This window comes from Oryza brachyantha, chromosome 1, assembly GCF_000231095.2.
Source record: "Oryza brachyantha chromosome 1, ObraRS2, whole genome shotgun sequence".
NCBI classification, from domain to species: domain Eukaryota; kingdom Viridiplantae; phylum Streptophyta; class Magnoliopsida; order Poales; family Poaceae; genus Oryza; species Oryza brachyantha.
Window position 1 is genome coordinate 6,508,893 of NC_023163.2, and position 69,587 is coordinate 6,578,479.

General features: G+C 39.7%; 9 protein-coding genes across 10 annotated transcripts; 4 read left to right on the plus strand and 5 right to left on the minus strand.

Annotated features, from left to right (window-relative positions):
• Positions 1-3,373: 3,373 nt before the first annotated feature.
• Positions 3,374-4,262, plus strand: LOC102714422. The gene has a single exon (XM_015832578.2). The coding sequence runs from the start codon at positions 3,471-3,473 to the stop codon at positions 4,011-4,013; it is 543 nt and encodes a 180-aa protein (XP_015688064.2). The 5' UTR covers positions 3,374-3,470; the 3' UTR covers positions 4,014-4,262.
• A 2,014-nt stretch (positions 4,263-6,276) lies between these two features.
• LOC102719051 (importin subunit alpha-1a) lies at positions 6,277-10,994 on the plus strand. Its single transcript, XM_040520141.1, has 11 exons — positions 6,277-6,681; positions 7,688-7,784; positions 7,879-7,970; positions 8,065-8,196; positions 8,305-8,490; positions 8,569-8,732; positions 8,831-8,909; positions 9,526-9,654; positions 9,866-9,993; positions 10,104-10,469; positions 10,590-10,994. Exons 1-10 carry the CDS (start codon positions 6,472-6,474, stop codon positions 10,459-10,461), a joined length of 1,575 nt encoding a protein of 524 aa, XP_040376075.1. The 5' UTR covers positions 6,277-6,471; the 3' UTR covers positions 10,462-10,469; positions 10,590-10,994.
• A 1,086-nt stretch (positions 10,995-12,080) lies between these two features.
• LOC102714696 lies at positions 12,081-13,336 on the minus strand. The gene is made up of 2 exons (XM_040520113.1): positions 12,841-13,336; positions 12,081-12,749 (listed from the first exon to the last, which is right to left on the minus strand). The coding sequence occupies exons 1-2, from the start codon at positions 13,293-13,295 to the stop codon at positions 12,323-12,325; spliced, it is 882 nt and encodes a 293-aa protein (XP_040376047.1). The 5' UTR covers positions 13,296-13,336; the 3' UTR covers positions 12,081-12,322.
• A 5,754-nt stretch (positions 13,337-19,090) lies between these two features.
• Positions 19,091-20,409, plus strand: LOC121053238 (formin-like protein 7). Its single transcript, XM_040519811.1, has one exon. The coding sequence runs from the start codon at positions 19,152-19,154 to the stop codon at positions 20,121-20,123; it is 972 nt and encodes a 323-aa protein (XP_040375745.1). The 5' UTR covers positions 19,091-19,151; the 3' UTR covers positions 20,124-20,409.
• Positions 20,410-21,025: 616 nt separating this feature from the next.
• Positions 21,026-24,280, minus strand: LOC102719332 (replication protein A 14 kDa subunit). The gene is made up of 3 exons (XM_006643942.3): positions 24,112-24,280; positions 22,698-22,955; positions 21,026-21,709 (listed from the first exon to the last, which is right to left on the minus strand). The coding sequence occupies exons 2-3, from the start codon at positions 22,951-22,953 to the stop codon at positions 21,645-21,647; spliced, it is 321 nt and encodes a 106-aa protein (XP_006644005.1). The 5' UTR covers positions 22,954-22,955; positions 24,112-24,280; the 3' UTR covers positions 21,026-21,644.
• A 2,026-nt stretch (positions 24,281-26,306) lies between these two features.
• On the minus strand, positions 26,307-27,333 carry LOC102714972. The gene is made up of 3 exons (XM_006645656.3): positions 27,127-27,333; positions 26,909-26,994; positions 26,307-26,716 (listed from the first exon to the last, which is right to left on the minus strand). The coding sequence occupies exons 1-3, from the start codon at positions 27,221-27,223 to the stop codon at positions 26,333-26,335; spliced, it is 567 nt and encodes a 188-aa protein (XP_006645719.2). The 5' UTR covers positions 27,224-27,333; the 3' UTR covers positions 26,307-26,332.
• A 2,265-nt stretch (positions 27,334-29,598) lies between these two features.
• On the plus strand, positions 29,599-33,255 carry LOC102715257 (phospholipase A1 PLIP3, chloroplastic-like). Its single transcript, XM_015832620.2, has 5 exons — positions 29,599-30,479; positions 31,167-31,676; positions 31,758-31,817; positions 31,955-32,371; positions 32,599-33,255. The coding sequence occupies exons 1-5, from the start codon at positions 29,877-29,879 to the stop codon at positions 33,121-33,123; spliced, it is 2,115 nt and encodes a 704-aa protein (XP_015688106.2). The 5' UTR covers positions 29,599-29,876; the 3' UTR covers positions 33,124-33,255.
• A 7,498-nt stretch (positions 33,256-40,753) lies between these two features.
• On the minus strand, positions 40,754-45,868 carry LOC102719622 (GTP-binding protein SAR1A-like). The gene is made up of 3 exons (XM_006643943.3): positions 45,632-45,868; positions 45,368-45,499; positions 40,754-41,395 (listed from the first exon to the last, which is right to left on the minus strand). The coding sequence occupies exons 1-3, from the start codon at positions 45,758-45,760 to the stop codon at positions 41,075-41,077; spliced, it is 582 nt and encodes a 193-aa protein (XP_006644006.2). The 5' UTR covers positions 45,761-45,868; the 3' UTR covers positions 40,754-41,074.
• Positions 45,869-49,958: 4,090 nt separating this feature from the next.
• Positions 49,959-59,045, minus strand: LOC102719903 (protein TPR1). Of its 2 annotated transcripts, none has more exons than XM_015843268.2 (25): positions 58,764-59,045; positions 57,541-57,720; positions 57,309-57,422; positions 56,270-56,428; positions 55,988-56,162; positions 55,778-55,901; positions 54,952-55,004; positions 54,736-54,871; positions 54,467-54,576; positions 54,288-54,357; positions 54,138-54,211; positions 53,940-54,035; positions 53,770-53,862; positions 53,409-53,536; positions 53,092-53,326; positions 52,850-53,017; positions 52,668-52,763; positions 52,402-52,557; positions 52,204-52,314; positions 51,943-52,122; positions 51,744-51,872; positions 51,558-51,653; positions 51,236-51,418; positions 50,942-51,117; positions 49,959-50,496 (listed from the first exon to the last, which is right to left on the minus strand). In XM_015843268.2, the coding sequence occupies exons 1-25, from the start codon at positions 58,841-58,843 to the stop codon at positions 50,280-50,282; spliced, it is 3,339 nt and encodes a 1,112-aa protein (XP_015698754.1). In that variant the 5' UTR covers positions 58,844-59,045; the 3' UTR covers positions 49,959-50,279. The 2 variants fall into 2 exon arrangements, with proteins under 2 accessions (XP_015698754.1, XP_006644007.1); XM_006643944.3 differs by having other exon boundaries at positions 54,952-55,052.
• Between the last annotated feature and the right edge of the window lie 10,542 nt (positions 59,046-69,587).

The window sequence follows — 69,587 nt, forward strand, 5'->3', positions numbered from 1 at the left end:
TGTTATATTACCACTGTACTAAATAGACTTCATTTTTACTTATCTTGTTTATTCTAAATAAACTTTATTTTTAAGCAATTGTTGCATTAAAGTTCAGTGGAGAAGAATTAATTGGATTTAAGAAAACAAAACTGCTATGCGTGCGATTTTTATCTTACGATTACCGTGTGACACACGGCGTGAGCCGCAGATCAGCAGATGTGAGCTCTCTAATCAGGCGGCGTGAGAGGCGCTCGCGAGGCGCAAAGCACCAGCCATTCTTTGTCGTACGATTTTCGAAAATCGTACGCAAAGCAACGCTCTTTAAGAAAGTACGGAATAACGATGCATTGGGGTTAAAAAAAAGGAAAGTGCATTTTACTCCGTTCACTTTTATATAGGTGTATGTGATATATGTTAAAAATAAAGTTTTTTTAGATGGAGAGGCATTTTTTTTTGGATATGTCTGTTCCCCCCGTGTTAACGCTATTTGTCAGAGGATTTCTCCTTAAGCAGGGAGGCCATTTGACCTCTTTTTATGTTCGGCCTAGGGAGCATGGGGGAAACCACGAGTTGCGGACGTAGCGTAGGTGTAAATATGTGGGAGAACGACGATGCGTGGAAAAATCCTATAAACAAAGAGATTTATATGGGTTCGGTCAGTCCGGAGGCGTAGTACCCTAATCATGTTGTGTTTATATGATTTTTAATAGAATACCTATGGGAGAGAGCTCAAGCTAGAACCCTCCTTCTCTCAGGCATGACTCTCTTTTGTTTTGTTCGAGCGCTTCCGAGGGTGCTCTCCTTATTTTTTATGTGTGAGAGTCTTTCTCTTCCTCCTATGCATGACCCTTCTTTTATAGTATTTAAGAGGTATTACAGTGTCACGGATGAAATTGATGTTCCATCGTCTTCACCACATGGGAAAAAATGTGTCAGGCATGATGGGATTGGTTTGAAAAAAAAGACGTGGTAGACACCATATGTGTCTAACATGTTGATCATGCGTCGTGAATGCGGTAGGTGCAACATTAATTCCACTAGATGGAGCGCGTCAAGGGTCCCAAAGTCCCTCCAAAAGGTCTCCTCCATTGGGACTCAGGAGCCACCTCACGTTGGCATCGTTGGGCTCAAGGCACCTCACCCCTTCGAGGGGAAGCTGTATCCTGGTCGTGTTGGCAGGTGTTAGGTTGCACGATGTCGGTTGGCTCTTTAGGATAGAGATTGTCTGCTCATCCATATTATATGATCAGGTTCCGTAAGATCCTCTGAGATGATCATCCCCTACTAGGACCTAAGATTTTCGAAGCGAAACCCAACCATGCTAAGGGAGGTGAGCCTCGGTCCTCATGTGTTGTGAGTCACCGATAGAGATGGTAACGCGTATATAGTTACTCCGTTTTGTTATTCCATACACATATCCAGGAGAACTAAAAGTTTCTATTCCAATAATCATACCCCCTAGCGGGTATAATATTCTTCCTACCCATACCCATGTGGGTGATGAGTGCCTAAAAAGTACCCATACATATATCATCAGCTTAGAGCACTTAAAATTTTGTACAACAATTATATAACTACAACAACCAACTATCAAAATCACGTTAGTTAATAATGTTTTTTAACATCAACGTTCAAAAGAAAGTGAATAAATCATATAATCATTATTCAAAATCAAGAAATTAGATAATAACTACATATAACCAGACTAACAGAGACTTTACATGTGGGTATTTTTACCCATGTGTTAGTTGATACGTGTGACTAAAGAACATACTCATATCCATATACCTAACGGGTAAGAAATGTTGTCCATTAAACTCACGGGTATAAGAATCAATTCACACATAACTTAGAAAATAGTACAAACCTATCGGATTTCATGTCGTAGGGCCTATTGTCATCTCTAGTCACTGGTGTGGCCGTGTGGGACCATGATTTGAGTAACATTGATACTATTAAAGTTCTGATTGAGTGTGTAACTGAAGTTTTGCATGGTGCTATACCAAATTAATGATGCTCAATGATGCTCATCACATCGATATTTTTTTTATTCTATGCAAGGAAAAGAAAAAGGAGTTATCGTGCCAATTCTAGCAAGTGGCTGGTGCCTGGTACTCCCTCCATCCCTAAATATTTGACGCCGTTGACTTTTTTATACACATTTGATTATTTTTCTTGTTCAAAAATTTACATAATTTTTAATTATTTTTATACCATTTCATTTATTGTTAAATATAATTTATGCATATATATATATATAACTTTACATATTTGACAAAACTATTTGAATAAGACAAATAGACAAACATGTATAAAAAGTTAACGATATCAAACATTTAGGGACGGAGGTAGCGGTCGTGTTCGGGGTAAGTTATTTTACCCGGCGCGGAAAACACGGTAATAGATTAGTACATGATTAATTAATATTAATTAAAAAATTAGATTAATATGATTTTTAAAGCAACTTTTCTAAAGATAATTTTTTTAAAAAACACCATTTAATAGCTGAGGAGGCGTGCACAAAAAAAAAAAGTGAATCTGAGTTGAGGACGAGGGAACGAACGGGGCCAATGTCCAGTTATCCACGGCATATGCCCATAACTAAAGAAGTATTCGGGTTAGGTCGTTGCCATTCTTTTTAACTCGTGCTTGTCCATTTGTGCGTAGCAAAGGACCATGATCCATCGCATAAATGACCACACACGGTCATATGCATTTTTCATTTTTCTAGAAAATGGATTAAAACCCGACCTATGTTTGTTTCAGTACCGGGAATTAGTTCAGTTTTTTTTTCTGTTGCCGTCGTCATCTAATAGAACACTAAATCTGTATTTTTAGATGCATGGTGAATAGCAAAATTTGCCGCCATGAAATTGCAGACAAGGGAATGTTCGGCTTACCCATCGATTTATCTAGATTTCTCCGTTTTTAGTTTTTTAAATTTTTCATACGAAAATTGTTTTAAAATATTATATTAATATTTTTAAAATTTTTATAATTAATAATTAATTAATTGTATATTAGTATATTATTATGTTTTTCTATCGGATAACTTGCCTCCGTATTCTTCATGCCGAATGCGGCCAAAGTAATACGCCCGAAAGAAAATGCAGACAAATACATACCCATGCATGCATCGTCTCCCAAAAGCATATAAATTCAAACCGGCCATCGAAGTATCAACTGCAAAATATTTCAGAGAGTACCATTCTAATTTGTTTCGAGCGGCTGCGCGCGCTCCATGCAAAAATAGAAGGGCAATAGGAACGAGCGGACCGAAGCCGCTGGCCACCCGCCATTCCTGCCGCTTCCCACCACCCCACGGCGGCTCACCGCTCCGGTATATTTATCGCCCTCCCCGTCTCCGGCCACCCCAATCGATCCAGCCACCCCCCCCCCACCACCGCCGGCCACCTCGACCGACCCCCGCGACGCACTTCAGCTACCGGCACCAGCGACCGAGCGGTAACTAATAAAAAGGCCCAGCCATGGCGAGACCGGGGCACGCCACGACGTCGCTGCTCCTCGCCGTCGCCGCCGTGGCGGCGGCGGCCTCCTGCTGCCTGCCCACGGCCTCGGGCGACAACGCGGCGGTGGCGAACATCTGCAAGAGCACCCCGTACCCGGACCTGTGCACCGCCACGGCCGGGAAGCAGTCGGTGCGGTACGGCGCCGCCGTCGACGCGCTGGCGGTGCTCAACATGCAGGTGGACGCGTTCGCGATGCGCACCGCGGCGGCGCGGGAGCGCGTGTCGAGCGTGGCGAAGACGGCGTCGCCCGGCGCGGCGACGGCGCTGGACCTGTGCGACAGCCTCTACCTGGACGTGCTGGACAACCTGGGCGCGGCGCGCCGCGCCATCGGGTTCAAGGACGCCGTCACCATCCGCGCCATGATGGGCATGGCGGCGCAGGACATGCAGGGCTGCGACGAGCAGTTCAAGAAGGTCGGCGAGAAGAACCCCATGGACCGCTTCGACCAGTCGCTCCTCAAGATGTCCGAGAACTGCCGCGCCCTCTCCAAGATGATCTGATCGATCGATCGATCGCCGGCAGGCCGGCCGGCCGGCCGTCGACCAGCCGACGAACGCCGACGACCTTGTGCTGCTCATTCTGTTGAAGCTTTTCCTTTTGTTTTTTTTCCACTCTTTCAGTCTTATCTTGTTTCTTGGTAAAAAATGTGAAATGTGTTACGTACCTTGCAAATTGGTCTCAGAATAGGGGAGGCAAATTCAAGAGGGTTTTCTAATTTTGAATCGAAGTGTTGTAATTTTTGTTGTAAATTTGTAATCCACGATGTCAAATATGCATATTTTAAGTGTAACAACGAATCAAAGTATATATAGTACGATAATAACAAAAAATCGTGCATTTGCAATTCTAAAGGTAGACACTTTGAAAAACGCCATTGTCATTGGTTAATTGCCACCATGTCCAGCACATAAAATTTTATGGTGGCTCGTAATGCAAGCTTCACATTTTGGCCAATATAGATAATACTCAGGCCGCATTCTAAAGTGCTTTAACGGCTTAGCTACTTTTCGATTTGTGTTAGCATGCGTTTTCAAACGATTAAGGGGGTGTTTGTTTTTAGGGGCTAAAGTTTAGCCCTTAGTCACATCGGATGTTTGGACACTTATTATAAATAGTAAATATAGTCTATTAGTAAAACCCATTCATAATCTTGGACTAATTCGCGAGACGAATCTAATGAGCATAATTAATCCATGATTAGTCTATATGATGCTACGGTAGATATTTGCTAATTATGGCTTAATTAGGCTTAAAAAATTCATTTCGCGGATTAGCTCTTATTTATGAAATTGGTTTTTCTATTAGTGTATGTTTAATACTTCAAATTAGTGTCCAAACATCCGATGTGACATGGAACTAAAAAGTTTAGCCCCATCTAAACAACCCCTAAACGATATGTTTCATGCAAAAACTTTCTATATAAGTTGTTTAAAAAACTAATTAATCTATTTTAAATTTTTAATAATTACTAATTAATTAATCAATTATATACTAATCATGTTTATTGTTTTACGTGTGCCTAAATGCCTAATCGGCTAACGCAGACCTCCCTTTGGAACGCAGACTCACTTTGTCCTGAGTAATTGTTTCCTTTATATTTTAGCAGCAAGTTTATAAATATCTAAGAATACATAGGCCGCGTTACTTTGGAGGGGTGAAGTGGGTTAGTTATTCGGCACAGAAAACATAGTAATAGATTAGTATAGGCAAAATATTATCGTATAATTTACATTTCTCAAAACATGATAATTTTAATATTATTATAGGCCAAAATTGAACCTACACTAGTCAACGTTAACACGTAAACGAGAAATGAAGAGGTCAACTTGCATCAAATAAATATAGGGAACTAGGGCTGCGTTCGGCCCCTATGTTAGATAACTTATCTTCCTCTTTTTCGCGCGCACGCTTTCCCAACTGTTAAACAGTATATTTTTTGCAAAAATTTTCTATAAAAAAGTTGTTTTAAAAAATCATATTAATTCATTTTATATTTTTTTAATAATTAATTAATCATGTACTAATCTATTACTACGTTTTTCACGCAGGCTAAGTTATCTTACAAATGTTTTAAAAGAACGCGGCCTAGGTATTGTGTAGATTTCAAGTGACTTCTCATTCCCGCAAGGCCTCAATGGCGATGACAATCCAATAACAAGGTTGAACGATAAAGTATTCTAAGTAAACACAAAATAAATCTACCATCGATAAAAAAAATGCAAAACTATCGTAGAAGTATTCAAAATTATATAAAAATAAAGTAAAACTATGTACAATGACAAACCACGGTTAGTAGTGCACTTGTATTCAATGTGTAATCTCAGACTAATGAATAATTACAATCTTTCATACGCGACTCTAACAAATCTAAGTATAATGTGAATATGAAGGATCTGCACAAGAATCAGTTTATTCCCCCTTACCCCTTACGGTCTCTTCGCTTTGAAGGTTTTTCAAAGAAAATTTAGAGAAATTGAACTGTTTTCTCTAAAATTTCTTTGTTCGGCCCTGCTCCCAGCAACAATAACATTAATTAAGCCAGTAATAACCAAGTTCCTCGAAAGAAAGGAAAACGAAAAGAAGGAACAAAAGCAGTGGGAATTAGCAAACACCTGCAGAAAAAAAAAAGAAAATTAACCGAGGCTGTACAGATGGGCCGGGCTCAATCACAAGTGGGCCAACACAGCGAGTCCGGAAGTGGAATCACGGCAAACTCCAGTAGTAATAAATAAAATAAAAAAATGAAAATAAATGGCCAAGAATATTTGGATCGTGGTGTGCGCTTTAACTTCCCTTTCCCCGCGGCCGCTAGGGTTTCTCCTCTCTCTCTCTCTCTCACTCCTTTCCCCTCCCTCCGCCCCGACGCCTTGCTAGGGTTTTGGCCTCTCCCCTCCGCCGACTCCGCCTCCGCCGCCGCCGCCGCGAGGAGGAGGAGGAGGAGTGTCCAGCCCGCCAGCCATGTCGCTGCGCCCGAGCGAGCGGGTGGAGGTGCGGCGGAACCGCTACAAGGTGGCGGTGGACGCCGAGGAGGGGAGGCGGCGGCGCGAGGACAACATGGTCGAGATCCGCAAGAGCCGCCGCGAGGAGAGCCTCCTCAAGAAGCGCCGCGAGGGGCTGCAGGCCCAGGCCCCCGTCCCCGCCTCCGCCGCCCACGGCGTCGAGAAGAAGGTGAATATACACCCTAGATTCTCCCCCGCTCCCCTCACTCCGCCTCCGCTGATTCTATCCCGGAACTCCGGGATCAATTTTGTAGGTTGCTTTGTTGTAGTAGATTGCGCGTGAGGTCTCCGATTGGCTGACACCGTTAAGAGTTTTTTTTGGATTTGTTTGCTCCTATTTGTTTAACTGATGGGTCACTCTCGTCAGTTCATGACATGTTTCAGCTAGAAGTTTGGTGGTTCCAAGGATTTTGTCTTCCGTTCGTTCGTGTCTGTGATTGTGCGTAGAGTTCACCCCTGCATGTTTACTAGCGTGTGGTGGAGGGTGTGTTGCCTGTCCCTGTAGACAACACTAATAGCACACCAGCACCACGTTTTCATATGTCAATTAGTGACTTGATTTATGGTGTTCATTCTGTTGGAACAGTAGAGGTGCGAGGTGTGGTTAGTTGGCACGGTAATTAATCAGTTGACTGGGGCCTGTAACAATCATTTCCTGTTCATTTTTAGTGTATATCTCGCTGCTGTTTCATCATAGGTGTTGGTAGAAGCATACAAATTAGCTGATGCAGTCATCTGTATTTATAGTTATGTTTTATTGTGTTATGTAATGCTATTTTTGTTTTTCTCTTGGATGTAATTGAATTGAGGGAGTTTCATTACTGACACATTAAGAATATGCTTGCGCTTGTTGGTATTAGGTTTTGACTGTTCTGGCCATTTTAATTTATATTGTTTTACCTGTTTAATACTTGCTTGATTTTGTATGGGTCTTCCAAAGTTCGGCATGGGTGTCTTTATTACATGGAAGCAGAGAAATCATATAGTAGTGTTTGCGATCACGTTTCTAGAGTTGTGCCACATCATACATAGATGTTACTGTTAATCTATCTCTGACCGTTGTTTTTTGCCCCATCCCAAAAGAGAAGCTACTTTTAGAGCAACCTCCTTTCAGACCCTTTCTGGGGTTTAATAACTGAAACTCGAGTGTTTGATATTTCTCTGGATTGTTTTAGCTCGAAAGCCTTCCTGCTATGATTGGAGGCGTTTATTCAGATGATAACAACCTTCAGCTTGAGGCCACGACACAGTTCCGCAAGTTGCTTTCTATAGGTACTAACCTCTTAAATGTTTTAGGTTATGTTGTAAAACTATTATCTTGAGCAAAACTTAGTTACTAATTACACTCATTACAATTTTTAATCAGAGAGGAGTCCTCCAATTGAAGAGGTTATTCAATCAGGTGTTGTTCCTAGATTCGTGCAGTTTCTTACCAGGGAGGATTTCCCCCAGCTCCAGGTGTGTGCCAATATAATAATAATTTTTTCATAACCGGGTAGGTTCAAATCATAATTGATTTGTTACTGTGGTGCTTTTGAATTATCTTTTGTAGTTCGAAGCTGCATGGGCACTTACAAACATTGCATCTGGCACTTCGGAGAACACAAAGGTTGTCATTGATCATGGGGCTGTACCAATATTTGTGAAGCTTCTTGGTTCTTCTAGTGATGATGTTCGTGAGCAGGTATGTGATTATCTCCTGACTCATGTCATTTTGCCTCCCTGTATGTCTTTGACTTGAGTACATTGCTGAAGTTATTAAATGCTTTTATCTGTTGAAAAAAAATCAAAGGCTGTGTGGGCATTAGGCAATGTTGCTGGTGATTCCCCTAAGTGCCGTGACCTTGTTCTTGCGAATGGTGCATTGCTGCCTTTGCTAGCACAGCTGAATGAGCACGCTAAGCTCTCTATGCTAAGGAATGCAACCTGGACTTTATCGAACTTTTGCAGAGGAAAACCACAACCATCATTTGATCAGGTTTTGACAGTTTCTTTTTTACTTTACTGTAGTTGGTAATGACAATTTCATAACTTGATGTTTATTGGGTGTCTATAGACTAGGCCTGCTCTTCCAGCACTGGCACGGCTTATTCACTCCAATGATGAGGAAGTTCTCACTGATGCATGCTGGGCTCTTTCATATTTATCTGATGGCACTAATGACAAGATCCAAGCTGTGATTGAAGCTGGTGTTTGTCCCCGCCTTGTGGAGCTTCTCCTGTATGTGACAATGTTGCATTACAATTTTCTGCCATTGAATTTTATATTCTTATTTGCTATTCTCATGTATACTCATTTATACTGTTTTCAACATGAAGTCATCCATCACCTTCAGTTCTTATACCCGCACTACGAACCGTTGGAAATATTGTAACTGGAGATGACGCGCAAACTCAGGTATTGCATTGATTGCATCTCCTTTAGATTTGACATATTTTGTGTTGGTTGATACTTGATAGTAACGACCCCTGAACTGTTGAGCTTATCTTTTTGACGTGATGTTCATTTCAGTGGATATTGAATTTTATGTTTGTTATATCTTGCATGTAATATGTCTAATGTTCCAGAAAAATATATGTGAAAAATGAAATGCTCAAGTCTGTCATATATATGCACATGCTCCAATTTGATCTCTCACATTAACCTTGGTATCCATTAATTGAAGAGTTGTCTAGTTTGTGTCACTCTAGTTTCGATACACCTACAAATCTAACAGATGAACAGAACATTCACTGCCTGCTTTGCTGTTACATAAGTTATAAAGAATAATGTTCACCTGAATGGCAAATTACCAATAAGTAGCTGCTGCACTTGTTTCAGCTAAAGTTGGCTTTTCTTATGGTATGCTTCTTATTTTGGAGTTCTTTAAGAAATCTGGGAGATTTTTGCTGCTATGCTATAGATGATGTGCGTGCTAATATGAAATATTTAGTGTAGATTGCAGCATGAAAGTTAATTGCTCTTTTTTGCAACTCATATTGCCATCTCAGCATCATATCTTTTTGTTGTATAGTGCATCATTGACCATCAAGCCCTCCCCTGCCTCCTAAATCTCTTGACACAAAATCACAAGAAAAGTATCAAGAAAGAAGCCTGCTGGACTATTTCAAATATTACTGCTGGTAACAAAGATCAGATACAGGTATGCATATAGACTACAGAAATACTGACATACTTAGCTTTTGCTGCTGAAGGATTTAAGTAGTGCACATACCTTGAAACAATTACCCGATGATTCGTCACAGTTGGGAACCTATGCACTTAGATTAGATGCACATGTTCCATACTTAACCTATAGGTTTTGATTGTACATGTTCTGATATGCTCAACAATTTTCTGCATTGGCTACATAGGCTGTGATAAATGCTGGCATCATTGGTCCTTTGGTGAATCTGCTCCAAACAGCAGAGTTTGATATCAAGAAAGAAGCTGCATGGGCCATCTCAAATGCTACTTCAGGCGGTACCCATGATCAAATCAAGTACGATCACTCAACTTGCGCCAATGCTATTCAGCTTTATGCATTGCAATATAACTGCTTTCATTTTAAGCTTCACTTGGATTTGAATATTGTATGCCTTTTTAAAATAGGTATTTGGTGTCTGAGGGTTGCATCAAGCCATTATGTGATCTTCTTCTCAGCCCGGATCCAAGGATTGTTACAGTTTGTTTGGAGGGTCTCGAGAACATTCTTAAAGTTGGAGAAACTGACAAGACCTTGGCTGCGGGTGATGTGAATGTCTTTGCCCAGATGATCGATGAAGCGGAAGGCCTGGAAAAGATTGAGAACCTGCAGAGCCATGATAACAATGAGATCTATGAAAAAGCTGTGAAGATTCTTGAGGCATACTGGATGGAAGAGGAGGATGATGCAATGGGAGCGACCACGGAAGCTGCACCTCAAACTTTCGACTTTGGCCAAGGAGGTGGCGCCTCCCAATTCAAGTAAAAATACAGGTGCGCTCAATTCTCAACATGATTGTATCTATTTCTCACTGTTTCCACTCTTACCATTCCTCTATGTGCATATCATTCACTTGAGGCAAACATCTCAATGATTCCAAATTTCCTCGACAGATTTGACGAGAGGCGGTAAATCATGGCCACTGCGCGGAGTAATGAATTGTTCTGGTGGTGCAATAAGCTTAAGATTCCATGGAAGCAGGGTCGCATTATTTCGAACTGATCACGGGTGTCATATCACTACGTCTGTAACAGGGATCATAACGGTCAAGCTTTGAAAGTCTGCGTTTTTCATCAGGCTACTACCATGTAGTGTTTGCATCTTTTAGTATGGCGTGCAACATTTTGCTACTTGTATAGCCTGAGTCGGAGCTTCTCCAAAGCCACTACGACACATTCCTGAAGCGTTTGGTTTTGAGTTTCGTCAGGAGTGTGATGAGTTGCAGTTTGTCCGAACATGTAAACCAATCACGCCTTTTTAAATTATATTGCTAGGGTCTCTTCGGTTTTATTACTCTATTTGCGCCTGCATTTTTTGTTTCTCCATGTTTACATTTTGCTGGTACTGCACGTAGTACTGAATAATTCGTCCTAAAATACTACTGTTATTTCAAGCTTGTTTAGCATTTAGGAGTATTAAGGGTTGGAAACAATGTTTTCAAGTAGTCTAGTCGACTCTAGTTGCCATGGAACCGATCAGGCGATTAGTTGCAATTGGTCGTCCATATAGTTTTCTAGTATATTTTAGTGGGACATATACATAATATATAATATATATTCTTATATGTAGTTATATATATATGTACACACTATCATGATCTATAGTTATATATATAGTCCATATAGTTTTCTAGTATATTTTAGTGGGACATATACATAATATATAATATATATTCCTATATGTAGTTATATATATGTACACACTATCATGATCTATAGTTATATATATACACTATATCATGATCAAGCGGCTGCCATGAGAGAATAAGAGAGAATAAGAAGAGAGGTGATTGGCATGTGATGAGAGAATAAGAACAGAGGTGACACGCATGTGGTGGGTGTATTGCTAACCCCATTGGGCTATGGCCAAAAGTTAGCCTGTTCAGCAAGCAACAAGCAACCCGGACCTGGTTGTCCACCCCCTAATCGGATGACTAATCAGAATAGGTCGACGACTAGTCGGATGACTAAGGTTCCAGTCGAGCTAATCGAGCCGGAGTCCCTGATCAAGATCAGATCACCGATAAGAACGACTAATCGTGATTAATCGTGACTAATCGAAAAACTTAAAAACATTGGTTGGAAAAAAGTCATTATTAAATATTCAATCAATGGTTACTGAGTGTACTTGTGGTTAGGCGTATAATAAGGAGAAATTTCAATGAGATATGATGGATGTGACAAGATAGTTTTTTAGACATTACGGGGGTTATTTTTTATGTTTCATTAAAAAGTTCAAACGATATATTTGTAAATAAAAAACATTTATAAATAAAAAGTTTATATACGTATTATTAATAATCTAAAAGCAAACACTGAAAAATAAACTTTGATAAAAAATTCTTAAAATTAATTTTAAATTTTAGCTTATAAACATGGTGGGTGTACAAGTATTTTGAGGGCGGGTCGGTTATAGCAAGTGACAAGGGATGCTAATAGATGTAATGACAAATGAAGTATATTTCACAAATCAAATCATATTTCTGTTAAAACAAATTATGTGACATAAGGCAAGTAATCCAAATGCCCTATTTATGCAAGTCACCAAAGGACACGTTGAGAAGAGGAAAAGGGAGACACCACCGTCTTTGCTGTCTGCTCAGCTCAAATCGTTCGTCTCGAGCGTTTCAAACATCCGCGCACTCCTTGGTGACGCACGTCGCGTGGTTGGGCTGCACCTGGCACGCGGCCGGCGTGATCTCCGGCGCGCTCGGCGCTGTCGGCGGCGGCGGCGGCGGGCGAGGCCCGTGCGGCATCGCCGGCGGTGGCTGCAGAGGGTGGTGCGGTGCGCCAGGGTGCGGGGCGCCGCTGTGGCCGACGTAGTAGCCGCCTCCACCGCCGGGGTACTGCGCCCGCAGCCTGTTCGTCTGCAGGGCCGTGACGTAGACGACGAAGCCGACGACGACGGTGATGAGGCCCAGGATTCCCGCCGCCGCGAACACCCCCGGGCGCACCCGGTGGCACACCGGCCGCGGTTTCCGCCAGTCGCTGACGTGGCCGGACTCCACCGCGATCCCGACCATGAGCATCACCTCCGCCAGCCCGAAGCAGATCCTGCGCCGCCGCACCATCGAGCGTTTGTTAGAACCCAAGCAAGCATGGCGTCATCAATGGCGGAATGTAGTGCAAGTGCTAGCTGACGTACCAGGTGACGAAGAAGAGGCAGCAGGTCTGCCAGGTGAGCCTGGCGGGGTCGGCGGGCACGCGCGGGTGCCCGTCCGCGACGGCGAGCCCCGCGGCCGAGGAGTCCGGCGCGGCGACGGCGAGCAGCATGTACGCGTGCTCGGCGAACATGGCGACGGCGAGCAGCAGGAACGCCCCGATGGCGAACGCCAGCGGCGCGCGGCCGCTGGAGTTGTAGAAGCACACGTCTACCTGCCCGGCGGCCTCCGTGCCGCCGCCGACGGTCATGAGGTAGTGCGACGTCTCGGAGCGCGACCCCTCCGCGGCGAGGCAGAGGATGAACCCGACGATGCCGCAGAGCACGGAGAGCGCCACGAGCGACACCGCCGCCCGCCCGCTCGACCGCGCCGCCCGCCGCTCCTGCGCCTTCCGCAGCGACAGGTCGTCGTGCGTCACCGCCGGCATCGCCGCCTGCATCTGTATGACCCAACCCCCCGACAACTCAACCAACCCAAGCTACACACCACCACAACAACGCAACCAACTATCTCGCCTGCCGATGAGCCGTCGCTTTCCCCTGGCCTATATAAGGCGGCGACTTCACCGGAGCCGGAGGAGAGAAAGAGAGAGAGAATATGTGGTTGCACCGGTGGGAGGGGAAGGAATTGGGGGGAGGGGGAGATCGTGGAGGCAGCAAGGGAGGAATCCACGCCGGCGCCGGAGGGGTTCCGTGCGGCGGGGGTGGAGGCGACATTCGGATTCGGTTGCTTTCGCCTTTTGCACCGGCTGCCGCTGGCTGGTTCGCTCGTCCCGCGAGGTGTGCCTTACCTTTTTTGGCGGGAAAAAAGCGGATCGCTTTGGGAGAGAGCCTTCCGGTGCCAACGACGCAGCGAATCGAGAGCTTGATAGATGAAAAGGTGTGCAGTGACTGCTGCCTCCGTCTCATGGTTGAATTGATTTTTCTGGTTGCAACGTTTAATCATTTGTTTTATTTAAAAATTTAGTATAAATATAAAAATGATAAATTGTGTTTAAAGGTTTTTTATAATAAAATAAGTTACCAGCAAAATAAATGATATTTCCATAATTTTTGAATAAGATAAATAATTAAACATTGTAACAAAAATATTAAACATATTACTCCCAGCTGACCTGCGCTTTTAGTAGAGTTCCAGTTCTGGAGACTCGGGATTGTCAAACGTTCGATTCGATTCTAGTACATTTTACCATCAATAAACATAAGTTTTACATAGCATGTTATGATATAAGTGTTCCTTTTCTTTTGGTCGTCATCAGTTAACTTCTACTGATACTTTTTAGTTTTATTCCTAATGGCCAAAGTATGCAGCATAGGTGCGTTATTTTCCCCGGTACTGTTACTCTGGCTTTTGCACGTAAATTTACCGATCTGATAAACAGTATATTTTTTTAATAAAAAGTTTCAATATATAAGTTTATCATTTTATATGTTTAGAATAAATATTTAAACTTATAGTAGTTAATTTCATCGTTTATACTATTAGATAACTCTAAAAAATTAAATAATCTTTCAACAACCAAACAGACAACCATGGGAGTAAGTCTTATAAGATTATCTATTTTACAGTCACCTAGAATAAAACAAGAGAAAATTACAATTACAATGTTGTCATTATAATTTTGCTAAATTGAAGACATGTTATCTTTGACCCACATGTTATTGACTCATATGTGTTCTACATATCAAAATGAGATAACAGCGACATATCTCTAACTTTGTAAAATCATAATGACACGGTTATAAATTTCTAAAGAATAATGGTGTCAAATAAAAATCACATCCAGAAATGAGCAGCTACAGCCTGATGCCCATTTTCGCCGACGAGTGAGAATGAGCTTCCAGAAATTTCACATGCAATTTATTGGGCTAGACAAACCAGAAAGCCTCAACGATAGACGTCGGCTATACCTCAACCAAAGCCCAAGACAATATACTTGAGCTTTCCCACCACGATTGGCCCGTTTTCCTTCTAACCAGAAAGAGAAAAGATCATTTTCCCTCACTTAACTATTGGCTGAATTTAATTTAGATCCCTCAACCATAAAACCGGGTACAAAAGCTCCCTCATTTATCAATACCAGTTTAATAAATCTCCTCGAGCTATTTTAAGAGAGGTTTTGACTGACACGTAAGCGACACATCAGTGACATGTAAGTGACACGTCAGCGGAGCGCCCATGTCAGCCAAAACAACCAAGATATATTTATTAATCCGGTATTGATAATCGAGAGAGCTTATCTACCCGGTTTTATGGTCAAGGGACCTAAATTAAATTCAGCTAACAGTTGAGGGAGGGAAAATGACTTTTCTCGACCGGAAATAGGCGGCGAATACAGGTGGACGAGGACTCAAACTCTAGTTTACACATCGTTCGAGAATCGAGAAGGAGATAACCAAAGTCGACGGAAGAAAAAGGTCCATATCGCCCATCGTTTTCTTCCATTCCTTTTGCGATTTGCTACGTGAAGGCGAGTTGCTAGCTGCAAATCGACCATGTTGCCTCTGACCCCATCACACTACTCGCTCCAAGTCGACTGATTGATTAGCTTGGAGAGGACGTGCACATCTGCTTCAGCAGCAGGTCGCAACCAAATTTCTCTCTAATCGAGTTACCCAAAAAAAGAAAAAAATTCACACTAATCCTCGTCTCCAACAACCAACATCTCATGCATATATGCAGTCCAAACCTCCCGAAATTATCTACATAAACAAACACTGCAAATTAAACGAATCAAATTAATGCCCAAGTGAAAATTAAGAACAAGATTAGTTAATAATTAAGCTGATTGATCAATCAATAGAGAGGACAGGCTGATCATTTGAAGGAGTTTTCGTTCATTTCCTTGTCGCTCAATCGCTCATGCAGATTAATTAGTACTAATAGAAGATAATTGTGTGTGTGATGATGTCCAACAGCCGACCGCTAAACATGTATTGCTGTCCTAATTGCCATTAAGCCGACAGGCCCCCGAAATCATCGACGGATCGTCTCACTCAATCCAAATATATATGTGGCCCTTTTTTGGACTTGCAATCCAAGGATTACTTTGGGTATTTTTAGTTGGGGTGTCTCAATATCTCTGGGAGAGAAAAAAGAAATTCAGAAAAAAAATCTCTGGGAGAAAAGCCAAAGGATGCTATGTACAAAGCCTACACCTTTTTATGTCTTTATGTATGTATATATACGTTTGTAGGGAGAAATGTAGCTGAACTCACACCACACGCGTTTGCCATCGGACATACGTGTGGATCGAAGCTGGTGAGAAGAAATCGTAACGGTTTCAGCTCATTTTGCCTTTTGAATTTTCTTTTCAATTGCATAAAGGATATGTATGGACAATTTTACTATCCTGAGAAGTATATCTGGATACCAATATTTACTATTAAAATTTTGGTATCTTAATATATAAATTAATTATAGATACTAAATTTTATATTAAAAAGTACTGAACCCATCAAACCTTACGGATTTATAGAGCACTCATTTTGAATTACGAATGGTCAATGGTGAAACGGTATGTTACATGCTTCAAATAACTCACTGCGTTTGTTTTTTTTTACCTTCGGCAATTCTTATCCCCATCTTCTTCGTCGTACATGATCTTTTACTAAATAATTATCATGTATTATATGGTTGTCCAAACACTTATACGTCTACGCGCCATTCTCGGCATCCAACTCTGTCACAATACCATTAATTCGACCTTAGTTCATATATTAAAATGAACATTTTACAAATTTAAACATCAAATTATATTATAGTATCATAAGCTCGTGTACCAACGATATAATATATATACTCATTTTTGTTATAACCTTGGAGGCAGAATCATATAAAAAAATCTAAACATAAATTAGTTTATCTGTTTATGATATAAACATGACGCAGCTAATTATTTGTTGATCGATCGATTGCCAATTTAAAATTTGAACTCCTGTGTTTTTTTTTTACCCAATCAACACGTCATTGGCCCTAGGTAGCCCAGCCCTCGAGAATTAAGAAGCAGCGGTTTGCCAAAACTTGGTCACCCAAGTCGTGCCACCACAGGAATACACACCTACTCCCTTCAAATTTTCAATCCGTTTGACTTTTATGTTTACATTAACCGCTCGTTTTATAAAAATATTTACATAATTATTATTTATTTTATTAAAATTTTAGTTTATTAAAAATACTTTAATCATTACTTATAATTTATGCACATTTATATAGAAATTGAATAAGAGGAACGATCGAACATATATCCATAAATCGGTGGTGTTAAATAAAAGGAAGTATTATATAGTATATATACACACACGGTATTTTATACCAGTAACCACTTTCTCCCATGCACAATATATACGCCCGTAGATCACTCGCATACTTTTGCTCGCCGCACGTATTATTGTACAATCTGTTTCACGTTGGTTTGTTTTCTCACTCTGATCGCTGTCGCTCGTACGTGTGTTCGTCTCTATATTTTCGCACTAATCCAAATAATAAAATTTGAACTATATTCCTGCAGGTTTGTGCATGACAGCACTGCTGCATATCTGCGTGCGTGCATGCAGGGTGCTCGCCACGGTCATCGAAGCTTTGATTAATTAGATCGAAACAGGCCACAAATCGATAAAAAGATTTGTGTTGACCCTGCCGGGTCTAAGGTATAAATACTAATTATTAGTGCTTAATTGAGCTACACATGGTGGCCAAATCTAACCTTAATTAAGTTCGAAATTAAGCCGTTGGAAGAGGCTGGTCAGCCCGATGCTCGCTCGCTAGCTAGGTGCACTTCCGTTCCACTATGCCAGTTTATGTTTATATACAAGTACTAATGAATTTAAAAACATAGGTAAACCATATATAAGAATCAGCGGATGATAAGCAAGACTAATTATCCTCGTTTATTGGTCAAAATTTAAATTTAAAACTTAAATTTTTAGTTGATATCGATGTTTTCTAATCGTAGTTTATTTTTCAACCTTTGTTTTTAGATAGCTAAGGACACGAATATAAAATTTTTATCCATAAATTATTTTTAATTGTTAATAAGCGGTTTCGCTTATACTTGTTAAAAGCAAAATGATGAGGTTGAAAGATTTACAATATGGAACGAATTGAATAACATTCTCTTTTCATATTAAAATTGATTAAATATGTATGTTTAACCCATCCAATATATATATATTAATCCCTTTGGTCTCACGTTATAAGATTTTCACGCATCGACTAGATTCATATGGTTGCTAATAGATTAAAACACATATATTGATTAGTGAATGGATAAAAAAAATTAAAAGTCTTGTGATATGAAACAGATGGATTACTACCATGCAAATTAAAAGCATACGAAAGATTTCAACAACGTTGCATGACATTTCTAATTAAACATATGCTCTATTTACATGAGCATCTAACGTTCGTAACTTTTCTCAAAATCTTTATCTCTTCCAAACAGTCCAGATTATCACCAAGATTCTAATAATAAGATATTATAGAATTCATAAAATAAAGCAAAACAATACATCTTCTACAAATTTTCAATAGTCAACTTTCACCGGTTATTTTTCATCAGAATTTTAAACTCTCTAGACAAGACAACAGTTATCTTACACATCTTTACATTTTTCACCGTTGAATCTAAACTCATCTCAGAAAATCTTAGAGCAAGAGATTGAAATGATTACTGCCTCTTCATTGTCATAAATATTTAATATTTAGGGCAAAATTCTATCGAGCTTAAAAATTTTTGGTCTCCAATAATTGCTTAAAAACCAAACAAATTATACTATAAGGTAGGTTTACTTTGAAAATGCCGTCATAATGTTGTAATCATATTTTATAATCTTACTGTGACATAAAATTGATCAACAAGTGTTAAAACCTCAACCAAATTTTGCTCTTAAACGCCAGATATTTTTTGTATCGGTATACATATGACTATTCAAAAATTTTATAGAAATAAATATAAGTAATAAAATAAATATATTTAGTAATTAATACATAGTACAACGGCATAAATGATATTCCATCCGTTCCACACATATATAAAAGATACGTGAAAAAATCTAAACAAAATCAACACATCCTAAGGTTGGAAGGATGCATTTTACCGTGAAAATGATCATTTACCGAAATGCCACGAGACAACGTCGTACAGCAGTACAGCACGCGATCGACGCTCACTCGTGCGCAGTTACAAATAGTACCGCCCCGCCCGCTAACCACTCCCCACGTCTCCTTCAAAAACCCCACCGCATCGCGTCGCACGCTTCCCCGCTTCCCTCGCCTTCCCTTCACTCCGCCGCGGATGCAGAGCCACGCCGTCGACGACGCCGGGGGGACGAGCCCCGTCGCCACGGCGCCGTCCAGCCCCACCCGCCGCCTCTGCCCCAGGGACGACGACGACGATGGTGGCGGCGGCGGCAGCGGGCACTTGTTCTTCTTCAGCGCCCCGGCCAGCCCCGTGCACTACATCCTCCGCTCGCCGCCGTCCTCCACCGCTGCGTCGACAGCGGCGGCGGGGCACTGCGCTCCCGCCGTCGGGGAGGGTGATCACTACGGATGCGGCGGCGCGGGGGATTTCGAGTTCGCCGCGCGGCAGCATGGGGATGGGGATGGCGGCGCCGCCGCGATGAGCTCGGCGGAGGAGCTGTTCGTCGCTGGGCGCATCCGCGTCGGGTGCCTCTCCCCCATACGGCAAGAGGCCGGCTTCGGGGAGCAGCAGGAGGAGTACGAGGAGGTGGTGGGAGGAGGAGATGCCGGCGGCGATGGCCAACGGCCGCGGCCTCGCCGGGCCAGATCGGCGTCGCCGCCGCGGAGCCCGCGTCCAGCCAACAAGGTCACGGCGCCATCGGACTCCTTCCCCTCAGCGTCGTCGTCGTCTTCCTCCACCTCCTCCTCCTCCTCCACCAAGAACACTCGCCGGCGGATATCGCTGCGGGACCTCCTCCTCGGCGGCACCGCGAACAACAGCAACTCATCCGCCGCCGCCGCCATCACCGGCGCTGCCGCCGAGAGGTCGTCGGGCTTCTGGCCCCCGTCCATCTGGCCGTCGTCGCGGTCCAAGAAGACCAGCACGCTCGCGCTGCCCTGCCCGTGCCCGGCGCCGGCGCCGCCGCTGCAGCCAGCCCGCCGGTCCACCTCGTCGGACAGGTCGTCGGCGCCGCGGCGGCGCACCACGTCGCTGCCTTACCGGCAGGGGCTGGTCCTCGGATGCCTCGGGTTCGGGGCCCGGAGCTACGGGCTTGCCAAGTCAATGCATCCGCTTTCATCACGGTAAAGGCGTAAACGAAAAAGCCGCCTTCAAAGGGAAACCGATAAAATCTCTGCATTTTTCAGTTCATAGAACTTTACATAATCTTGCGAGGGCTTGCATGAAAAAAAGGGAGGAAAGAAAGGATGTAAATTAAAATTTTGTTCTGTTGCTTCTGTCCTTTTGTGGCAATGCTAAATTCATACTATTTTATATTCCTATGTTCATCATTAGTACAAGTCCTTGTGATGCATAAATTTATGCATTTGATTGGCTAGTTTGATCCTGTGTCCTTTGTTGGTTTGATTGTGACCTAAATAGCTAAATAACTATTTTTGTTAATTTTTTTTGCATGATCTAATAAAGTGCTTATTCTTAGAGTGCGTGGTGAAATATAGTAACATTCAAAATAGCCACAAAGATCAATTTATAAGTGATATTCAGCCTTCATTAATACAGTGTGCAACTCTTATTGCTTTCAAGAACAGATAAGCCCAACAATTGTCATCATCATCATCACCATTGTGTTTTCAAGTAGTTTTTGTTGCAAGTACTCTGTCAGCGAAGACAGTGAAGTCGGTAGGAAGTGGTAACAAACGGAGGAGTCCAAAATAAGCTTTTTCTATTTTGTCTCTTTGATTTGTTCATAGTGCAACCAAGATACCATGTTGCCATGCTTCAGTGAAAAAAGATGAGGCCTCACAATCTCAGTGATAGGTACGAGAGTGACACGCTACCGATCCATTCGGATCACAAGGAAGAAGCATTTTGATCTCCAATGCTTGAAAAGATCTCCTCCAAGAAGACGATGAATGATTAATGTTCAGACTTATCAGTCACAACCTTTATTTTCATTGGTTCGATCAGGAGCGAGCATATATCTGCTGAAAACGACTCAGTTTGGGTGGATCCGTGCAAAATTTGTCAAAAACAGTCACCAAAAACGCTTTACAAATGGAAAGCCGAATGAATCGTGGATTCACAATGTGCAACGGACAATTCTGATATGCGTGGGTGTTACAGACGGTTGCAATGAACTCCTACTGCATCAGAAGTCAAAACAACCCTAAACCCAGACTCTGCCAAATTCCCTACAGCGATCACAGATCTGGCAGAAAACTACCATAGGATCAAAGTGATATGTTCCATCAGGACAATAAGCTTGCAGTTAGTTCAAAACTTCAGATTGCCATGTTGGAATTCATCAGAAAGCATGCTCACTTGATCAAGTTGCATGGGAGAGCATAACAAGGAATACTGCTATCAAGGATCCAAATGCAAGCGACAGTAACAATGCAACCCAAAGCTCCGGTTTGCTTTGCTTAGAAGGAGCAAACACAATAAGCTCTTCAGCAACAGAAGCACACGCTTTTCCTCATGATCATGACACTAGAATACTAGATAGCTTAGGTTAATGCCTTACTAAGCCACCCAATAAGTAACAGATTACTGAGGTGACTGACAAAACAGTTCGGATCTTAAAGATAGAGAGATCATGAAAGCCCAACATGCTTAGTTGGACAAATGTCTTGTATGTGATCCTGACCTCTACAGGAACAAATGCTTCATCTGGCCATTCGCAAGCTTGCACAGTCCATTGAATGGTGCAGGATCTGCAGATAAAGATGACAGAAACATCAGTGGGTAATGAGGGTGTCTAAAATGAAGCTATTACAGCAAGGTAAAGATTTAAAAAAATCCCACATACTATTAGTCATGTTTCAAGCCAGACAAGCAGAAGAAATAAAAACAGTAAACCACTATACGTTTCTCTTGATACAAAGAAATGCTATGACATCAGGCATTTGAGTTGAAGTAGTATTTCACTCCCAGAAGTTATAAGCTCAAGGAGCTACATTTCTAACACAAAGAACTACTTATGCAAGTATATTTGCAGATGTAAGCATGAATAAAATGAGAAATGTAACATTATCTACTCATGAAAGTATAGTTTTTAGAGTAACTTTCACAAAACTACAGGTAGTTTGATCAAACTAACACAAAACTACATATTTAAGGACATGTATCACAAAACTACAGATTTAATACCAATTTTTTTCATAAAACTACAGATTTAAGACTTTGTATCATAAAACTACAGATTTAACATAAATTTTATCATAAAACTACAACTTTTGTAACTTAAAAAAGATAATAGTTGACTCTAAAACTGTAGTTCTTTAATAGTTTTATCACTAAATCTGTAGTTTTGTGATGCAAGATCTTAAATCTGTAGTTTTTGAGAAATTTGTTGTTAAATCTGTAGTTTCGTGATACACAACCTTAAATTTGTAAATTTTTGATGATTTGGTCAAAGTACATGTAGTTTTGTGAAATCTACTCTAGTTTTTATGATAAGTGTACAGATTTTTACTCATACATGGAACACAAGAATAAAAACCACAATCACCAATTAACAGGTTAGAACCCCTTATGGGTGAAAGAGCATAAAAATATAGGCACACTAAAACTATGTCTCTGAATTTATGTTAAGAGCTAGCAAACTTGAATGTAGGAAACCAGTGTAGCAATGCAACATACAGACAATTCATGATAGTCGTACTAAAAAGGAAAAGAATAGAACTGGGCAACAGTTCTCACCAAAGTTTTCACCAAAATCTGTGCAAACTTCAGCACGGATGGTCTGGTTGGGTTCAGCGATCCCAATAATCTCCAGATAGCGTGACATAGGGGCACCAGAGGCTCCTTTGATGGTTAGCTGATGACCATCGGTGGACTGCCCAATAAGCAATCCACCTTCTTCACGTTGGGCTTGGACCACCGTGCGCACTCTTCGTCCCACAAACATCTTCAGAATTTCTCCATTGACGAATGCTGCAGGGCTTGTTGTATCCATTTCTGCAAGGCATCGCTTTTCATATTCATCAACACATTTCAAATTACCAATCCAATAACACAGGCGAGCAAACAAATTGAAATTGCAAAGATCTACTCCTACTTATTCTATCATGACTAGCAAGCACATGGAAAATATTTGCATAAGTTCATTCAACTCCTTGATGCCTTGCATCCAGAAAGGGCACAACCATCCGGCTTTCAGTCTGCAACAAGAAAATTGACATGGTTCCCTCCTTGATCGCCGTTAGCGAAGGAGACAGGATCTCTAGAAACCTCAAACTCAAACTAAACAATAAAACTACACGCACCAATCCTAACACCAAAAATAGTACAGCAAAAAATGAAAAATTGATTTGAAATTTAAATCCACACAGCATTATTCTTCAGTGTATCATTTCTTCCAAATCAGTGGACCATCTCTTCACAGCAAGGTTAGATTACAAAGGCCAGCAACATAGAACATAGCAAATTAAATTAGCTTACCTTCATATAGTTGGAAAAACAATTCCTTAGACCAGGACAAGCAATGCATCTTACATTACTCAGCAAAGTGATTATTGAACTTAACAATAATTTGATCAAGTACCACCACCAGCACAACCCCTCCTAGCTATTTCATCAGATTTTCAGCACAACTATACGATGTCCAAGACAATGACACTTCGATCAAGGCATCAAGCACAACACAAGGATTATCTTGCTCCTTGCTGCAAACGTTTTCTCGGGACGATTCATATGACCGAATCTGAACCCCACAAACTGATTTTTAGTTTTCTGCTCTCATCTGCAGCTAGTATCCTATTACATCAAAATGAACCAAATTTCATTAGCAAATTCCTGGGGGTCCTTGGGGGTTTTAGGGACTTAGCAACTTTGATGAATCGAAAGCTCGAGCCAGGCGTGACACGGGGACGCCAGAGGCCGCCGGGAATGAGCTAGGGCCGCGCGATCCGCCGCCGAAGAGGAGAGCAGGACGCGCTCGCAGTGGAAGCGCGGAGGCCGAGGCGGCGCGCGATGGTGACTGAACCACCACTAGTCCCCCCCCCTCCCCCCCCCAAAAGGGAAACCGACCCATTCTCTCCAGCAACCCTAGACGATAAGCCCCCACCTCAGTCACGGCAGGAGAGGGAGAAGGGAAGATTTGGAGGCGGCGTACCGGCTTCGGCTTCGGTGGGAGGCGGCGTCGGAGCTCGGGGTTGCCGGCGCCGGTGATCGGAGGGGGGGGGGGGGGCGCTTCCGGATCCCGGGAGGCGTCTAGCGAATTTTTGGAGCTCGTTGCCCTTAAAATGAAGCTTATTGCGGAATTGCCACCCACGCCCTGAATTAATGGCGGCTGGCGCGGTGGCGCCAAAGGCTACGCGCCCCTCTTCGCCTTTTTCGCGCCAAAACGCCGCTTCTCTTTCCCGCGCTTACACCAGTACACCACCGATGAGCTTGGTACTGTCCATAATTTACTATCCACATGCATGATTATATAAATAATGCACGGATAATTTTTTTTATTTTTATCTTCAATAAATTATGATATTTTAAACCATTTTAGTGTCAGTTCTAAAATGTAAAAAATAAAAAGAATATTTGTTAGTTGTAGTAAAAGTATCTTGTTCAAACTTAAATTTAATCTTATTACATGAAAGACATCATAAAAATACGTCATCTAAATTTCGCTAGCAAATAAAGATTAGTAACAACTCCCTAGCCTTAATAAAAATCTAGTGAAATAAGCCTCAGTTGTACACAAAAATTACGGGAATGGGTATCTAAATGCTTTGTCCCCATAAAAAGAGCATCTAAACGCTGTATACCCACAACTTCATGAACACAACATCGGTGTTTCCACAGCTCTAATATTAATACTCTTAAATATAAAAGAAAGATAAACTATCTACGAGATAGTTTCTCATACACCCAACAATTTTTGCTTTTTTTATATGTCACATTGTCACTCCAAATTCACGTGCCGTATGCTTAAATTGGATTTTTTATTAAATAAACATTTTTAGCATGTAACCACCTGGCAAATTTTTTTCAAAACCGAACCTTTTGGCCACGCCAGTGTGGCGTGGCAAGACAACGCTGCCACGCCGCCTGATCGGCATGGCAATGGCGTGGCAAGCCGTTTTGCCACGTCAATGTTGGTGGCGTGGACAAAAGATTTATAGGGTGAAAATATTATACCTGGAGGTTTAGTAATAAAATTATTTATTAAAATATTTAAAAATAAAAAAATCTCCTTAAATTGTCTCATCCCCTTACTAAAAGGACACTGGACACCGCAAAATTCCAAACAGAGGTTAAATAAACACTCTCATCATTTGCTCCATGCATCATAAGCAGGAAAATAGAACGAAGAAATTGAACAAAAATTAATCTATGGTTTAAACGTTTATATTTGCAAATCCTTATTGATTTACAAGCTAATATTATAAAAATATTAAAACCATCTCTAAATTGAGTTTCAAAATTCAAACTTTTGTTGTGAATCAGAAGTCGATGTGCTTTACCTTTCTCCACTTAATCAAGCTCACCTTGGTATGAGAACATTCTACTCCCTCCGTTACTCCCTCCATTTCGTAAGATGTTTGACTTTTTACCGTTAATGTTTGACTATTTATCTTATTTAAAAAATTATAGAAATATTATTTATTTTGCTTGTGACTTACTTTATTATCAAAAGAACTTTAAACACGACTTGTCATTTTGATATTTGTACTAAATTTTTAAATAAGACAAATGGTCAAACGCTAAAAAAATCAAACATATATAAAACAGAGGTAGCACAAAATATAAAAGTTTTGCATAGAACTGGCTAGCTGTGAAACTCTTTTTAGCATAGGGTTGGACAACCATTGCTTACATTTATCAAAATAGTCATTAAAAGTTATAAAAAAATTAACGATATAGATTAATATGAGTTATGCCATAAAAAACATGCAAATTCAAACTTAACTTATACAAAACTATAAAAAATAAAAAACTATAAATTTCAATGTGTATACTATTTTAGTTTAATTTATTTTTTTGTTAAATGTAGAAGTTGAATTTAAGTACATATCTTATATTAATTTATATTATTACTTTTTTATATTTTTAATAACTATTTAGGGACATACAGTAAAGATGTACAGCAGTGTACATGCACACCCTTTACCGTACAATACAATTAACTCTGGTACTTACTATACCGTACCATTCGTACGTGTATTGTTTTATATTAAAAGATACTTTTATCGTATCTATTAATATATATATATATATATATTAATTATAGATATTAACAGATTCATTAGCATTAAAGACGATGGAAGCATCTTATAACATGAAAATGTGATAATAATTTCTTTCCTTAACAACTATATAAACCGGTTAATAATTAGTCATCCCCACAGGAGAACGCCGACGACGGCGCCCATCAACAGCGGCGCCGGAGCCGCCGCCGTCGTCGTCATGAAGCCGCGGGGCGCGAGGCGAACGCTGCTCCCGCCGCCGTAGTAGTACCCCTCGCCCCCGAGCCGCCGCATCACGTCGAAGTCGCCCCGGAGGCCCGTGTGGCCGCAGCCGCGGTCGAGCGCGAGGCGGACGTCGCCGACGGCGGCGCCGTTGTAGAAGCGGAAGCTGTCCATGATGCCGTCGACGCAGCCGAGCACCAGGTTCGTTTCCGCCAGGCACGGCCCGCCGCAGAACGCCTCCGCCGCCGGCGGCGGCACGTGCAGCGCGCCCTCCGGCCCCAGCCTGTACTGCTCCTGGCACCCGCTGTAGATCTTCGGCCACCACCAATGCAAAGAACACGCGCATGCAGAGCATCAAAAACAGCTTGCATTTCTGCTCGGACAAGATGAAAAAAAAAGATGTTCTTTTTTTGTCTGAAGATGTTTTTACTGCTCCGTTTTACACCCTAATTACGAATTAATAACTGTGATATCAATGTTTGATTGCTTAGAGGACGTGCTTACATATCGATCGTTGAAGCAGATGATGGCTCTGGCAACGATGTCTCCGGTGCTCCTTTTCTGACCATGGAAGGCTGCTGCCGCTTCGTCTTCATGCATCCATCAGAGAAAAAAAAAGGGGTTCAGCAAATGCAGATGAACATTGTGCATGCTTAATCCATCACTTTCAGATAAGGCACCAAAAGAACAGCATACCAACAACAAAAGCAAGACAAATCTACCTGATCTGCAGCGAGTGATCAACGAGGTGCAGACGCACGCCATCATCAAAAACAAGAAGCACCTGGGCCAGCGCCACGTCCTGGAGACCAAAGCCATTGTCGTTCACTCGTTCTTGTCAGAAGTTCTCAGGCCATATGAGGAACAAGTGCAAGCATAGATAGCAATCAGTGTCTGACTGTCTGAAGCTCTGAATATATAATGACGGAGATCAGTTTTGCACCCCAGACACACATTCTCGTTCCCTCGCACGCTTCTCTTGTTTCCACCTGTAATGTAGCGTGTGTAACTGGGTAGCACAGAGCACCGATTTCCTCCCATTCTGCTCTGATTTGAGCTTAAATCTTTCTTTTCAGAGCTGGCCAACTAATCTTGACCAATATCACCAAACCGATCCTTAACGAGGTGTTCAAACGAGGAACTCTGACGAAATTGCATACGGTTCTCTTCGTACATAAGTATCTCTCGTAGCCGTAGCATCTTGTGATTTCTTGTTCCAGTTTTCTAACCCCATCTTTTCGTTTATGCTTATACTTATAAGTTAAAATTTAAAACTTTTAATGATATTAGTTTTTTTACCAAAATTTATTTTTCACCTTGCATGGCACACAAGAATTAATTTTTGTTTGTAAACATGTCCATTGTTTTTTTTTAACAAAGATCAATGATCTAATCGATACTGTTCAGGCCCGTTTCCGTACGTCCTTCCTCTTGTCTGGCACACAAGAATTAATCATTTTTATTTAGGTTATCGTTTTCAGAAATGACATGTTGGTTACTTGCTGCCGAATTTATGTGCATGTTAAGAAATTTAGAAGGTATTGGTGGGTTGAGAAACCTACTCGCAGAGTCGCAGAGCCTGACTCGATGACGACTCATTCGAGATAATTAGTCCTAAAATATAAAAATTACTATATCCTAAGAGATAATCATTTTTATGATGTAAATTTTATCCCTACAATATAAACACTTATGCTGATTCCTATGATTTCAATCGTTTCAATAATTAGAGTCCTTTAGACGCTTAGAAAGAAAAATAATCAAATTAAAATTAAAAAACTAACTACTGAAGTGACTAAAAAATATTTTTAGATTTTTATGCTAAACATCTAGAAATTATTTTAGGACGGATGTAGCCGTTATTTTTCTTTCCTATTTACTGATCCGTGCAAGTAACCATCAGTCCAAATGAACGATTACTCATCCACTCTTCGGTCTTCACTAGCTAAGAAAATGTAAACATCACAGGGGATAACTGCAAGAAGTTAACTTATCTGCTTGAGCACTTGGATGACATAGCTCAAAGTCTAACCTAAATACAGTCTCGAACTATCGATGATGAACGGATTTACCAAGAATTTAGTAGGGATTGAACTAATTCGTACGAGTACGGTTAATTTACCACGTTCTAAATAGAACCATATTATTGTACCTCTTTTCACTTTCAAATACACGAATTCAGACAGGATACAATCAGCCAAGGCAACTAATTCAGCACAAAGAAGATGGTCGTGGGTTAGAACCAATTTTAATAAAAAAATAGTTTATTTAAATTAAACTAGAGTTAGCCCTAAATTATCCGCGATCCACGCTCATCATAAACACTGGCCTAAGAGTACTCGGCCCACTAATATCACGGCCCAAATAATGTTGGCTCCCGTGCGAGCCCATACAAAATCCAACTGCTGGGCCGGATCGCGTGTCGTGGGCTTGTGGAGTGGATAAAATCGAGAGGCCCACCATGCATGGGGCACACCAGGTGTCCACGTCTACCTCCGAGAAGGCCTTCTCATCCGCTGACGTGTCCCGGGCATGTGCGCTGGACGACGCGTCCACGGAAGTTACTCCTGATCTTCTGCGGCTAGTCCAGGTGGCGAATGGATGGAGCCTCCTGTCCTCCGTGTCACTCGTATCCGTATGCATAACCTCGTATGGTGGCACGTGGTAAACGTATTGACATGGTATATCTTCTCTTACCGAACTTTGTCTTGTGCACCATGTTATTTAAAACAAAAAAATTCTTATATTAATACATTAAAAAAACATCATATAGTTTTTGTTTCTTCGGAAAAAAATATAAATACAAAATATAAAAAGAATGAAGATGTTATTGCCCGACAATACGTAAATTAACGAGTTTGTTCCGAAAATACGATAACCGTACGAAGAACGACACATATATTGTAACATGATAATTTCAGAACATCATGTAAAATTCCTAAATTTATAAAATACGATGTCAATAACAAATTCAAACAGTGTCAAATCAAGGGGCAAAGAAACCCAACAAAATGCCAAAAAGAGCCTACCAAGGATACTAGACCGGAGCAAGCAACCGGGCAGATTTTTCTTCACGGGTTCTCTCTCCTCCCCACAAACAATCCCGCCCCCACCTTCCTCTCTCCCTCCTCCCCGTCCCCGGCCCAGGCTCCCATGGCGGGTCCTCCCCTTCCCCACCACCGCACTCCGCATATATAGGAGGTCGCCTCCTCCCCCGCCCCATCCTTTCTCTCTCCTCCCGTTCCGCATCCTTCTCCTTTTGCACCGGCCGCCGTCGATCGCCGCCGGAGGTGAGAGTGAGCTTAGCTGAGGTGAGGTGAGGTGGCCTTGATCTCGAGCGGAGCCCGGGGCTAATCACGATTTGGCTAAACTTAACCGCGCTATTATTAGTGGTTGTTAAACTCACGCGCGCCACGAAGAGGAGGAGGAGAGAGAGTGGGGGCGTGGAGGCGCGGAGGAGGAGGAGGAGGCTATGGAGGCCCTGAGGTTCGTGCGCGGCATCCGGCCCGCCGCCTCCGCGGCTCCGCAGCCGCCGCCTCCGGTGGCGCAGCGGCACCACCACCAGCAGCCGTCGCCGCCGCGGGCCGCCCTGCATGCGCCGCTGCTGCGGCTGTGGCCGCTCGGCGGCGGAGGGGGAGGAGGAGGAGGGGAGAGGGCTGGTGCGGTCGGCGGTGCGGTTCGCGGCGAGGACGCGAGGAGCCAGCGCGCGGCGGAGGTGGAGAGGGAGGAGGCGAGGCAGGGGGGAGATGCGGGGGCGGACGAGCGGAAGGAGGGGAACTGGGTGCTGCAGATGCTACGGGTGCAGCCGCAGTGGGCGGAGGCGGCGGACGCCGAGGCTGCCGGAGCCGCCTCCCAGGAAGCGGGCCGCGCCGGCGAAGAGTGCTGCGCCTCGTGCGGTGGGGGTGAGGAGGAAGGCTGCTGCGCCGTCGGGGAGGACGATGACGAGTGCGACGGCAAGGTGGTCGACCAAGCGACGTTCTCGAGGCTCCTCAGGAAAGTGTCGCTCGGGGAGGCCAAGGAGTTCTCCAAGATGTCCTACCTCTGCAACATCGCCTACATGATTCCCAAGATCACGGTAAGATCCAAGGATCCGTGCGAGTTACCACGATTCTCGAATTCACCTATGCATCAACTGCAATCCATATTTGGTGGATTGCCTACACGCCAATTGCTTGTGATGAATTGTTCAAGTTGCGTCCTGGTCTATGCTGTAAACTCGACAGAAATGCATGCTAATACTGGTATTTTTAGGACTTATTTTTTAGTCTGTTTTGGCTTTTATTGTTTACTTCTCCCACGGAGATGGTGAAGAATTTCCTGTACTGCTCCGCAAACTATGCATTATGCCATTCCCAATTAGTCGTCCTGGTCCCCTTTGTGCTCTTGGACAACAGTGGGGTCTTCCTGAAGGATTTGACGGGTTAGTGCCAGGTCTGCTTAATGCAATTTCCAAAAGCTACTCTTGGAGTTATCTATGGCTGAGTTGTATCTGTCTATTATTGTCCACCACCTGGTACTTCATTTGAGCCGCTGCTTCTGGCCTATGGAGTATAGACACTTGATGGAGGGATTATATATTGTTGCTCACTTCCTTATTTGATACTTATGTGGTCTGTGAATCGTGATATTATTAATTACACAATTACATTTCTGGTATCACATAACTAAATTATGATTGCATTTTGCAAGTTTCCTTTCTGACATACTCCGTGATATCAATATTTCATTGCAATTTGCAATAAGCAACTGTTTGCTTTCTCAGCCAAAATGTCTGCGGAGGTACGATTTGCGGTTTGTGACTTCATCAGTACAAGAGAAGGCCAAAGCTGGTCTTGATCAGAAGCAGGAGCATAAAACCGAGAAAAGTGAATCTCCGAATCAAGAATCTGAACTTGTAGAGAACCCTGAGCCAGGGAGCAACAAGAAGACAGAAAGTGGGTTGGGGGTAAACCCCTTCGGCGCATACCATGTCATGTCGTCTGCTGCCTCTTATTTACATTCACGGGCTATGGGCGTCATTCCCTTTGGTTCCAGGAATGATGTCAAGAATGACCCAACCATCATGGCCATTGTAAACGGTCAGAGTGGTGAAGGTTTAACCATGGATGAAGCTTCATTTGTGGCCACTACGAATTCAGTAACTTCCATGGTTGCCGCCAAGGAAGAAACAAGACAGGCTGTTGCAGATGATCTGAACTCTTCAAGATCTTGCCCTTGTGAATGGTTCATTTGTGATGATGATCAAGGCAGCACAAGATACTTTGTAGTTCAGGTATGCCTTCTTCCCAATATATCATGACATGTGTAATCTTCACTTTGAATAGGTCATGAGTGTTTCATTGTTAATTGGCAGGGTTCGGAGTCAATTGCTTCTTGGCAGGCCAACCTACTATTTGAACCAGTCAAATTTGAGGTATCCTACTAGCCTGTCGCTAACATTTCAAGATATTGTGCCAGTATACGTTCATTGTGCACCAGCAGCTTCATTTAGATGTGCATCATGGATTGAATTCAATTGACTCGTAAACATTTGAATTGTAACTTATGCAGGGACTCGACGTGCTTGTTCATAGGGGAATATATGAAGCAGCCAAGGGAATGTATCACCAGATGTTGCCATATGTCAGATCTCATTTGCGAAGTTCTGGTAAAGCTGCAGCATTACGCTTCACTGGTCATTCTCTTGGTGGTAGTCTGGCTTTGCTTGTGAATCTAATGTTACTGATGAGAGGAGTGGTACCTGCTTCATCGTTGTTGCCTGTTATAACATTTGGCGCACCTTGCATCATGTGTGGCGGCGACCACTTGCTTCACAAACTTGGATTGCCAAGAAATCATGTTCAGTCGATCACGATGCATCGCGATATTGTTCCTCGAGTCTTTTCGTGCAACTACCCTGACCATGTTGCTAACATCCTGAAACTAGCCAATGGGAATTTCCGCAGTCACCCATGCCTCACAAATCAGGTAGGTTCATGGATCCGCCTCAGCTAACCATTTCTTATGCATCTGGTTAATTAGCTTGCTCGTACAATTTAAAGAGCTAGCATGATTTGCTGGCCATTACATTTCAGAGTAGTGAAAAACAATACTTCTGTGTACTTCTTGTTCGTAAAGTTTTTTCATCTCTGTTTGCATGTTATCAGCAAATTAACCAACAATGGCTGTAACCCTTTCTGTGCATTTCATTGCAGAAGCTCTTGTACGCCCCAATGGGCGAAATGTTCATCCTGCAACCTGACAAGAGGCTATCCCCGCACCACGACCTCCTCCCACCGGACAGCGGCATCTATCACCTGAGCGACTCCTCGTCGTCGGGCGCCTCCCTGCGGCAGCTCCGGTCCGCCATGTCCACCTTCTTCAACTCGCCGCACCCGCTGGAGATCCTCAGGGACAAGAGCGCCTACGGGCCCAAGGGCGCGGTGTACCGCGACCACGACGTGAACTCGTACCTCCGCTCGGTGCGCGCCGTGGTGCGCAAGGAGGTGCGCCGGCACCGGGAGACGGAGCGCGGCCGGTGGCGGTGGCGGCTCCTCCTGTGGTGGCCGCGCGGCGGCGCCGTCGAGCGGACGCGGCTGGGCGTCCTCCTGGACGCCGCCGTGGAGGGCGGCCGGGAGACGGCGAGGCAGGCGCGGGCGCACGCGCGCCTGCTGGTCGTCCTGCTGGTGCCGGCGAAGCTGCTCGTCATCGGCGCCTTCCTGGTCGTTAGATTCATGTAAACGTACATGTAAAGCGTGGTTAGATCCCATCCGTTGATTCATTTTGTTGGTTGCAGTTACACCCCACACTGCTGCAGCAATGATTCTTTCTTCCCAAAGTGGAAATGCCATACAAAGTGTCATACCCAGATGATGTGATGATACTCTCTTTGCTTAGATGCTGTCCAAACGGTTCATAACTTATGAGATTACGAGAATATGTAGTTATAGATTTTGAACTTATGAGAATATGTAGTTATAGATTTTGAAAAATGAACTAAAAGCTAGAGAAGTTGTGCCAGAAGCTGTCCCAAACGATTCACAGCTTATAAGAATATGTACTACATATTTTGAAAAAATAATTAAGAATCCAGAAGCTGGGTTCAGGAGCTTTTCTAGATTCTCGGAAACTGGCTTCAGGAGCTTTTCTAGATTCTCGAAAAATTGGCAACCAAGTAGCTACATATTAGAATCTAAGGCTTCTCAAACAGTTCCTACGTGGATTTGACACATAAAAAAAGAAAAAAGACCTCAGATAGATCGATCATATGCTAATTAATTGGACTCTAAAACTTAGATAATAAATTTATTAATTAGACTCCAAGATGTGGTCTGTCTCTCTATATATTTTGCCATTTGTGTCTGTATAATCTGTCATGAGGCAGAAACCTGGAGGCAAGATGTATAACCAGAGTAGGCAACCGAGGGATTAGACCTACACAGTATGCGTGTCGGAACACGTAATGAACAATCAAACAAAGGTTAAGTCCTCGTCACTCTCCTGTATTAGTGACAGCCATGCGATGCCTTGTACTGTACGTATCTAGTACGTGTTGCTTGCAAAGAAACTATACCAGAATTTGTACGTATTACGTGTACAGGGGAATACGCGTATGATACACGTCGCTTCAATAGCCTCCCCGTTTTTTTTGATGTTTAAGAGACAAAAATTGTATTTTTAACTTTAACTTTATAGTTTATTTTAGGATTTTTTATTACAGTTCATTTTAAAATTAGATTCATATTTTTTTTATTTATAAATATATCGTTTGTTTTTTTAAATAAAGTCAAAAGACGAGCCGTTAACTGGAATAAGTCCCCAATTTTTTCCAACCCTTTTCCGTCTCTATCTTGCACCGTTCTGAAACTGAAAGTAGCCTTCTCCATATGCAAACTCTCTTTAGACTTTAGAGTTACCAGATTGTCATTTGAAGAGAAGTTGAGAACTCAGCTAGACCTTCCAAGTTCCAATCGAAGCAAAGCAATGCCTATCAGCCTATGCGTAAGGCCGTAAAGCCTTTTCGAGTGTTCTTAAAAACAGCCAGCCAGCGAGCAAACTGAATCCAGAAAAGGAAAAAAAAAGGTCAGATTTTTCTTTTCTTCAGCGAAAATCCAGCAGGCAGCGAAAACCGACAACGACGGGAGCGAAAGATCGTACGTGCCCTGCCGGCATAAAAATCCAACCTTTTTTTTTCCCCTTATTTCTTCCTCCTCGGCAACCCACGACCACGAGCTCGCAAGCTAGGATGCGCATGGCGACAAGCGGCGCGTCGGCGTCGTGCCAATCCGGCTACCTGGGGGCCGACGGGGCGGAAGGAATACGTACGTGCCGATCCCATCCTGGATGATCGCGCGGGGCGGTGGAGCTGGGAGCCATATAGATCTGCTGCTAAATGTGTGGTGCAGAGCGCGGCGTAGCGTGCGTACGCCGGCCGGTGGCGGTCAGAGGAGACGGCCGGCCGGCGAGGAGGACTACTCGCGCTGAATGCGTGACCACCAGTACGCCACACATGTACGTGAGGAGATCTGCTTCTTTTGGCATTTCACGCTAGTTGAGGACGGTGACAGAGTACGGCTTGGATTCAACCGCCCTTCCGCCTGAACAGTCTTGTACTAATTCCCATCAAAATTTCGAAGAAAATAGTGCTCCCTCACTTCGTGGTAAAATGTAGAGATAGTAAACTCACTGGCTCTGCTATTTATAACTATTACCTCCGTCACTAAATATTTGACGCCGTTGATTTTTTAACATATATTTAACCATTTGTTTTATTTAAATTCTTTTGTAAAATATGTAAAGTTATATATATACATAAAAATATATTTAACAATACACGAAATATACAAAATAATTATGTAAATTTTTTAAATAAGACGAATAGTCAAATATATATAAAAAAAGTTAATTGTATTAAATATTTAGGGACCGAGAGAGTATATAATTATCATGAAAAACTCAATATGCATTGAGCTATCTCATATTTTTCATCTAGAATAATAAACATTAGATCTCTCTCGGGTTTTGATCATAATCATTCCTATATCATATACATGGATAGCCTACTTAGTTTATCTACTGCTTGATCCAATCTAACTTCTAAAATTTGTATAACCAATTTTTTATTAAAATAAATTTATAAAATCAAATGAGTCTATGATATTATAACAGTATCTTTAGAGGATAATCTATGTATTACCTCCGTCCCGAAATAAAATCATTTTTCGTTTTTTTATACAATGTTTCGACTCTTCGTCTTATTTAAAATATTTTTGCGACTAATATTTTTATTCTTACCGGATGATAAAACATAAACAATACTTTAAGAGTGACTAATTTTTTTAAGTTTTTGTACAAATTTTTCAAATAAGACGAATGGTCAAATGTTAGACAAGGAAAAACGAAAAATGAGGTTATTATGGGACGGAGGTAGTATATCATATGTTTTAAATTTAAACAAAGACTTTAAGAAAAAAATGATGGTCGGAATTTTAAAAAATTAACCAAATATTGTTCCATACGATAAATTTTTTTGATCTAGTTAATTAGCCACTAATACTACTCACTCCGTCTGACATTATATGAGATTTTGACTTTCTGTTTGTAATCTTCGACTACTCGTCTTATTCAAAAAAATTTGAAAGTATTATTTATTTTATTTATTATTTTCTTTATTGTTAAAAGTAGTTTAAGTATTACTTATAAATTTTTATATTCACACTAAATTTTTAAATAAGACGAATGGTCAAAAATTATAAGTGAATAGTCAGAATACACTGTATTATGGGACATATGTAATATTAATTATGGACAAGACATACCATTTCATTCATCCAATTCAATTCAATTGTATGTGCACATGCAAATACAAAAGCATATATATTTTTACTCTTGACGGACGACCGGGCTAGCCGAGCCCCTCTAAATTAGTTGACGGCTTTGATGAATTGACGATGAATATTTAGGAAAGGAGGCAACCGTCAGCAATGTGTAGTTTTATTTAATATAAAATTGGTGCGATAACCATAAAACAAGTAATTTGCTTATTTATATCATATAGATTCCCGTTATGATGCGCGGGGTATCACGTAGTCACTAAAAGGAACAAAACAATAAAAGTATCTCTTAAGCCTTTAAGTCTTCTTTGCGATGAATGATTGTTTTGAAGAATTTTGTACTGTCTGAATCTCTTTAAAATAAGAGATTGGACACTGGGCACTCTTGATTCACGAGTTCTATAAAATTTCTATGAAATGTATCGATACATGAGAGCTTTTAAAAAAATTAACATGACATCCGAGTCATCCAACCTCATGGGAGCTTTTCTTTGCATCCCTTCAATTCTTGTATTTTTTTTTCTGTTCTCCATGCGAACCGTTCCAATATTTTTCAAGTGTTTTAATAATTTTCTGTTCTGTAGTTGCATTTTTCTTGTCAAAAGGTCCTTTGGCTTGTACCAATTTTATAAGAATAATAATGGAATTTAGGGTCAATGAATTTTTCCTATGGACTTAAGATAATGGAATTTGGATGCACCAAATTCCTCTTGAATGCAATCTTCAATGCGATGGGGTTTCTAACATAAACTCCAACGTCATGTTTTTTATTTTCTCAAAGAAGTCCCATGCAATCTCTCTCTATACTCTCTCTATTGTAAGTCATATATATTCTAGCTAAGAATAGGTATATAAAAATTTTATTCAAAAATTACAAATAATCACCCTCTCGGTATATCTCTCCCTATACTCTCTCCAGGGTAAGTAATATATATTCTCGAAATTCCATTTGTAGTCATCCAAACACATGTTTTGAGCAATTCATGTAGATTTCAACATATTATGACATTCCAATCTTGCGCACGAGTCTATATATTCCTAAGTTTAAGAGAAACCTCAAAATTCTTCTTGTTCCGGTGTTTTCTCATTTCCACGTTTTAAAGGAGACAAGATGAGTTTCACCGTCATGTTAGTGCAATAAATCTCTCTCTCTCTCTCTTTTATGCCAACAGACTATCGTACGTTTTGTAAGGCAGAGTCAAATCCTAAGATTGATTTTGGTGTGCATTTGATGTCAGGTTATTTTCAAATAAAAGAATATGTTCGTACTTGGAATTAGGCACTGTTTAGATTCTAAATTTTTTTTGGGAGAGTAGTCGTATACGTATTAAACATGGTTTAATTATAAAATAAATTTTAGATTCCGCCGGTAAATCGCGAGACAAATCTTTTGAGTCTAATTAATCTATCATTAGCACATGTTAGTTACTCTAGCACTTATGGTTAATCATATCCTAATTAGGCTAAAAAGATTTGTCTCACGATTTCTTCTATAACTGTGCAATTAGTTTTGATATTTATTTAATATTTTATTTAGATGTCCCAAGATTCGATGTGATGTTTTTAGAAAAAATTTTTGGGAACTAATAGCCTTAGGTGTGTTTGAACCCTGTTAATTTATACAGTTGACTTCGACCGGGCTGGGCTGGCTGGCACCGGTGAAAAATGAACTGGATGCACGTAAGATTAGCAGTGAGCAGTGAGATCCGGTTGATACAGTGCTCTACAGCGCTCCTAGAACAAATCTTCCCATGTGCAATCAACTGGACGGTAGTACTAGAAGTCAATAAAAAGAGAGAAAATGACAAGTTTGGGATGCACTATATCATATCAGCACTAAAGCATCCAAGCATAGAAAGGTTAGTGGACACAATAAGTAATGTTTGTCTGCTCCTTTATATTTTAAAGAACGGGAGTCGTGCTCATTTCGTACTTCCATGACACCGTAAAAAATCCTTGTTCAAGGCTTATATGTACCATAATCCATGGCAAACCCACTTAAGTTCATATGAAAATCCAGTTTTTTATATAAATTTTTATCAACGTCATGCAATGGTAGAGAACTTAGGCTACGTTCGGCAGCTTGCTTGTTAACCGGCGCGAAAAACACGATAATAAATTAGTACATGATTAATTAATTACAAACTATAAAAAATTAGAAAATTAGATTAATCTAAAATTTTAAAGCAACTGCTCTATAGAAAACTTCCGTAAAAAACATACCGGCCATAGTGTGGCAAGGTTTGCCACTCGCCAGACCTCGCCTCGGCCATGAGTACCCCTCTCCCTGGGGGCGTGGTAGTGAACCTTCGCTCTTCCTCTGTGCTATCCATCCATCATGGACAATCTTGCGCCGAGCGAGAGAGACAAACTAGGCGATGCGATACAAAGAGAGGGATGCTTCCTCTTTGATTAGGGTTTATGGACCGGATTTTATTTACACGATGCGAGCTCAGGGAACAAAAACACTGAGGCTAGGCTCGGGATCGATGATAAGCAGTCCAGCAGCACTAGAGTGAGACTGGCCACTGTGATTTTTCAATTTCAGTTAGTCCTTGGTACAGAATCGATTGAATGATTAATAATCTATGCTTGATTAGCATGTTTAAATAGTTATTTAACTGTTATGATATTGGACTTGTTACAATAAAAGATTTAAAATTGTATTTGGGTTTATTTGATAATTTAAGTATATCTCGATGCATTGTGATTTCTCAGTCTATTTAGTGTCATCACTTGCGACGTGCCACTAGCCCATCGACAACCCCGGAAATCCAGGCCCAAGTGAGTGTCACGAGTTAAAAAATATCATAGGCCCAATTGGATTAATCGTTAGCTAACCCCAAGTGCTTGTTGTTTAGTTGTTGCCTATAAATTGTAGCCCAAAGAGATATATCGGTATCGGAAGTGAGAATACAGATTCTGACAGTCCTCTCTCAGGTTTCTTCCTTTCTGAATTCGTCCGAGTTCTCTGATTCTTCTTCTTTCCCTTATTTCCATCAAGCAGGTTGCTAACATGACCCCTGGTCACACCTAATTTTTTTTTCACTCGTCCTCCACCGCTGCTGTCATGGTTGCCATTTAAAGGTCCCCATCCTTTCTGTTTTTATTCTTTATCTCCAGCTGTTAGGATTAATTATTCGCCCTCTTAAAATATAATAGGGCGTGTCAGTTCCTTATATGACCTCGAATATTAAATCTACATATTAATAATACTGTTAAAATAGCTCGAAAAGAAATCAATCGGTATCACAGCCATCCTATTTTGGTTTGCAAAAAAACGTGTTTTAGTAGATGAGCCACAGATGGATGAAAGCTGTGCGTTGTTCCACGGCCACAAGAGTCGCTCTCTCTTTGGGGTGTTGACAGCCCAGTGATTCGGATAGGAACTCTGGCTGAAATCTTGGCCTCCAGATCATCGCTTCTTATCCGTTTTTCTGCCCTTTCCTTTTCTCTGCAAACTGCTTCTGTTCCCTTTCTTTTTTCTTCCTCGTATTTTGGCAAACCAATGATTTGACACTTGTGTACATCAATGATGAGTGGGATCCTGCCCCCTGCATTATTCCATCGGTTCGGAAGTCCAAACTATAATAGCCTTATTTTCTTACTTCTGCTTATACTTATAAACTAAAATATAAATTTTTAATCTTAAACTTAGAGTTAATATTAGAATTTTTTATTGTAGTTTATTTTCCAGCCTTTGTTTGTTAAGAATACGTATATAAAAGTTTTATTTATATATATTTTTTATAAATATGTCATTGGACTTTTTTCAAGGAAAAAACAAGATGAGGGCATAGGTAATCTAGAATTCAAATTTTATTTTAAATATAAGTATTTCCAACACTAATTATATACTAATGTCGCATCAATCACATTCGTTTATATTATTTCCAACTTCTCTCACTTATGCTCTCATCTCAGTTCATTTTACATTTATTGAGAGACGTCAAAAAAAATATCCTAACTCTCATCTTTTATATTTATTGAGAACCGAAATCCTTTTTTCCTTAATCTAATACTCCATATTTGCTACTTTTCCATTTCACAATGTAAGATTAGATTCATATGGATACTAATAAATCATCAATCAATGCATTTAAACAAGCCTAAAAATTATTATAATATAAAACAAATGTAGTAGTCTTATAGTATGAAATGGATGTAGTAGCAACATACAAACCAAGCTAGGAATTAAGGTGGTTATTGGCATATCAAGAAATTGTTGTCATGAATGATGAAACTGGTCTCATGTTAGGGGTGTTAAATTAGCAAAGTCAATTAGAATTAGATATGCCAGCTCACATGTATATCACCGGCCAAGTCTTTATGCCTTGATTTGGGGTGTTTAATTAGCTAAGCCAATTAGATATGGGGCATATAGCTCTAACCAAATCAACCAACGTTACCCTGTGGACTGTTGGCGATCTGGCAAACCACTGCACTTATATTAAGGAGAGCAGAAGAAAACAGCAAAGGCTTTGGAGTTACCAAGAAAGCGATCTCAGGTGGGACGTTGGAAGCCAAGAGACCAAAGTGGCTAACACATATTTCACTGGCTAGATAGCGTGAATACACTGGCTGAAACATTCCCTGCTGTCCAGAAATGGTTTCAGCAACCACATTCTCTAACTACTCACATCACCACCCATAAACAATCAAACAAATAAACCCCGTCATATATCTAGTATTAACACCAAATTACAGGCATTCATCACTACCCACTACGACAAACTTTTCCTTACAGATGCAGGTTTCTCCAAAGCAGCAGGAGAGTTGATAAAAAAGAGCCTGAATACTGCTCCCACTGTGGACAGCAGCAGCAGGAGCAGTGCTATTGACAATGAGAAGGCCCTTTTCATTTGATGTACTGGGACATCCATTTGAAGCCGTCGCCGTAGCCCATCTTGCGGACGACGCTGCACATGAAGATCTCCAGAGGCCGCACATTGGAGTCGGCCAGGTTTACGTTGCCCTTACCGGTGGTGAAGTTGCTGAGGCCAAGGTAGTAGCGCAGCTCCTCCTCGGACGCGGCGTATGGGATGTCGATCTTGTTTCCCAGTATCAGGAAAGGCACGGTCGCAAGAGAATCGTCTGCAAGGAGAGCATCAAGTTCCTTCTTCGACTCTGCAAACCGTTCCTTGTCAGCGGCATCCACCAAGTAAACAACAGCATCAACCTACCAAGCACGCATCACGAATTAAAAAAAGAACGGCCAATATAGAAAGCATTAAAGTCGCCAAATTCCACACTAAGTTGCTACTAACAAGTACGACTAAAGGCTGGGCAAGGCGATATTTCAATATTCAAACAACGAAAATGTACCAACAGTATTAAATTCAATCTCCACTGATTAACCTGACCAAAACTATACATGAAGAACTAAATCTATTCAACTACAGGCCAAATGTGGATTTTGCAAAACAAGGAGCATTTTGCATGTTACAGTTGAGAAATGTATTAGGACCTCCTCTTCATCGATTTGGAGATCTTACAACTTAGAAGTGCTGCATCACAGCATTGGTGGTCAGCACTATGGCGGACCTTCATTGAGGCAGTCAGGCCTATTGCAGGGTAAATACCAACTAAATGGGTTGAAAGATGCATTCCAAACATCTGCAGCAATTGTCGATGGAATGTGTTCCAGTAAATTATTCATGACAAAGAGCTCAGAATTGCCCATTATCACTAGTCCATGACTGCACTGCCAACATTCAATTATCCCCATTTCTATGTTTCTCTTACAGAGATATGTCAAAGCTATGTAACTATATGAGGAACATCTCATTGCACCACACTAACCACAGGTTCCTCATTATGTAACTGCACCAGGAGAGCTAAACAGGATTTAAATCAAGAACTGAACTCTAGAAGATCATGTATTTCTGTTGCCATCAATATTGTATCACATGTGTAATTCCCCTGCATCCTAAAGTGGCCATAATTTATATGTGGCCCCGGTAGCTAGAACTAGTTTCAAGATCAAATCAAATTCTGCACGAATATTCACTGAAGCACAGATCACAGCGGCAAAAGATTCCATGAAACATCTGCCGAACATGACGAGTTCTATTCAGCAAAGGAAGTTTGTTAGTCATGCATATAACTTGATAAATTATGTATTGTAAATTGGGATCATGCAACACACCATGTTCATGATCAATATGACAATGTTAGATATAGATACGGTTTCTCAATATTGGTTAACATGCTTAAAATACATGATAATAGCTAAGCCGCAAAATTCTCCCAGTAGGGAAACAAAAGGAGGCAATTGCACATGGTTATTTTCCATGTAAAACTTGCATGTGAATTATACAAGTTTTAAGCAAGGACAGTAAGGTCCAAAATCAGTTTTAGCCAGAATTGACTATAGCCCAGTACACCTGGACAACCTTGCAGATATACCATTCAGACTTCCTATATTGCCAACATACCACATAAAACTGCAATCTTGGCCTGCTTACTAATGACGGCACCCGTCGCACCCAAAGAAAGTGGGGAAGAAGTGCCCTAGTTAATAGTGGTAAACAGATCAACATCATAGTCTTTTGGTGGATGTTGGTCAACAAGGAAGAACGAGTCGTATATTAGGAAAGTTCACCAAACACAATGGTACATGGGAAATTCCAAATTTCCATTCTGATCGCTTTCCTCAGAAAAAAACAAGAATATTCAAAACTGATGCTAACAATTCATGGCCAGTAAGAAAAATTATTGCTGTTGAAACTTAGGGTGCGTTTGGTTGGTAGTCAAGGTGGGATGGAATATGACCATCCATATTTTTAGGATATGGTGATACCGTTTTATGTTTGGTTAGATGGATGAGATGATCCAATTTTTTATTTAGTTGGATAGATGAGGATGGATGAGATGAACCTATTGAATTACTAATAAATAATAATATAAATTAATCATCATAGATCTTATCGTAATTAGTATAAATTATTAATAAATTATATCTATCATCATTAATTAATACTAATTTAAACTTGTTAATTACTAATTAATGACAAAATAAGCTAATTATCACTAAACAATCACTAATGATCACGGTTAGTGAGGGTGGATGAGCTCATCCGGCCAATTTAGCCGGATACACCCATCCAGCATCTTCGTGGAATATTTCTTTTCTAGGCCACCATACCTAGTTTCGCCCACGAACCAAACACATCAAAAACCTGAACGGCCATCTCCCATCCAGGCATATCCCACCAACCAAACACACCCTTAGTGATGTTCTGTTCTTTAGGCCAACTCTTAGCTTCATTTGACAGGTTTCTACATATTTAGCGGAAATTGCATGTAGACCTGTCTGACAGCCTTACAGATATGCCACTCAACATAATGTACAGTTTCCTTGATCACAGAAAAATGTGCGAATTAATTCATTTGTCTTGAAATTAATTTGTTCTTGGCCAGAGCGGGTATAAAGGAACACATCATAGAATATTTTAAGACTTGTAGATTTTTAGATGAGAAATTACCTAACGACCAGTATATCTGGACGACCTTGCAAATGTACCATTAAGACTTCCTATATCGCCAGTAAAACTGTAACCTTAGACTGTTTGGAGGATGATGTAGAACAAAGCACTCTGCAGTAATCTATGTCCTGATGCTCAACAGACAAGATGGAGTGGGAAAAGTGTCTTAGATTTGGAGCATCATAGTCTTTTGGTGGTATGTTCGTCAACTAGGAAGCACAAGTCATATATTTGGAAAGTTCTCCAAATGTAGTGATTTATTATGAATGCTTTATTTGGAAACATAATAATAATTAAAGACTGATGCTAAACAACCCATAGTCGATGCAAATTTGTTCAGTTTGTTAAAACCTTAGTATTTGTTTGGCAGGGTTCATACTTTTTTTTTTTTTGCGGAAATTGCCTATAGAACAGTATGTCTGGACAGCCTTGCAGATATGCCACTCAGACTTCCTACATTGCCAACATACCGCTGAGAACTGCAGGATCAGCCTGTGTACCAGGGGTCTTAAAAGTGGCAAACAAGGCAACAACATTCAGTCTTTGGTGGTATGTTGGTCAACTAGGAAGCATCAGTGATCTTTTCGGAAAGTTATCCAAACACAGTGTTAACATGGGCAATTCCAACTTTTATTGTGAACACGTAATCTTTGGAAAAAGAACAACATGACAACAATAAAAAACTGACATTTTCCATGAAATTTGTTCTATTTTTGTAGATTTATCTCCTACTACCTCCATTTCTAATTGTAGGACTTTCCATCTTTGTCTAGATTCATTCATTGATGAATGCATATAATTTGTATATATGTCTAGATTTATTAGTATCCATATAAATCTAGGTATGGGCAGAAAGTCTTAAATCGTGAAACAGAAGGTGTATTATCTAGTAAAAAATCTTACCTCACTTTGCAAGGCCAAAATTAACCAAAAAATTAGTTCAATTTCTAAACCCAACCCAAGATTAGGCTGCTTGGGCCTTGTCAAACAAGGCCTTAGGAAAATGCACACAATCACACATATTATGCACCCGTAATTTGAATGGAAGCTGCACATTGATAGTTGAAAGCTTTGGAAGGCTTCCAAATAAGCTTAATCCAAACAAACGAATAACTTTTCTAGACATGAAACACTTGCAATATAAGCAAGATTTGAGTAACATTCTTGGTTTTTATGGATTGGAGTTGACAGTAGCCTCAAATTTGCAATTTTTTTTTTACCGACCAGCTTATAAATTGCAAAAGCCGAAATACCAGTTTAAACGCACAAGCTAATAAGCCTAAGCGGGAACAAACATGAGTTTACCCAAAAAATTACTCCATGCAACTTTTTTCTTCAGCTTGTATTTACAATTAGGGAGTTTCTCTTTGTGTATTTACAATTAGGGAGTTTCTCTTTGCAACATCCAAATCAACCAATCGGCTGTGAATGAAATCACTGATAATTTCCTCCCATGATTTTAGCAAGATGCCGGTACTTCATCAGCTCATATGCATGTCTAATCCCAGACGCTCCCCATGCCTAAACACTAGTTCGTTCCAATTAAACAAGAGCTGCTTACAGCTTACGACCCAAATCGCCCCATCCTCCGTCGCATAAGGAATAAATCTAACAAAAAGTAACACAGAAAGGGAAGCATAGCAAAAATAGAATCAGAGATAAACCTTGGCGTAGTAGTCCTTCCAGACGCGGCGGGCGATCTGGTGGCCGCCGAGGTCGAAGGCCTTGAACTTGATTTTTCCGATGCTCAGCTCCTCCGACGTCGGGTACTGCGTCGGCTGGTGCTGCACAAGCCGCTGCTCCACCCCCCCCCCCCCCAACAAAATCCACACGCATCAGCCCCCAAATCAAACAACCCACACCCCCAAATCGAGAGATCGAGAGAGAGAGAGAGAGAGAGAGAGAGAGAGAGAGAGAGAGAGAGGGACCTCGTCCTTGAGCATGTGGAGGAGGGTGGTCTTGCCGGCGTTGTCGAGGCCGAGGAAGAGGATCTTGGCCTCCTTCTGCCACAGCCCCAGCGAGGCCAGCACCCCGTAGAACCAGTCCACCAGGAACATCTCCTCTTCCTCCTCCCTCTCCGGCGATCTCCGTCCGCCGCACCAGATCGGAAGGGTCTTTGGGTGGGGGATATGTGCTGGGGTTCTAGATTCTTCCGTGGCGTCCACCTGCTTCTAGAATTCTATGGGCTCAGGCCGGCTGCTGGCCACGTCACGCCCTTGCTTAGGCAGCCCTACACGTGTAATCTTCGGAATAGTGTTTTCTTATACGTAAAGTATAATATATATCTTCGTGATAAAGTCATGATTAGTCATTTTGGTTGTTTCAAAATAAATTTATATTTTAGACTAATCATTGCATTACAGTCTTTGGAAGTAAGGAATAAATAGGGGATGGCTGAGATTTGATAAAGTGTAGGATATTTTAGTTCTGATAGATGTGTTATCACTTATGAGTGAAAGAGAAAGGTATTTTGGGATGGCGAGAGTCGTAAGCTACGAATAATTATATGTTTACATGTAGGAGAAAAAAATAAAAAAAGTTATTTGCTCTCATGTAACAGCTGGCTCAAGATAAATACATGGAATAATAGATGAGGGAAATGGATAAAAGGAAAATTATAACTAATTATTATAGTTTTATAAGGCTTCCGTCGTTTCGTTTTTTTAAGGAATAAGCGAAAATGTGTTTTTGTAAAAAAATAATTTGCAGGTAAAACTTTTATATGCGTGTCCATAGCGCGTCAAAAGCGAAATATGTAAAACAAACCACGATGAAAAAACCACAAAATCAAGTTCAAAATTAAGTTCTAAAATTTAAATTTTGACTTATAAGTAGTTACAACTATGAAACGATGGAGCCTTAACTCTACTTTTAAATTTGCCTCGTGCAAGCAAAACGGATCGATTTGCATGATTATTTAAATGTAATTTAAAATACTTTAAAAATAGATTAATATATTTTTTAAAGAAGTATTTCTAGATAAAATTTTTGTAAAAACATGTTTTAGTAATTTGGAAAGTATGCGCGTGAAAAATGATGAAGTAGAATATGGGAACCATGAGAGATGAACAATGCCTTAGTACTCACTCTGTTCTGAAACTTTAGTTGAAAAGAAAAGGAGAGAAATCTTTTATAGTCTTACTCATAATCTTCGAAACCGTGATTTTCGTGTTACTGTTACTCATAATATTAGTTTTTTATTTAAAGATGTCATGAAAACCAGATTTCTGCATCAAGACTAGATGAATACACCTCGTAGTCTTAGGCAAGTGCTTCAATAACAAGAATACAAGGGAAAACGAGATTCCCTGTCATGAATTATATCAACCACTTACGTACATTATATATATATATATATATATATATATATATATATATATATATATATATATATATATATATATGTGTGTGTGTGTTTTAGGGCTCTTATTGCCGTCTTCTGTATGCTCCTGACGTGAAAGAGAGATGATAGGAGAGAGAAGTGGTTGTTTTGCATGAAGTCAGCAAAACATCGATTATTGGCGTATAAAACGAGGAGACAACCAGAAAATCTGTTTTATGCGTGTGCTGACTCTAATCAGAGGCGCTGATCAGATGGAATGTGAATGGAGAATTAATTAGCCTATAATTATGAAGAATCAGCTTAAAAAATTGTCCTTTGTATAAAGAGTTTTTTCTGTTGACACGGCTTGAGATAGAGCCCATAATAGGCTCTACCATTAAACATGCTCTTAGGTGTTGCTTTGTTCAAAGCCAATACTAAAATATAGATATTTTGAACAATAATTTGCCATTGTTTACTTTGTTGAAAATATTTGCATATATACTTTTTTTAAAAAGATAATAGTGGTGATAGTGAATCTGCCATCCACCAACTATATTCCATATATTATTACCAAATACTTGTTTATGTGTAAAATATTTCAAAGTATCCTATATATTGGTTTTATTTTTCATCTCTTAAAAGCTAATTTATATTTGTCCGTAGCAAAGCACGTGTATTTTGCTATTGTAATCAATATAAGTATTGCCAAAATTAACAATTGATTTGAATGTAATCAATATAAGCACATGTATTTTGCTATTGTAATCAATATAAACATTTTAGCATAGTCATGAACTAAATAAGTGCTTAGTTTAAATGTATTCCCTTCGTAAAAAATGTAAGCATTTCTATTATTCAAAATTTATACCACAATATAAGCATTTCTAGACCGATTCCCATGATTTCAATCGTAATAGTGACTTCAGAGCCAATCATATAGTCATATGCTTAGAAAAAATATAATCAATTCAAATTCAAAAATTGATCATTGAAGTGACTAAAGAGAATCTTTTGACATTTTTTCGGTCTATGTTAAACAACTTATAAATATTTATATATCAAATTGGAGGTAGTAAAAAGTATACCCAGTGGGCACCTTACATAGTCATATAGAGCACACATCCATTTGTGCTTTGAGTGGTAACTAGCCCGGTTATGCTCTTTCTATGTCTCGTTTTTTACCTTTTCTTCCAAACATATATACTATCATTTTCTACGTGCATGCTTCAAAAACTCCTAAACGGTGTGTTTTCTAAGAAAAAATATACAAAGTTATTGTACAAAATATAATCAATCAATTTTTAAGTATTTTTATAAGTAATAATTAGCTAATCATATGTCAATCTATTTTTACATTTTCCACACCAATTCCCAACCTCAGCAAAGAAGGCAGCACCATACACATACAACTTTATTTTTAATATATATGACATATTTTGTTTCATCATGATAAGATTTTGATCACATACGGCATGGTGGTTTTTGAACCAACGATACGGTAGTGATATGTGCTTTCGGACATATTAAATTCGTGCAAATTTTAAGAACCATATTTTCTTTCCTTTACAAAATAAGGAAAAATCAAATTCTTACTCCCTCATTTCTATATATAAATATTTGCAGAGTTTGAATATTTCCATACACCATAAGCTTTCTAGTACTATTCATCATCATTGTTTATGCCATCAATCATATCAAATTTAAAATTCTTCTGGTTTTATCTCCCTATATTATCTATTTCTCATTTGTTAAGGGTTTCCATAGTATTTTCTTAGTAACCTTAGACATATTTGGTTTGGAAGAATTTTAATAGGAAAAGCGGAGAAATAGAAATACAGGTTAACACTAACCCACAAAAAAAATTTCAAGATATTTAAGTGGATATAAATTTTAATATGTTTTATCTAACTATAGGGAAGGAAAATTTTCTTTGGTTTTTCCTAGTTCATTCCTACAAACTGAATGAATTGGCTAGAAATTAATCCATAGGAATCGAATTCTTTATTTTTTTTCTCCAAACCAGATATGCTCTTGATCTTTGCTAAATAATCTAGAAATGATTATATTTTAAAATGAATGGAGTAGCTCCTATCTTTTTCTTATACTTATTCTTAAAAGCCAAAAAAATAAATTTAAAACTTGAATTTGGGGTTTTCTGTCATCATAGTTTATTTTTCAATCCTTTGGGTTTAGAGCGTTGAAAACACATGTATAAAAGTTTTATCATAAATTACTTTTAATCGTTAATCCATAAGTTGAGTCCTATTGATGACATATGTTGTGAAGCTTCCTTCAAGTTACTGATGTGCACTAGCTCAAATGTAAATACAAGTTGTACTAGGAAACTATATTATACAACATTGATTCTACCGTTTGCGTATAAATTATACCCGGAATGTACATTCGTGACGAATTCTACTGTTGCTAAAGAAGCGTCAACACCTTTGCAAGTACTCTCTCCGTTCCAAAATAAACCAATTTTTTACTTGTTGCTACAATTTTTAACTTTTCGTCTTATTCAATTTTTTTTGCGATTGGTATTTTTGTTTTTATTAGATAATAAATCATGAATAGTACTTTACGTGTGACTAATTTTTTTCTAATTTTTTGAAAATTTTTCAAAAAAGATGAATGGTCAAACGTTAGACACGGAAACCGGAAAATTGTTTTTTTTTACAGAGGGAGTACTGAAGTAGTACACATGGTTTTCTAGCTGACAATGACTTCAGATCAATGGCGTCGCCCATTCGCATGGCAAACAAACCTGTCTTTTTCTACAGAATACATGCAACAATCAGGCATATGCCATCACTTTCTGTCAAAAATCCGACGATATTTAAGGTATCCGCCAATCCATCCTTTTTTAATCCGAAAAAAGGACAACAAAATGGGAAAAATATGAACACTAAGGAAGCAAAAACGGAAAAATATGAACACTGAGGAAGCAAAAACTATGTATTGCTTGACAAGCATCTAAGAGAAGATAGCTACAGCATCCGACTGTCCCAGTTATACTGAGGAAACCTAATTTTATGGACTAACCCTATTACAAGATAATCTTTTCATAACTAGGGTAAATTAACATCCGACATGTTACAAGCACACATGATCTTACGATTCTTCCTTTTTTTCTGTTTGCTTTCCAACAAATGCAACAATAGCCTAGTCACATCAACATACAACCAAGTCAATGTAAAAGATTAGAAGAAGAAAAAAAAGATTTACAGCGAAGATCCGGCCGGCATGCATATCTATCTTTGGATTTGGTCTGCAGCTGGGTTGCTAGTAGCTGATGATGTTGATGTCCTGCCGTTGGGCACCCCATTCTCCGTGGGAGGCGTTGTACCCCACTTCCCTTCGGACTCCAAGGGTTCAATCACTTTAACAGATCCATCCGAGAGCCCAACCGCAAATTGATTTGGCTCCTGTGGATGTGCCGCGACAACGAGAGGGTAGACCGACGGATTGCTGGAGCAAGGAGAAGATCCAGGTTTTTAGGTGAAGAATCTTGGTGGCAGAAAAAAAATATAGCGATAATCCCCATCTCATTAATAAACGGGAATTCGAACGTAGAACCATGCCAACAAAAATTTTATTATATGTTTGTTTTCCACTTGATATAGGTGGGTTTGATCATATTCTATCCAGCTACTCCAGTTGAAGAGAGAAATTCAGCTGCTGTGTGTTTCAGGCCTTCTAACAATAGCAAAAACTTGGTAATTTTTTTTAAAAAAACAGTTATTTCTTCTTGAAATTGACTAACAGGACCATGTAAATTATGCTTCGCAGACCTCAAACTTTGATTAGTAGACTACATTGCATTCTGTACTATATTACAGGGTAACTAACAGAAAGATACTGAAACATGGCCTTAGTTAAATGTTGTACATCTATATCATAGATAAAGGAATACCTGTTTATGGTTGCTGAAGACATGTATGCTGGAGGTGCGATTCGGCATCTTAATCTCAAGTTCTCCACATCAAAAATTCCTATGTTGCCATCGGTAAATGCAGCAAAAACCAGTTGGCTGTTGCGTGAGTATGATGCATGTGATATGGGAGCTGACAAAGCGTCCTGAGGTATCCACTGAAACAAGAGAAACAAAGAGATTTTAACATACAATAAAATTCATAGAACTTTTGGTCAGGAAATTTGAATGAATCACAAAATGTCTGGACCAAATATGAATTGAATGATTAGCTACCTGGTAGATTCTTTCCATTTTTGATGCATCATATATAGCTAGTTGAGTTTCATGGACAACTAACAAACGACTCCAGTCAGAGTTGAACTGGACCCAAGTGTCCCCTGATGGAGTTTTCCCAGCTGGCATTTGAATAGCAACAGATTTTTTCTTTTCCCAAGTATCAGTTGCCCACACACAAAGCTGCAAGGTGTAAACAGTAACATTATTATCAAAGGATTAAGTGGTTAACTGATGAGAGAGATGAATAAACTAGCGTCATACTGATCCATCAACAGAAACAATGTGCCTTAAGTGTAAATATGGTATTATTGGTATTAACCTGTGCATCGGCCCCTGAAGACACAAGTATATGTTGGCTGTTCGAGAAGGCCAAACCAGTAATTCTCCTTTGATGTCCTTTCAATCTAGTTTTGACCTGAAAAGAAAATAAAGCTCAATATAGCTGACAGCAGTTACTCAAGCTGCTCTAAATTATAATATGCAAAAAAAATTATGCACGTGGTACCTCATCTACCCTGACATTGTAAATATGGATGGTCGAATCTTCCATTCCAATTGCTATGATGTTATTGTCTTGAGGGTGAAATGCTAAAAAGGTAGATGCTGGAGGTGGAGGCATGAAAGTTGTCATCACCTGCATGAAAGAAGCATGATTAAAAGTTCCTAAATTTTGGAAACTTTATAAAAAAAATATTGAGCATTACCTTAAATGTCATCATGTTAAATAATGAAACCTTCCCACCACATGCAGACATAACATAAGAATCATTCTTCGAGAGTGCGATGCATGGGACTGCCTCCTCAGGATTAGTATCTGCTGTATCATTTTGCATGACAAGACCGCTGTTTGGTTGCCAATGTTGTGGCACTACACTGGCTGTGGCCTGCTTAGCAGAATGAACAGAATTACACCATAGCCTTGATTAGCCTAAACAACAAAGAACAAAGAGAGAAGTAATATATACCTTTCCACTTGGATTTTGCTCATTGCGAGCCCATTTCCACAGCCTTTGAATGGCATTGGACCCGAGTGCTAGCAAGCCAACACCAGAATTTGTATACAGAAGTCTGACAACCTGTACATAGAATTACAGATCTTGTTAGCCTTCCGAGTGATTACATGGTGAGAAGCGCAATCATGCAAGAGCAAAATGGATCAAAACCTTGCTGGTTTGGTCTGGAGTTTCTGGCATTGTGGCTACACGGCATTGTTGGGGATTTAGAACCTCCATCAGCTCCCAGGGTTTTGCCTTATCAGGCCTTTCTTCTGAAATTCTTGGCTTTATATCGATGCTTCTAGATGATGGATCACCTCCATTCTATTAAATCCATCATTAAGTCAGATCATGTTTATATTGGTAACAGTAAGGAAGCAAAGAGGCATTAAACAGATGAAACTTGTGAAATCCTTTCATCTGGATCACCATACCAGTATAGGAGATGGCTTTGCAGGAGAATTCCTGTCTATGTGATCCATCCGACCAATATTAGGAGAAATGGTCGCAACAACAGGAGCACCGGAGACCTGTAGAAGCAATATTCAAGGTCATGAATTTTCTAAAACTAGACCACAACATAACACAATAATAGCATGAGTGCGCATGCAGGAACCTTCATTGAAGAAGCTTCATATTGTGGTCTGAATGCTTCAAAAGGCCGATTGCCAAAAGCTCGCAAAGTTCTGAGTCCATCAGCATTTGCAAGTATCTTAAAACCATTGTCCATTGTAGTAACAGCAAGAAGATTGCCTTCTTTATTGAACCTCAACCGTGGAAGGCCCTGTTAGAACGTACACAGTTTAGACGACTAGAAGAGGGGGAAATATTAAAGAACAGTAGGGGACATAGACTAACTGGTAAGCCTCCATCAGCTTCAGTAGAGCTAAGCATGGTTGTATTATCAACATCCCAGAACTTAATCTGATTATCTTCACCAGCCGCCAAAATGTGATTCTGAGCTGTGTCAAACTGCACTACACCAGCTGACTTTTTACGAAACCCAGAATATGTCCTCTTGATAGATCCTTCACTTTCATTCCACTCAACCAAATATGAATCTCCGTCTTTACTTGTTCCACATGAGAACAACCTTCATATGAAAGACAAGTAAAATTAGGGCATCAGCAATAACCGAAGCCAACTTTTTGTGGGAGAAGTAATACTCTGCTTACCTAGTTCCATCAGCACTATAAAGCATAGTAGTATACCATTTTCCAGGAGCGTCATAATCTACCCTGGATCCCATATGGTCATAAAGCCACGCCTTAATTTTCCCATCTAGAGAAGTTGAGAAGATAAACTGCAAGTAACACAATAAGAATATCATACATCAACACAAGAAATCAACATTAATATTATAACCCTAAAATATCAGGCATCCATAAATCTCTCATTTTCCATTGAGTGGATACATCACCGAATATATGATCAGCGGACACTCGCATTACTCTGTTCAGAGTTAGATTAGAAATTGCCTAACTTCTACAATAAGCACCACAACTGGAAAGATCATATTCTATTCAGAAAACACACCTGAATAGTCTCTTTGTGGTGAGGGCAGATGGAGTACACAGGTGCCTCGTGCCCTTCAAAAGAAAACAGTTTCTGTCCATGCATATCCCAAACCTACAAATAAACAGAAGTTGAACGAAACCAAGCCTAGGGGGACAAAATGAAGTAAGAATCCAAGAAACGTCAATTACTTTTATCAGCCTATCATCTCCACAGGTGACAACACAAAGTTGCTTATTTGGCCGGGAGAATGCTATGTCATTAACTCCTCCAGAATGAGCGTCGATCTGACATGATGAATAAAAGGTTTAGTGATAAGACTTGAAATAATAAGAATTGTGATATTTATAGAACCATATGATTAAGGACGATTGGAAGTATTGCAGTACCTCTAGAACTTGCCGTGTCTCATTTGGCTGTTGGTATGCATGTAGATGAATCAAATGTTTTGTGAATGCGACACCTGAAACCACAAAGGAATCCTAAGCAAAAATAAAGTGAAATACAATATTACTGACAACTATAAAATGAATACTAACCTATCAAGTCTCCATCAGGGCTCCAGGCAACCCGGTTAATGGATATGTTGGAGTCTTTAGCCACAACACTCTTTTCACAAGAGGTAAATAATGAGGCATACACGATCAGAACATATAGACGCTTACAAATAAGGTCAACTAAAAGCAATAAAGGATAATTAGAACTTAGAGTTGAATACCTGAAATTGTTGTGTACAAGCTTGCACGTCCCAAATTTTGAAGGGCTTTGAAAACAGCCTCTCACGCATACCAACCTCCCAAAGTGTAATTTCACCATTAGCAGAACCAACTGTGGAGAGTAATAAGTATGATAAGAAAAATGCTAAATCTTGCCTAACTAAGTTGTTGAATCATTCATGCTTAATTAAACACATGAACCACATTTCTATCCGTACTATTACACATTGTTTTTAAAAACATCTTAATAACATAACGAGCTTGATCGTACCTAGAAGTAATGTATGCCGAGAAGGATGAAAATCCATGCTGGTTACATTAGATCCCTGTGACAATGTACAAGCCACTGTCCTAGGAAGATCATCCACTGACCATGAAGGTTGTGGAATGGGTGCAGAATAGGTGACCTGAACATAAGCATAGGGGACTTTTAATAGCTGATAGCAAATGCAGCAGGCATATATCTTGTGAGCACATGCAACATTACCTCATCAACACCATGTCCAGCAGGCCTCAATCGCTTCATTAGTTGCTCAGATTCTGCACTTTGATAGTCTGTTATAGTTGGGCGTTTCAAGATTGGGACAGCTGAGGAAATAATATGACAAGCTGTATGTCATTAAAAAGGTTTGGTAAAAGAAAATAGATTCCCATCAGAACATGCAAAGAAGACATAATAAATGTTCCATGCACACATTTTTGTTGACATATAGAACTACAGCTTTATGCCTTAAGGGGTGTTAGATGTATTTCAAGTTAGAAAGATTATACAAAACAGTGAAAAACCAAGAACACAGAATTGCTAAATAGTTAATGCCTGTACTGTATCACATTCTATGGGCCAATAGGATTATCTATTACTCCCTCCGTTACATATCATAAGTCAATTTGGTTTTGTCCAAAGTCAAACTTTCTCAAGCTTAACCGAGTTTATAGAAAAACATAAAAAGCATTTCCAACAGAAAACAAATATACTATAAAAATATATTCGATTGCGGGTTTAATGAAACTAATTCAGTATTGTAGATGCTGCTACATTTTCCTATAAACTTGATCAAACTTCAAGTTTGGCTTGGGGACAAACCATACATGTCTTATAATATGGATCGGACAGGATATTTCCCAACTCACCTTTTATTATTTAGCAGTTTTAAACTTATAACATTTTTTATTCAAACACAATAAATTTGAGAACATAATTGAATCGGATAGAAAATTGCCATTAAGTCAGAGATGTCCAATCAGAAAGCAAGTTTAAAGCTGTACATTATGAAACATTGCAGATTCAGCTCAGAACAGTAGACTCGCATTACCTTGATTTGGTGCAACAGGTAGTGGTGATGCTGCCACAACAGCAGATGGAACAGATGATGTAGCAGCAGTAGCAGCATTTGTCATCCAACCAGCTAAAGATGGACCAGCAGGAGTTTGGAACGGCTGCATGAATGGAGCTGTATTAAATAAAAGTGACAGGAGGCATTTGAAAAATCATGCATTGGAAAAATGGTAAATCTCAAACATACAGTATGAGCTGTGAGTGGTTGGTATGTGGCACCGGCCTTTGGAACCGCTGCCAGTGGTACAGAAACTGGTGAAGCACGAGCTCCATTTGGCGGAGTGCAGGTATGATCAGTGAACAAAGTCTTGATATCTGGATTTGGCCTAGGATTCTTGCAAAGCTGATGCTGCCAGTTCAAGCTGCAAATGTTGTCATAGAATTATGAACTCACACATAACAGGAAATCAGAGTTAACATGCAAACAGGTCATATATTGTAACAATAGTATATACTGTCAATTCCAAACCTTTGGTTGATTAAAGTCCGCAGGCGTGATGCCTTGAGAGTTGGGAAAACAAGCTTTTCACGGAAAAGGGGGTTTGCTTCAATAAGTTTTTTGAGCTCAATAAGCATTATACTGCGAGCAGATTTGGTATCCCCGTACTTAGACAACTGTTCATTTTCCCTGCAAGAAAACAAAATGGTATTTTTACAGGTTTATGACAATAGAAAGCTAAGAACATGACAATATAAGGCACTATATTGACAAATCAGGCCTGAAAAGTGCTGTTAAAAGAAAAGGTTCAAGAATCAGTAGATCCTACATTCAAAAGCAATAACAAACTACAACTAGCTCTTACTACAAGCCCTTTTCAAAAGGAAAATATATTCACCAAAAGAGAAAATCTCAAAATTCTGACATGCCTATCTCAAAGTAACTATCAGTCAACTACACATTCAATTTCATGCTCTATTAAAAAGCAAAACGAATCCATGCTATACTTTAGTTATCCATGATGGCTATCTTATCGCAAGTTGCAGCTGCACCAAGCAGAAACTTAAATAAATGCTTTTCATGTTCTGCCAGTAATGTGAAGCTATGAATGATCCATGCTTTACAATCCTGTTCTTTTCAGCTTACCAATTATGGATTATGGTGTCGCAATCTTCTAAACAGTAAACAGTATGATTTTTTTGCAGAAACTTTCTTTATAATAATTTCTTAAAGAACTTTTTGAAGTCAACTTTTCAAACCTTCTAATACTCATTCATCTGTGCCCTCGAATAATTGTGATAAATTCAGTTTCATCCCTCATCCATCAGCTATAAAGAACACAACCCTGGTAACTAAAAAATCAACTAAAATCATATCAACACCTTGTTGTCAACACATTTGACATTTATTTGGTGCCATGGCTGCGATAAAGTAATAATGTAAAAGTTTCCTAATAAATGCAAACTTCAACTAGCAAGATTTGATATAATAACACACTCACAGAATAGTTCTCTTAGTGAAGAGGAAATAACAGAAAGCAATTTAAAAAAAACAAGGATGTAGTAAGAACCTGAAATTCTCAAGAGTTAGAAGCTGTGTTATCTCTTTATATAACTCCTCATTGAATGTCGAAAAGACTTTAAGATCTTTAACAAGAATATCTACTGCCTTTGCTCTATCATGCCTGTTAGAAAATATAAATAAACATGAAAATTAATAGGAGTCATCCAGAGCCAAAAAGATGGAACCAAATACCCTTTTTGTCTGAAAAGGGGACTTTCCCTTCAGAAATGAAATTATACCTGTCAAGTGCTTCCAAATACTTTTGCTTTCTGATCTCAAAGAAGATCTTCATAGAATACCTATTGTCATCAACCTTGGTGAAACCTGAAAGATATTTCTCCACTTCATCCCACTCCCCAGCATGGACCTTCTCTTCAAAGTACTTCATGTTGAAGAAGAACCCTGACTCTTGCTCAAGCCTAAAGCATAATGTACCATATTAGGAAGAGTACCTTGGTAGAGCAAACCACAAGTCCAATGTACCATTGCATCCAACACAAAAGTCGTGCCAAGCAAAGAGAACATGATTTGACAATTTTTCCTGTCTTTTCGTAGAGCAAGCAGCAAACGAGTGACCGCAGAGCTGGCACACAAATAATCCGGACTAACCTTCGGTACGTGTGACTTGAGCAGAAGTGACAGAAAGTACAGAACATACAAACAGAGCAGCTCAGTAACAGCTGGAGTATAATTGCACCTAGTTCAGTAACAGCTTGTAAATTGCCGTCAATAATTTCGATGCGATGATGCAATCCACTAATCCAGATAAATGACATCTACTCCATTTACTGATCTACTCAGAGAGAAATCACACAGGAAGACTATAATGACAGAACCAATCACCCCGAATTAATCACATTGAATCTAGAAGATTCAGTTCTTCAGACGAATTTAAGTAACGGGCAGAGAAAACAGTTCAGCAGCTGAAAAAAAATCCCAAGTTTTAAGAGAAGGGAAAGCGAGAAAAAAAAGGTGGGGCGCATGTGGACTCGAAATTTCAAATCTCCCCCTCAACTATCCCAAATCCCAAATAAAATAAAAAACTGGGACAGAGCCCCTCCGAGAAACTCGATATTGACCAATTTGAGTAAAACAATAACCATCAACCACGACGAAAAAAAACTTTGACCAAACTAGAAAAAAAAACAGAAACTTGAAGAAATTTTCCGAGCATAATAACAAATCAAATCAAACGAGCAAAAAAAAAAATCTCCCGAAGAACTTAAAGCCAAAACCAGCAGGAACCAAAAAAAAAATTCTGGAGCTGCAGGCAGCTCGCGAAAAAAAAATCGAGAAAAAAAAACGCACACAAAAACACTCGCGAAACAAATCCCAAAAAAAACGAGCAGAGTCGCCTGCGCCCAACCAACCACCCACCACCGAATCACCCCAAGAAAAAAACAGAGCCCACGGGGCCGGCCAACCGGCGAGCACGAGAGGGGGAGAGAGAGAGGCTACCCACTTGTGCACGGTCTCCTTGAACTTCTCCTCATCGAGGAACTGCAGGATGAGGAACACGAGCTCCCGGCTGAGCGACGACATGGCGCCCGCCCCCGCCGCCGGCGAAACCCCCCCACCTCCCGACTCCGATCTGCCGCGGGGGGGCCTTCACGTCAGCCGCCCCTACCCACGCACACGAGACGCGCGTGCCACCCACCCGATACCGCGCCTCCGCCGGCGACGAATTCTAGGGTTTCCCCGTCGTCGCCGCCCCCGCTCGCTCTCGTGAAGAGAGAGAGAGAGAGATTTGGAAGGAGGAAGAGAGGAGGTCGAGAGAGAGAGGGAGAGAGGAGAGAGAAACTTTAGTCTCGCTTTCTTCGATGCGTTGCAGACCTCTCGCCCTTTTCTCTCTCCCCACGCCACCCCCACTGGCTTATCTACGATACGCGCGGTACCCTCCCTATAAGCGCACCCTCCTATCGATAGGGAAGCGCGCTTATGTGATACGTCGGGAGCGGCGGAATCGAAGGGGTCGGGATTAAATCGGGTGGATATTCGTGAGCTGGCGTCCGGTCGTGAGTGCGACGTGCGGGCAGCGGGGGGCGAGAAAATCCGCGGGTGGGGGGAGGCTCCTATATATCGCGCTCGGGTCCGAGTACGAATCGTTCTTTTTTTTTTTTGAGGCAGTCCGAATCGTGGCCTCGTGGCGCGATACGAGACGGTAACGTTTTGCTCCAGCGTATCGCGCGAGACGAGACGAGTGGGCGCTTCCGGTTTTTTTTCTCCTCTTTTTCTCGGATCGGCGGCTGGCGCTGCTGCTGCTGCTGCTGCTGCTGGGATCGATCGCGTGGGAGCAGTAGCACCGACCGAACGAACGACTGGGATAGGGACGGACCCGCTGTGACGTGTTCCATCTCTGTTCTGACCAACGGCATTTATTGCCCAGGATTTATCATGCTTCCTCTGCGCCAAAATAATTGATTTTTTTCACTAGTATGGAACGTATGGATCAAAAAATAATAAGACTAAAAATATCTTAGGATGGTACTTCTCCACGTTTATTATAATGTTGTTGACTTTTAAATCTATATTTAATCGTTTGTTTTATATAAAATAATAAGTCATATTTAAAGTTTCTATAATAATAAATCAAATTATAACAAAATAATTAATAGTTATATATATATACATTTTTAAATAAGATGAATGGTCCAACGTAAATATAAAAGTCAATGGTGTCATTAAATAAACATGATAGGAGTAATTACCAATGGTCTTTGTTTTATCCGCTTTCAATGTGTTTATTCACTAATTTCATTCAAAGTTGAACGTATTTTGGAACAAATAAAATGATGCAAAAAACTAATCTTATTTTAGCATAAATGTAGTGGCTAATTCCATTCATTGGTGACAGTTCAATCCATTGACTAATAGTATTAGAAGTTTGTCTGTATATATTTTAATCTTTTAAGTCTTTGTGGAGCATTTTGAATTTTTAAACTCAAATCATTACTGTCTGTCGGGCCAAAATGTCTTATATTATAAAATATATGGAGTTGTGTTTATTACAGTATTATAATATTGATGGTATCAGTCAGTGCATATTAACGTGGCTGATACTCTTATGGATAGAAAAACATTCGCCATGCCAAGAATCGAAATTAAAAATAACAATCGATTGATACTGACACGGATAACGGTTGATTACTGGTTTTTGAATTCAACAATCTAGATTAAAACTTTGTTCGATGTTTTCTATTTTTTTGTCCTTCAATGTTCACAACATCAACATTGGGAGTGGACGACGACTTTTATCTTTGAACAAATCTTATCTGTTTTTTCCATGTGTCCGTCCTTTCATTCCTTTCAACTGGTATAAAATGTTTTGGACTTGCTGAATAAAGCACTAGTAGCTTTAGGCCTCCATCACCTATGATGTCTATATTTGCTGAAGCGAGAATACGAAACGTTCGTTAAAACGCCCTACTTTCGCTTGATAGCAAGAGCAATTTTGATAGTACAACCAACTACTGGCTATTAGTTTATATTAGATTTAACATTTCTAATAAGCTATTAGGTTTTTTCTTATTTTTCTCATATCTCTTTTTTCACTAATGTATTTAACATATATAAACTAACCCTGATATAAAAGTCAATATTTTTATTATTATTTTATCTTTTTTCATGTGGTTTATAATCTACTGCTACCGTCTAGAAAAAAATCTATTTTTGCACATTCATTTTTAATGTCTGGCCATCAGTCCTATTTAAAAAGTTATATAATTAGTATTTTTATAGTTATTAGATGATAAGCATAGATATTATTTTATGTGTAACTATTTTTTAAATTAATTTATGATTCTTTTTTAAAATAAGATAAATAATAAAACGTCCGACATGAAAACCATAAACGCATTTAAATTGAGAAGGAGGCAGTAGGATAGCGTGGTATGCCTCCGACCTTTTTATCTGGTGCACCCACCGGAAAAAAAGCTCTCCCATCTCTCATCCATGCATCCTTTCCCTGTGCCGCCCGATGGCAGGAAAACTTTGCGTGCGGCGAGGCAGCGAGCCCAGCCCAGGCAAGCATGTGAATGAAAAAAAATATAAAGAGTCTCTCACCAGCCCGAGAAAGGACACAAGCCAATAATGAAACAGGCAAGTACGCTATAGTAGCCGACACGCTCTGCACCTCCCTCCCCGTGCTAAACCTAGTTTACATCTTTTGCACTTATACTATTATTTATAAGTCAAAATTTTAATTTTAAATTTAGAATGATTTTATTAAAAGAAATCACCATAATTTATTACCAAACCTTATCGTTTAAATCATTACATATATATAGATATATATAAAATTAATTTATTAATAATTCTTTTTTTCAAATATATCTATCAACCCAAACGAAACGACCCACGCACCTCCCACCCACCCACCCACGCCAACGGATCACGCAACGCAAATATCCCATTACCGTCTCGTTCTCGTCTCGCCCGGTGCCAAAAAACCGCGAAACGACCGCTCCCCGGCCTGCCCACTCCCCACTCCCCCACCCAGCTCTCGTCCCGTGTAGCGAGGCGCGAGTCGCACGGGGGGGCAGAAAAACCGCTGCGCGAGAAGGAGGAGGAGACGGAGACGGCGAGACGCTGCGTGTGCGTGGGGGGGGGGGGGGGGTGGGCGGAGCGAGTGGCGTGGCGCGGCGCGGTGGATCGGATTGGTGGATCTCTCTGGAAGGCAAAAGCACGCGGCGATCCACGCGCGCGGGCGGGCGGACCACCCCCTCGACGCGTATCTCGCGGGCAGCAGCGCGAGACGAGAGAAAAATCAGAGAAACCCGCGACGAGCGAGCGTGTGTCTCCCAGCGCGGAGAAAACCGCGTGTCGCGAGCGGAAAGGAAGAGAGGAAAAAAAAAAAGAACTCTCCGTTTCTCGGGCGGCAAAGCCGATTCGCGGGGGCTGGGGCGAGAGGGAGGGACGGGTCCCTCCCCCCGGTGTGCGTGGGCCGGGCAGAGCAGGTCCCGAGTGGAGTGATCGACACGACAAGACGCCGGCGTGACCGACCGAGCGAGCCAGCGCGTACAGTACGTTGCTGCAGGCGGACGCCGTGCTAGACGAGGAAACGACACCCATGTTTTTTTCCCTCGAAGCAGGTTCAATAGTATAGCTAATTATCAGCTCTAATTAATCAATCTATAGTTAATCTAATAACTAATTCATACAATAGTTACTTATAAAACATTGATACATGATTCCACATATCATACACATATTTTGTCTTGGAGCCCGTGCTGCAGCTGGGTATAAATTAGTACCTCACCTCTCTTCTCTCTCCCTCTTATCTCTTTCAAATATGTTTATAGCTACCTTATAGCCTACTATTGTACATGCTCTTGCAAGCAAAATTTTGAATCTTAATTTTAAATTTAAAGTTAATTTTAAAATTTTATTATCGTATCTTATTTTTTACCTTTTCTTTAAATCATTAAGAATGTATATAAAAATTTTATTCAGAAATTATTTTCAATAAATATGTCATTTATTCATTAAAAAAGCAAAGGTAATAATCTTTTCGCTTATTCCATGAATAAGTACAGCACTATATTTAGAAACAAAAAATAGTTTATGAATATTATTTTTTATATATATGTATTCTGAGCTATATAATAATCAAGACTAAAAAATAAACTATAATAAAATACCATAAAATTATTTTCAAATTTAAAATAATTTCAGCTTATAAGCACGAAGATAAGGAAAATAAAGTCCTGTGTAGTTCAAAAAACTTTTTCAAAAACCTCACATCGAATCTTTGGATACCTAAATAAAACATTAAATATACATGAATATTAAAACTAATTGTATAGTTATGAGGGAAATCGTGAGATGAGTATTTTAAGCCTAATTAGGACGTGATTAGCCATAAGTGCTACAGTAACCAACATGTGGTAATGACAGATTAATTAGACTCAAAAGATCCGTCTCGCGGTTTCCAGACGAATCTAAAATTTGTTTTGTAATTAGACTATGTACCATACTTTAAATAATATCTAAAAATTTGATGTTATGTTTTTGTAAAAAGTTTTTGAAAAAAAAAGAGACATAACCATATAATAAAAGGTAACCCGTGAGTGGTCGTGCACTTGCGCGAGCGCATGACAGATTCGTTTTTTTTTTTTTCCTTTGGGGGGGGGGGGGGGATCCGACAAGAGCAGCTGCAGCTGCACAGGCTGAGGTGCGGTGGTGAACGGTGAGGATTCGGGGTAAGCTGCGGTGATGAGGGGCACACACATGTCCCATGTGCGTGACGCTAGTTCTTCACTGTCTATGGAGCTACTATGCTAGTACTAGTAAAATGTTCCCAGGCTGCGTTAGACTGTTCATACAGATTTTCTTATTTTCCGTACGTACGCTTTACGAACTATTAAAGATGTAATTTTATAAAAAAATTATAGAAAAGTTAATTTAAAATATCATATTAATATATTTTTAATTTTTTATAATTAATAATTAATTAATTATATATTAATCTATTACTGTATTTTCTAAGTCGAATAAGTTACCCAAATCTAACGACAACAAAAGCTGCCCCACTTGTGATGCGTCTCGTCGTCAGTTTTTTCTCTTATTATCCTTTCGGGCGTGGGCAACCCACGACAGCCATGCGCAGCTGCGCTGCCATAGGATTCTTTTGGCAAGTGCAAGTGGGCGCCTCACGGGGATCCGTACTTGACTGCTTTTCTATATATGTTTTTTCTACTGTAAGCTAACTAGTACCGTCTACAATTTATTTATATTTATTTATAATCAATCTAAATAGTTAATTCATAAAATAACTAGCTACAAAATATATACTATCATGTCTCGTATGTCATATACACACCGTATCTTGAAGTCCGTAATACAACTAACTATAAATTTATAGCACATTGCCCTTCTCTCCTCTCATACCTCGTTAAAATATGTTTATAGTTGTCTTATAGCCTGCTATTGGACCTAATTTAACAAGACCACACATTTAGGCCCGTATAGTTCCCAATTTTTTTTTAAAAAAACATCACATTAAATCTTTAGATATCTAAATGAAGCATTAAATATAGATAAAAACTGTTGCATAGTTAGGAGGAAAATCGTGAGACGAATCTTCTGAGCCTACTTAGTCCATGTTTAGTCATAAGTGCTACAGTAACCCTCATATGCTAATGACGAATTAATTAGGCTTAAAAAATTCGTCTTGGGGTTTCTAGGCGAGCTATGAAATTTTTTTTATTCGTGCCAAAAAAAACCCTTCCGACGTCCTGTCAAATGTCCGACGTGACACTAAAAAATTTCATTTTGGAAACTAAACAGGGCATTAATGAGACCATGTTTACTTCGTGAAAAAAAATTTATGGGTCATGTCGGACGTTTGACCGGATGTCGGAAGAGTTTCGGTTATAGATAAAAAAACGAATTTTACAGCTTAGCTGAAAACCGTGAGATGAATTTTTGAGACTAATTAATCCGTCATTAGCACATGTAAGTTACTGCACCACTTATAGCTAATCATGCACTAATTAGACTAAAAAGATTCGTTTAACTATTTCCTCCTGACTTTCACCGTTAGATTGTGACAATCGATGTTGTCATGTCAATGTGAATATCAAAAGAAAACAGAACAATAGCCTTGCTGTCTTCCCTCTAGATGCTCAACTGAGGTGGTGTTTAGTTGCCAAATTTTTTTTAAAAACATCACATCGAACATTTGACCGAATGTCGGAAGGGATTTTCGGACACGAATGAAAAACGAATTTCACGACTAGCCTAGAAACCGCGAGACGAATCTTTTAAGGCTAATTAACCCGTCATTAGCACATATTGGTTACTGTAGCACTTATGGCTAATTATAGACTAATTAGGTTCAAAAGATTCGTCTCAAGATTTCTTCCATAATTATGCAATTAGTTTTTTGGTTTATCTATGTTTAATGCTTTATTTAGGTGTCTACAAATTTGATGTGATGTTTTTGGAAAAAAAATTGGGAACTGAACGAGGCCTGACTGAATGATTGTCACTCTCAGTGGCCACAAAAGAGGAGACCATTAGGATTGAGGAAATATGGGTAGTGCGTCCAGAGTTTCTCGAGCGTTGTTATGATACCTTCTACCAGCGAGAGTAGCAGTGTAATCTAATTATATATTTTTATAGGTACTGGCATATTGTCCGTAAGTTGCAATAGAATTTAATTTAAAAATAGCATAACATGTTATTAATATTATCTTTTATATATGTCATATTATAACTATTAGATATATTTGTTATTGACATATGGGTCTTTTTTTTATAATAAGAAGAGTTAGTGTGAGCAATTACTATATGAAATTCGTGGTGGTGGCGGCAGGCACCATCACTATCAATATCTATCAATATTTATAGTAGTACAGATATTAAAAATTTTATTTGAAACTTTGTTAAGATATATTTATCAATTTATCTATTTTAATATGATATATTACACATAAATTTATCTCAATGTTATATATTTTAGTTTTAATTTTACTCATATAAAATTTCTACTATACACGCTATTGACATAATATAAGACAATTAGATCCATTCGATCTAAAATAATGCAGGGCTCACAATTATTGAAAGGTACCTTACAAATCTAGAGTTCTCTATGGTGCCCAAGAAAGGTAGAAACAAGTGGGTTGAGGTGGAGAGGGACATTACTGACATCTAAATATCTAATACGGGTTGGTATATAGACCGTTGACTCGGCTAAAGCATGTGACGTGAATAAAATTTATAAGTATGTATCACTTTCCTATTTAAATGTACGACGCTTTATCTTTAGACATGATGTTTCGACCGTACGTTTTATTTAGAAAATAGTGTAATATATATATTATGTTTGATTAAAGTATCTTTAGGATAAAATAAGCCATGACAAAATAAATGATGCTTTCAAAAAAAAATATGAGGTGAATGATCAAACTCCATGTTCAAAACGCAAAACATCATAAAAAATATGGTGGGAGTATCTTGGTCCCATTAGTGTGGTAAAAGAGTATTTGACTTTTTTTACTAGTAAATTATCCGTGTTTTCCAACAACGCATTGAGTTATAATATATTATCGGTTATTTATGGATCCAACGAAAACAACGCATTGTTTTTCTCATGCACTATGCATGGGGAGTGATTGGTTTTCTTCGTTATTTTTTATGATGTGAGAGTAGGTTTTTCCCTATGAATAGGATTAACGGTGCAAGTGGGCCAATCGGTGAACCCACTTATAAGCTAATTAAGTAGGTAAACTAGGTTAGCTCACTTAGGATGCACAATGCACGAGGGGATTGATTGGTTTTCTTCAGTTTTCCCACGATGATGAGGAGCGGTTGTGTTTTTCTCGAGTCTCTTTTGATAAACTATACCTGTCATAACTATATTTTGATGTTGTTAATGTAAATTAATCAATGTGTTACTACATCTTAGCTTTCGTGTTACTGCAGTATTTCACACGGACGGAAACAATAAAAGATAGGATGTGAGAGAAGTCAAAGGATGAGTTTGATCAGCATATGAGCACTTTGACCAAAGGGGGAATATTGTTTTGGGTCCTTGGAACGGAGTGAGAGATGGGTTTGAGCCTTCAAAAGGAGGGGTACCAAATATTTATTCTGTACGGGTGTATAGAATAGTAAAAATAGTTTAATAAAAGTAAGCCATTATTTATTATTATTATTATTTAGAAAAAATTGTAGTTAAAAATATTTTTTAAAGACAGTAATACTTATCCTAAACAACAGTAATTATTAAACGAGTAGTTCGGAGTAGTCGACCTACACCTTTGTATGTAATGGCAGATACGACAACACCGCACAGTTCGATCGACAGGTTGTTGGCTACCCCCAATTATGTAATGGACTAATGGCAAATGTCGTTTGCTTCGACATTTTGTGCACACGCATTTAATTAGCGTTTCTTACTACAATTGCGCATAAAACGGGTAGTAGCATTGGGCTTTGTCTGTGTTTTGTGTGAGCCCTCCGCCGACACAATATCATCACGTGGTGAAGATGGCAATGGGACTCGTGATCTAAGATCCGATGTGTATTTATTCTTTTAGAATATTGATATAAACTAAATATACTAACTATGGGTAAGTAATCGAGCAAATACCTTCACCTAACGGGTTCGCGGGTACAGAAATGTTCCTATGATCCCTATACCCGTTTACCCATGGGTAATAAATACCCGTAAGTTTAAATGCACGTTCTGGCTTAATATTAAATTAGCTCAGTCCAATTAACCAAAAACCTAGGTATTTAAGCCATCCATCCCTTTGCCACCACACTTTATGAATGTCTGATGTCTTAAGCATATAGTGTTTACAGTAATGTACTATATGGAAACTATGCAATTTACATTGTTTTAAACTATTATGGGTATACGGTGACCCGACGGATGAGATTTACCCAGACGAGTACGTGTCTGGGGAAAATTTCTTACCCATGACGGATATGAGTATTTTGATAGAACTAAATTTTGCTAAGGGGTATAGGTCCGGGGTACCAGTACCAAATAGGGATTTACCTATTGCCAGTGGGTGCCCCCCTCACAGTCTGCCGCTGCCGCTAGCGACTTCGCCATCTTGATTAATTTGCGATGTTCGGTTTGCCCACACATGTAAACTTGAAAACTAGTGCAGTCGTAAATTTACCATAGTATTATGTCATTATTTGTGTAAGATTTAAAAATACCACAAAACTATTAATTGTAAGATTTTATTACATGATAAATCAATGGAAAATTGACAAATGCCGCATAAATTTGCAGATGGCGACAGGGGCCGAGGATAGTACTCCATTCATCCCATGATATAAGAGATTTTGTTCTTTCTATATTATCCTAATATACTCCCTTGGTAAAAAAAATATATCATCTAAGATAAAATTTAATCAAACTTATAAAACTAATCATTAATAATTTTTAAATATTTAGTTTAAATTTAAAGTAAATGGTATATATAGATTTGCCTCAAAAGGTCCTATCATAAGCCATAAACTTATTAGATTTTATAAATTTATCATAACATAAAATTGATAGTTGGAATTTTATAAATTTGACCAAATCTTATCCTAAACGACAAGTGTGTTTGACCCGAGGGAATAATATATTTTGTTGTATTTCTTACCATCTACTTCTTTTGGTTTCAAAATAAATCAATTCATAGAGTTCAGAATTTATCCAAAAACAAACAAATTCATATTTTCTCACCTATATCTTTATGTAACTCTAGAAATTTTGTCGCCTTGTCTTACTACACACCCATACTACTTTTATAGTAATGAGCGACATCATATTCTTTTTTCCTCTTTAATGTTTTTCTTGGGACGTTAAAGGGGTGATTTTTTTCAGAGGCAGTAACCTAGCTGTCCTTCAAGGACATGATCCAATGCACTTTGATCCCGTATTTAATATGTCTATTATGGCATCCTCTGTATTTCTAATTTTCAAAATATCATTATATTTATGTATGAAACATGAAAATAATATATCCGTCCTAAACTTATTTTATGACGCGGAAGAAACAGGTGCAGCGTGAACCAAAAGACTGGCAGGCAACAGATTGGGTGCACCGCCGGTATCTGCACATGGGCATGGTTATGTAACGCTATCTTTACCCCACCCACACATCTTTTTATTTATACTTATATTTATAAACTAAAATTTTAAATTTTAAATTTAAAATCGATCATGAGATTATTTTTTGTCCTATTTTATTTTTCAGTAATTGCTTTTATATCGCTAAAACATATATATAAATCTTCTTATTGACAAACTATTTATTATTTATAAATATTCCATTCGTTTGTTCTTTTAGAAAGGCAAAAGATGACCGTGAAGGCCGCCATGGACAAGACATGCGTACGTATGAACGAAGCAGTAGTAGTATAAATTATGAGTTCATGACGGCTCTTCAGCAACTTGATTATTAACGTCGGCAGCTATAGTAAATTCTGATAATTAATTAAGACCACTTCTTGTAGCTAGCGGAGCGGCTGATGCTGATCGATCTCTCGCGAAATGCATGTGTGGCGACGTCGACCGCTATAATTAAGCTGCGAATCGATCGATATATCGATGGATCGCGACGGCTGATCCATCGGCGAAACGAGGGCGACAATCCAATTGGTACTACTACACTATACTTGTAATAACTAGTGCTCGCTCAGTCTTTTTAACGTCGTTGATTTTTTATATATATTTAATTATTCATTTTATTTTAAAAATTACATAATTATTAATTATTTTATTTTATATTATTTATTGTTAAATATATTTTTATTTATATATATAGCTTTA

What these genes read in the sequence shown, in the direction of transcription:
- LOC102719332 (XM_006643942.3), bottom strand. Translation starts at nt 22,953, where the DNA reads ATGGATACAACAAGCCCTGCAGCATTCGTCAATGGAGAAATTCTGAAG. An exon ending in AGATTTTGGTGAAAACTTTG is followed by an intron (nt 21,710 to 22,697) that starts GTGAGAACTGTT and finishes CTTTATCTGCAG; the next exon opens with ATCCTGCACCATTCAATGGA.
- LOC102714696 (XM_040520113.1), bottom strand. Translation starts at nt 13,295, where the DNA reads ATGCAGGCGGCGATGCCGGCGGTGACGCACGACGACCTGTCGCTGCGG. An exon ending in TGCCTCTTCTTCGTCACCTG is followed by an intron (nt 12,750 to 12,840) that starts GTACGTCAGCTA and finishes GCGGCGGCGCAG; the next exon opens with GATCTGCTTCGGGCTGGCGG.
- LOC102715257 (XM_015832620.2), top strand. Translation starts at nt 29,877, where the DNA reads ATGGAGGCCCTGAGGTTCGTGCGCGGCATCCGGCCCGCCGCCTCCGCG. An exon ending in ACATGATTCCCAAGATCACG is followed by an intron (nt 30,480 to 31,166) that starts GTAAGATCCAAG and finishes TTGCTTTCTCAG; the next exon opens with CCAAAATGTCTGCGGAGGTA. An exon ending in ACCCATGCCTCACAAATCAG is followed by an intron (nt 32,372 to 32,598) that starts GTAGGTTCATGG and finishes ATTTCATTGCAG; the next exon opens with AAGCTCTTGTACGCCCCAAT.
- LOC102714972 (XM_006645656.3), bottom strand. Translation starts at nt 27,223, where the DNA reads ATGGCTTTGGTCTCCAGGACGTGGCGCTGGCCCAGGTGCTTCTTGTTT. An exon ending in GATCACTCGCTGCAGATCAG is followed by an intron (nt 26,995 to 27,126) that starts GTAGATTTGTCT and finishes GGATGCATGAAG; the next exon opens with ACGAAGCGGCAGCAGCCTTC. An exon ending in TCTGCTTCAACGATCGATAT is followed by an intron (nt 26,717 to 26,908) that starts GTAAGCACGTCC and finishes TGGTGGCCGAAG; the next exon opens with ATCTACAGCGGGTGCCAGGA.
- LOC102714422 (XM_015832578.2), top strand. Translation starts at nt 3,471, where the DNA reads ATGGCGAGACCGGGGCACGCCACGACGTCGCTGCTCCTCGCCGTCGCC.
- LOC102719903 (XM_006643944.3), bottom strand. Translation starts at nt 58,843, where the DNA reads ATGTCGTCGCTCAGCCGGGAGCTCGTGTTCCTCATCCTGCAGTTCCTC. An exon ending in TTCAAGGAGACCGTGCACAA is followed by an intron (nt 57,721 to 58,763) that starts GTGGGTAGCCTC and finishes ATTATGCTTTAG; the next exon opens with GCTTGAGCAAGAGTCAGGGT. An exon ending in ACAATGTCAGGGTAGATGAG is followed by an intron (nt 51,654 to 51,743) that starts GTACCACGTGCA and finishes TTTTCTTTTCAG; the next exon opens with GTCAAAACTAGATTGAAAGG.
- LOC102719622 (XM_006643943.3), bottom strand. Translation starts at nt 45,760, where the DNA reads ATGTTCCTGGTGGACTGGTTCTACGGGGTGCTGGCCTCGCTGGGGCTG. An exon ending in TCCACATGCTCAAGGACGAG is followed by an intron (nt 45,500 to 45,631) that starts GTCCCTCTCTCT and finishes GGGGTGGAGCAG; the next exon opens with CGGCTTGTGCAGCACCAGCC. An exon ending in GGAAGGACTACTACGCCAAG is followed by an intron (nt 41,396 to 45,367) that starts GTTTATCTCTGA and finishes CGTGCTTGGTAG; the next exon opens with GTTGATGCTGTTGTTTACTT.
- LOC102719051 (XM_040520141.1), top strand. Translation starts at nt 6,472, where the DNA reads ATGTCGCTGCGCCCGAGCGAGCGGGTGGAGGTGCGGCGGAACCGCTAC. An exon ending in GAGATGACGCGCAAACTCAG is followed by an intron (nt 8,910 to 9,525) that starts GTATTGCATTGA and finishes TTTGTTGTATAG; the next exon opens with TGCATCATTGACCATCAAGC. An exon ending in GTAACAAAGATCAGATACAG is followed by an intron (nt 9,655 to 9,865) that starts GTATGCATATAG and finishes TTGGCTACATAG; the next exon opens with GCTGTGATAAATGCTGGCAT.
- LOC121053238 (XM_040519811.1), top strand. Translation starts at nt 19,152, where the DNA reads ATGCAGAGCCACGCCGTCGACGACGCCGGGGGGACGAGCCCCGTCGCC.